This window comes from Apaloderma vittatum, unplaced genomic scaffold (assembly GCF_000703405.1).
Source record: "Apaloderma vittatum isolate BGI_N311 unplaced genomic scaffold, ASM70340v1 scaffold15414, whole genome shotgun sequence".
Classification (NCBI taxonomy): domain Eukaryota; kingdom Metazoa; phylum Chordata; class Aves; order Trogoniformes; family Trogonidae; genus Apaloderma; species Apaloderma vittatum.
In genome coordinates this window covers 1-58584 of record NW_009714501.1, presented here as the reverse complement: position 1 = coordinate 58584, position 58584 = coordinate 1, and the positions used below count along the sequence as shown (strand labels likewise).

Genomic DNA, 58584 nt, shown 5'->3' with positions numbered 1-58584 from the left:
AGGAAGAACAAACATGCCTGACTACAATACTTAACTCTACACTTTGCCTAGCTGTGTCTATGACACTAGTGTGACTGGAGTTAACAAATCCAAGTAGAAAGACTAGCTGTGTAGCGGCTGAAGCAAGAAAATTCAGATGGTAATTGCTGGGGAGCATGCTCAACTATTCATACCAGGTTTCCTAGCATGAATGCAGTGCTCCTGCAACAATCCAGCATTATAACCTCGTTCTGGAGCATCACTGATACACAGCAGGGCGCACCAGCAAAGCCACAGTGCAGACACACCCTTCAGTTTTCCACAGGTGGCTTCCAATTCTTTAGTAAGCCCACAGTTGTCTCACCATAACCACTCACTGCTTGACACCAGCACAGGGAAGTCACCAGTACAGGAACTGAAAGGATTAGGCATGGACAGAGATGAGAGAGAGAGTTGTGCTACTTTTACAGAGCACCCCAAACTGCAACACAGCAGACTTTGTGAGTGATATTAGCCTGCAGAGCAAAACACTGCCCTCTCCTGTGTCTGGTTTTCTTATGAGAGAGATGTCAATAATAAGTAAAAATAGACATGTATTTTTTGGAAGAACACTTGTATAGAACTACAGTATTTGTAACCCTACTGAACTTATTAGCATTATTTATCACCGATATCATTACTTGTAGATTTTTTTTTTTTTGCAAACATACTTATTTAAAACCGTGTCATAAATGATGTCTCAGAAAACTAACACATGGATTTATTTCCTGGGGCTTTTCATTTTATGCAAGTCTTCCAAACAATCTTGAAATTTTCATAATTCCAAGGTTTAGTTTCCACTTCTTTGAGATTTGAATGGGTTTTTTGAGGTTTTGGTTGTTGGTTTTGTGTTGTGTGTTTTTTTTTCATTTGGGCATGACTGACATGCAGGAAGGCTGTGCAGCTATCCAACAAGATCTGGACAGGCGGGAGAGCTGGGCAAAGGTGAACCTCATGAAGTTCAGTAAGGACAAGTGTAGAGTCCTGCATCTGGGGAGGAATAACACTGGGCACCAGTACAGATTAGGGGACATCCTGCTGGAAAGCAGCCCCTGGAGAAAGACCTTGGAGTCCTGATGGACAGTGAGTTGTCCATGGGGCAGCAGTGTGCCCTTATGGCCAAGAGGGCCAACGGGATCCTGAAGTGCATCAAGAAAAGTATGTCCAGAGGTCTAGGGAAGTTCTCCTCTCCCTCTACTCTGCCCTAGTGAGACCACACCTGGAATATTGTGTCCAGTTTTGGGCTCTCTAATTCAAGAGAGCCAGGAACCTACTGGAGAGAGAGTCCAACAGAGAGCTATGAGGACAATTAAGGGACTTGAACATCTCTCCTGTGAAGAGAGACTGAGAGAACTGTGGCTGCTTAGTCTTGAAAAAAGAAGGCTGGGAGGGGATCTTATTAACATGTATAAATATCTGAGGAGTTGATGCCAAGAGGAAGGAGACAATCTCTTTTCAGTGGTGCCCAGCAACAGAACAAGAAATAATGGGTTTAAGTTAGAACATCAGAAGTTCCACCTCAACATGAGGAGAAATTTCTTTACTGTGAGGGTGACAGAGCACTGAACAGGCTGCCCAGAGAGGGTGTGGAGTCTCCTTCTCTGGAGACTTTCAGAACCCGGCTGGATGCGTTCCTGTGTGACCTGCCCTAGGGGATCCTGCTCTGGCAGAGGGGTTGGACTAGATGATCTCTAAAGGTCCCTTCGAACCCCTAACATTCTATGATTCTATGGTTTGTTGATTGTGTGGGGTTTTTTCATCACATTTATGATGTTTCCTTTATTTTCCAACCTCCAGTCTGAAGTTCTTAAGCACTACAAAGAGTATTTATGTGCCTTTAAAAAAAGTACACATTTCACACTGCAATATTTAATCTTCCACGGTATCAAGAAGATGCACTCTGTTCTTTGAAGTAGCAGTACATCTCGCATGTTATTACTAGAAAAGGTCACAAAAAGATCAATACATGCCTTATGCTTACATATCTTACTATTGGAAATTGTCCTTTAGAAGGAATATAAGAAAAAAATCCCTTAGAAGGAAGCAGACTCATAAGGAATAAAAGTGGTAATTAATAGAAGGCAGATGGAATGCCTTAAACTTTCAAAGTCTGATCCTGTGCAGCCTAAGAGGAGATAACATCCATAATAGAACCTCAATAACAGCAAGCAGAGATGTAAGCAGAGCTTACTAACTAGAAAAAGTGAGGGAGGGTATGTGTAAGCTGCATGTTTACTTACTGAAAAGTGCTTGAGAATACAATCAGCAGATTAGGCAAAATTGGTTCCTCCCAATGCCCCACCCACGTCATGCATTTTTTGTAATAATGGCATCATGCTCCTTCCAAGTGCTGACGACATCTTAAAGCCAGTGGAGGTTTTACTCAACAGGAGAAACCAGGCTACAACTATAATTTAAGGTTAATGGTGCAAGTCATCAGTCAGCCCAAAGTCTATTTTAATGATGTGACTTTATTTGTAGTTTGGGGTATATGAGCATGACAGAGAGTCAACCTTTCGCTATTGTATATCAAAGGCTTTGCAAAGATTTGCCACTATAGATAACTCTTTAAATCTGTTCCCTTCCATCATTTAAGCATGAACATTTTGGCTGCAGAATTTTATTTTATCGCAGCTTTCCTTCTTGCATGGCTGTGAGCACCAAGAGATCTGTGTGTTACTTAATCATTCACATCCTTTTCATCCACAGAAAAACGAGGTTCAAAACAAACCAAGCTCAAAATCCAAGAGGTATTTTTATTTTTTTTTTATAGGAAGTTAGAGTTCCTGAATGTAGGAACCTAAGCCAAAATTATAATCTTCAAAACCCATGTTCAGTTAGTGCCTAAATTTCTCTGATATGTTAGTTTTTAACATTTCAAATTCCCCATCTGCCTAGAGTTTGGCTTCTGGATATCCACAGTGGACAGGTAAGAAGGCTAAGGAATTCAAAACTTCACACCTGTATCTTCTTAACACATAGAAAGCAAAGTACTTCCACATATTTTAGCTGAAGGGGTGGTCTAGCAGGCATTCCCATAGTACACTGACCAAGTTTAACTCTAATAAAAGTATGGTTTACCTACCAACTTCACCCTCAGTGACATGCCTCATTCATGCTTTTATAGCATATCCTAGTGACGGAAGCATTCACCCAGGAAAGAAAAAAGCTCTTGCTCTGAATATTTTGAATTTAACAGTGATTTTATAAGAGTCATCACCACAAGGACAGATTTCCTCCTATAGCACGACGTTCCCCCCAGTCCTTTTCCATCTACTCTTTTTGAATCCCAAGAGTCCCTTTGAATCCCCAGGAAACAGAGTAACAGGAGAGATGGACAATACCTCCACACAAAATAGCCAGAGAGACAGACAGAGGACAATACTACTAACCTGAGGACATATCTAGTCACTCCAGTTTCACAAAAGAAAACTGCTAAATAACTTAGTGCTTTGTTCAAAAAAAAGAAATAATTAAAAAAAAATTACTACTATATTGGCAAAAGAATTCCCAGTTACAAAATCCAAATAGGTTAGGCAGCTTCTGGGATAGAGAACAGTTTTAGTGTACACTTGTGTATCTTACATTGCTTACTAACTCTCTTCATAGCTCAATAGACACCTCTCTCCATCTGTTGAATTTTGTGCATCTTGCTGAGAAACCATGGTCTTGTCTCTTATAAATTTTCTGTACTGTTGCGCTGCTCCTCCTTTGGTAGGTTCTTGCACATTTTGTCCCACTTAAGTGTATCCAGCTGGATTGTCCAGTCAAGAGTCTCTTCTTACCAGTTTAGGAACCAGTTCACCATACCCAGCTGTGATAGTCCTACTTCAGATCCTGATCCAGATACTTTTCCAAACAGATGGTGTTAAAACAACTGACTCCACCTGGAAGCAGTTTCCAAGTGTCTACTTGCAGATCTGCAGTACTGCAGAAGTTGGAGCCCAAAGCCAGGCTTGTGAAAGTAGCAAATGCCCCTGATCCCAGCTCTGTACCTTTCAGGAGTAAAGAGGACTTTTATCCTCTAATTGTTTCCAAAGCAAGGTCACTCCCCATGCATTGTCTACAATAGATTATTCTGCCTCTTATTTTTTATGGCTTACAGCATTTAACTTACTAAATAACAGGGCATTTTCCACAGGGTGTCATTCATATCCTATTACTAAGTGACCAACTGTCAGCATCTGGCTGTGTTTACTTATCCTGTCACCTAGAAACTACTGAGTTTTTTCCATTTGGAGCTTAAATATAGAACAACATAGACAAACAATGAGATATAAGCATGTTGGCAAATAAGTAGCAGCCTGCCTTTAGTATTTTACACCAATTGTTTCATTTCCCATAACCAGTGATTTTTGTTAATGAAATAATTCTGGCCCAAGACATCTCGTAGCATGACTAAAAATCAATGTCCTCTTTTTTTCAGGGCTCTCTTGGAAAACAATTCATAAAACTTTTGTCCTTTCTCTTGGAACCCATAGTCCTGAACTGTTTTATTATTATTATTGAGTTAAGGATTTGTTGTTAGAGTTTAAAACCAGAGACACTTGAATCAAAATAATTTTTAAGATTAGGTACATCTGTCTCTAGTGAGAATGGAAACTGAGTTAGTTCTCATTTTATGTTGTTTCTTTACTCTGGAAAGAATATAAATGTCTCAAAATACAGGTTACTTTTTAGTATTTTTCTAATAATTAATGTCAAATCATAAGTAAATGCCTGTGGCATTACCAAATAGACATACTGTAACTCCTAACTTCACTTCATGGTTACCTACACCAGGTACCTGGCAAAGACTGATGAGAAAAGTTGAAGTGAGCAACCGCTCCTGGTGAAAGAGCAGTCCCTTCATTCTCTTAGTGATTCAGAGGAAATTTGGGGTTAAATTAAGCAAAGTATTGATTCTTAACTTCCACTATTTCTTAACCTTGGTTGCAACTCCGTGTGCCTTAGACGTGGATTTTTCTTAAGCACTGAGCAGGCACAAACGGTTGCCCCTTGTGTTCCTCACTGCAGCACATCAGACTCTGAAAGCGGTAGAGAAATCAATAACAACTGCACATGATTTTCCTGCTAAATGTAGGCAACCCCCATGCATGTGCCTGGGCTGAAGGTTTCCTTCTGATCCAACTGTCAAGCTGAAATTTTCACCTACATACAGATATGTAACTTCCCAACACTTTCACAAACAGTCTTCCTACCAGAGACAAATGACAGAGGCGTCCCAACAACTCTGCTCAAGGCTTAGTTTCCTTAGACTAGCCTAAATAGTCTCTGTTTTATTATGTGTAGACATGAACAGATAAAACTGGGCAATTCACTGTCATGCAAAACCTGACTAAGTACGTTTTATTTCGGTTCCTTCATCTTTTCTGGATTACGAGCATCACAGTCTGGATTTTACATGTAATTTCAGGCTGCTAGAAGAAAAGATTCAGCAGCGTGAGCAGACGTGAACTTTCCCTGAATCTGCATTAGGCCTCTCCAGAGACTCTGCAATTTTTCCATTTGCTTCAGTTACATAACCTCTCTTGAAATAACATATGGATTTACTATAGAAATTCAGTTGCTCACACTGACTGAGTTTGAAAGTGAGCACAATCATTGACCTTGAAATATCTCAGTAATATAACTCTATCTAGTTCTCTAAGAGATGAAAATAAATACTCTATCAAGATAGTCACTCGAACAACTCAGATACTTAAACATATGTCTTTGTTAAGAATTATGTTGCATGCTAAAACTTTACTTAGGGTGTACACGGAAGACTTGTGCCTAAATTAAGTCTATATATGTTATTAAAGTTTATACAAGTGCCTTAATCTATGCAGGAGTGAATTTTACTCTAAAAACAAATTTATCTTGTTCTCAGAGCAAGCTTACACTGTTAAACCAGCACATCTGGTCAATATTTAATTTAGAGCAGACAAGAATACAGAGCAGACTGATTATTTGTCCAATGGTTGTAGGCAAATTATGCACAAAAGAGCACAGCACAAGAATAGGGGGGAAAATGAAAAAAATAATATAAATAGCAGCTCTTCAGCTCTTTAAAAACAGATAGTTTCATTTCTTGCTTGTCTGGTTGAGCAACTAACCAAAAAAAAAAAATCAATACACGCAAAGAAAAAAGCCAAAATTGACATATGCCAATTGCTTGATAAATGTCTCCAGCCACATTAAGCTTATATTATATCCAATTTCAAGTGAGTGGAACTCAAAATATTTGCTGTAAAAATATCATCTGTACCTTGAGTTAAGGTACACAGAAGCTATAGAATAATTTTGAGCTAGTTTAAGGGGGTTTGTTTTCAGAAATGAACTCCAGTTCTGTATGCACCTGAAAAAAAAGATAAAGAAATTCACACTGAATGCTCCTGGTATTCCATATAGATTAGTAAGCAAGGCTGGAAATAAGCCCAAGAGTAATGCGAATGAGGTACATTGAGGCAAAGTACAAGAAATGCATTAGCCAATATTTTTTTGATAATTTCACCAATGAGCAGAAGAATATGGTAAAATGGCTTCTAAAACATTCTATTGATGTTCCTCGAAAAAAGCACAGTTCTAACCAAAAGAGTTCTATTTTTTTAAAGGTTTGTCCATGAACATGTTTCTTTTCCCCACACTATTTATCCCCCCTTGCTGTCTATCCGTTTACTTTTCCCCCAGAATAGTCTCTTTAATCTCTGTTTACATCCTTTCTTTCCCAGATACACTCTCTCTATTTGTTCCAAGACACAAAAAAGTAGCCTGCATATTGCCCAAAGATTATTACTTATAGTTAAATAAATTCCGACTGGTATAAAAGACTCCAAGGGAAACAGTTCTGTAAAGTGAGAGAGAGTACACAGACTAATTCATGGTTGAAATATTTAAAATTGGACTACGGAGAGATGGAATAACAAAAATCCAGATATTTCAACTTTGAAACCTCCTATTGTCTTCCATTACACTTTTTACAACCAAATTTGTCAGGTTTAACATGCTCCCCCCTCCCACTCCCAGGCACAAGACAACTTTACTTAAGAATCCAATTTGTCTGCCATTCATCAATGCCCTCCACGTGAACCTCATGGCATCACAGAGACATTTCTATCCCTTGCGTTCACAGTGCTGGAGTCTCTTGAGCCAACAAACTGTCAAATTAGTGCCAACTCATGACAGCTTTATGATATGTAATCTTGTTCACCAGCAAATGGTCTGAGACCCCCTGCTTGCTACTGCTGTCAAACAAGAAATGCTTTCTTGTGTCTCTCTGATAAATTTATATTTTGAAAGCAGATCCCAGCTGGGAAAGTAGTGGGTTTGCCTCACAAAAAATCTTGCATAAGCACACTTAACTGCTTTCTCCATGTGTTACTTAAAACAAAGCTTTCAGGTTTTTGCTTGAAAGCAGTAAGTTAAAAAACAGTAAATTGGCTTAGATTAATTTAAAATGTACATTGTCTTGCTGATCCAAAACACTTACTCACCTAACAAGTAACAACTCTTTATTACTTCAACATTCAATCACAATTGACACAGAGCTAAAAATATTTTGCCTGATCTCTGTGGGCTGTAAAGTTCTCGTATCACAAGCTGAGGTGCAGATAAACCCAGTGTATTCAAACATATTCAGAAAGAAAAGTTGAATTCACAGAGCAACAATTCTTAAGATTTCAAAACGATAAACACTAAGCAACATAACAACCTCGAGAAGTTAGGAAAGTAACATGCACGCACACACCCTTACTATAGAGAGTTCTTTGAGACAGGAAATAAGTCTCTTATACATATCTTTACAATAACTTTCTTCTACCCATTGCAATGAAAATATAAAATAACGAAGTAGAAATATACTAGGTGAACTGTCATATGTATCCTGAAATAATTAGCTTTTACATCCCTTTTTGTATAAGTGATCTGATAGCAGCTGCCTGCATTTATTTCTTAATTGGTGGCAGAATTAACCACAAGAAGTAGCCAAAGGGAAAAATGAGTGTGTGAGAAATGCTTAAATGCGAGAATGTTATTTTCAATTTGCTTCATTTATAATTCAACAGATACAAAGGGTGCAATTCTGCAAAGTTCCCATACAGAGTACCCTAGTGAAGTCAGTGGAAACACAAGGATTTACAGGAACAAGTCCTGTAAACAGAAGCAAAAAAACCAAACAACTTAAGAGTGGGGGGAATAAAAATGGGGCATTACAAAAATATTAGTGTTGACTTTAATTGTAAAAGATTAGTTGTACAGCTTCCTCTTCAAAAAGGTCCAAGTGTAACACAACCGTGCTCAGAAAGTTTTTTATTTTCTCCTACTGCATGTTCCTCTGCTCTAGAGAACACCAGAAAATATTACCGCTTTTGCTTAAGAAAACCTACTCATAGTTGCAATACACATATCTAGACCTGAACCAGTAGGTTTTTACTAAGAGAGCACTCACAGGTACCTCCATATAAAGTCTGTAAGTAATTTCCCTAAATTACTCACATAAGAAACAACCTGGATAATTAGTGGACAAACTTTCCTCACAAACCCATTAACCTAGCTGTGTTAGGACTTGCAGAGACTACAAGTCCATGTGAAACAAGCTGCGCAAAGGCACTGCATCCCTGGCCGCACGGCCACTTGACACTGAATTTGTGGCTGCATAGGTCGGAGAAGCTGCCACAAGATTGTGTTGGACAGTCCTGACCTTGGGAATACAGAGCTGCTGGAAGGGAGAGCATCTCCAAGTATAGTTAATAGCAGGGCTACAGACGAGCAAATGATTTCTCCAGGCACGAATGGCTTCATGTGAAGAAAAAAATTCTATTTGCAATCAAAACCCCAGGAATCGTTCCTAAAACTCACCCTTTGGGGGGGGAGGATTAGCACACATATGTATCAAATGAGAAAAAATGGGGTTGTTTTCATAGAAGCAGTTCTTCTTGAACTTTTGGGTAAGGTTCATCAGAAGTCCAACTCAAGACCTCAGGTACCAGGGTAACCCGAGCACCGCACCTCGTTGCAAGGCAGCCAGTGGCTATGAAAAAACAAGAAACACATTCCTGCCACTTGGCTCTTCAGTCTCTATACCCTGGAGAGGAAAGCCCAGCCCCCTGAGCGCTGTCCTCCTCTGAAGTGCACTCAAGAAACCTGAGGAAGTGCTTTTCCCGCCACTGTGCTACCCTCCCACTCGGCTGTGCTTGCAGAAGAGGATGCAGTGTCGCACCAGAAAGCCCAGCAGCAGCAGTTAGGCAGATGTTGGCTGAGATTACCCCAAAGCTATTCCATTTTTTTCCAGAAATTACTATTGCTTCATGAATGACAATTCTATAGCTTTAAAACCAAGAAATCATTGCATGTATTCCACTATTATAAGTGAAGATAAGATGCTTTTGCATGAGGAAAGGATTTTCTAACATGGTTGATATTAAACCCCAATAATTAATGAAAGAGAAGAAACTGCAGCTCCTCCCGTTTCAGCTTTAGTTTATTTGAAAATGTTACTTGTTCCTGTACTCTGGCTAACTAGTTCTAGGCTACATAGTCTGAAATTGGTTAGGTATCACAATAAAGTTTGACAGTACAAGTAATTAAGTTTCCGTACAACATCTAGATATACAAACTAACCAATCCAAATGTACAAAGCCCACACAGTTCTTTGATTCTTGCTCTTTCTGGAAATGAAAATATCAATGATGATATATTTTTTTTTTCAAAATAATGTGCACACTGGAGTTATAGTTAGCAGAAGAATTGTCCTATACTTGTCGGAATTAAGTATGGGAAAGGCAGAATCTCACAAGTTGTTTACAATCTTTTAAATTTAATCCTTTAGGCTAGCATTTTCTGTATTCACATATGAATTTTTATATCACAAAGAACATAACATTTCCCATATAAGTACTCATACTAACATAACTCAGAACCATTTGAATTAATTTTCTTAAGTAAAATCTCAATTTCGTTATAGCCAGGCACTTCGCTGCAACTAAGAACTCGACACGTTGCAAGAATCAGAAGCAACGTGCCTAAGCCCAGGCAACGTAGTCAGCAGCTCTACACAACTGCCTGACCACAAGCAGCTAAGATGTGCTACCTGGTCTTTCCTGTCACACATAGACAATCGATCTTTCCCATTTACCTGCTGTTGTTTAAACAGAGAAGTGACCTTTCCATTTGTAAGTTAACAAGTTAGAATTGCTGCTTAATTCACAAAAGAACGGCTGGAGACTTGAGCAAAATGTGTGAACTACAAATACATTTCAATAATGCAAGGCATAAATTCAAGCAGAAAGATGCCTTTTTATTAGCTATCTTTTTAGTGGAGAAGTCTCATGTTGTAAGCCAGATAAAATCCCTGCCACTCCTTGCCCTCTTTTAGCACTCAGAACAGTACCTTTCCTCCTTAATGCCAGTTTACAGTCTAAAGAGAGATGAAGAGGAGAGAAAGGGAGGCACAGAAGCTTCCTGACACAATAAAAAATGGAAGCCAATCTCTGGTGTTCCCACTAAGATGCATCCTTTCAACCCTCACTGCATGCCCAAACCAGATATAAAGGCTAGAGGTATTGCAGTGTATTCATTAGATAGCACAGTTTGTATTTATAAATAATACATATGCTCAAGTGTAGTTATAAAATACGCTTAATCATTTTTTTTTTATAATCCTACTACAAAAGCTGCTGCTATCAAGTTGTATAAAGCATCACCTGAGTACAAGCTGTAGCAACTAACTTCTCTGCAGTGTATAGCAGAGCTTGAACATTTCTATGCATGATCTATGTTGATAAACTTGGGTTTGTAGTAGAGGGAAAACTGCACAGACCTCACTATAAAATGTATTGAACCTTTAACATTCGCTACAAACTGTGACATTCAAAACTGTCACCGTCAACTGTCAAGTAAGTTCTAACAAAAAAGGAATTGATTGTTACTGCAGATTTTGAAGAAAATAATCTATAAAGCCTTCACATCCTAGTCTGCTATAGAAAAGCAGTAACAATCAAAAAATAATTTCAAAAATAAATGAGAGAGAGAAAAGAGAGCAAGAAGGAGATTATGGTGCATTTGTTCTTTGATCCTACCTGAGAAAAACTCCTGAGAACAATCTCTATTTATTGCAATTGCCAGAGTCAATTAAACTTCAGTATATATGCCTTGGGTCCTGAGAGCAGGTAGATTGCTTTCACGGAGAAATCAGTTCTGCAGGGAAATCGGATCAATAAAGCCCTCAAAATGTGCCACAATTTCTTGCTAATTTTCCATTGCTTAGCACTCAATAGATGAGCATTAGCCAGCCTGCCTTTCCTTGATCAAGCATGTAGTTAACTCCCCCTAAAAAAAGTAATCTGCTGTGCCGCACCAGACGTGCTTTCCTCTAAGGGATCAGAAAGAGCCAGCGTTCCACAGGCATTGCCTCTCCATTTAGAATTGAATTTGTGTTCAGACTTCAGATAAAGCAAGAAAGGAAAACATTACTTCTAAATAAAGAAAAGCATGAAACTCATTGATATTTTCTTTCATGGAAAAGCATTAAAATTAATTCTCACCACCCTGCTAATGCTTCACAATCATTTTCAAAAAGCACTGTTCAGTATTAACAACAGATGCTCCATCCAACTAATCCTTCACATATCCTGCCATTTGTTTTGGCTTTCAAGATTGCTGCTCTTAATGGATTCTTTTTCCAAGCAATGCACATCATCCTAGATGCTGTATCATTGCAACAGACAGAAGTGCCTCTCTTCTCTTCTTCCTCCCCAATACAAGCATATTTTCTGATGTGCCTTTATCAACCTATTAACATACAGTGTTAAAAACAATATACACAAAAATAATCTTACTTGAACAGTAATAATGTGCCTGTAGGTGAACCATGAGTTAAAGTAAGCACAGCTTCATGGTTAAGGCATTAGAACAGAACACACAAGACCTGCACTTAGTTCCAGACTCAGCCAGGATTCTCTTACAACTTTAGGTAAAATTCATAATCCTTCAGCTACAACTTTCTTATTTATAAAATTAGAATAATGACATTGTCCATATAGTTATTTCGGGTTTGAGTAATTTTGATGCTTTGAGTGGTTTGGTTTTGCTAACATTCAATATTTAACACCTCAGAACAGATTGATAGAAGTCTCTAAACATTTCACAGAAGAATAAGAAAAAGCAGAAAAGAATCCTTGTAAATAGCCTGTTGTTTTTTAATTCATGTGTATTTAAAGAAAAGCTAACAGTTTTCCTTCTTTCAATGCCAGAAAATAAATGGGACACAAATTCTTGGACACAATTAGACAGGAAGAATGAGTAACTGACAGTTCCCTTCATGAAAAGATTAGAGTCATGACTGGAGGCAGGATCATCTCACTCAGTCCTTTTCACTGACAAGATCTGTGATACATTGCTATATAAATTCCACATTCTCTCTGTGAGTAATTACATAGACGTGGTTTGATTTTATGTATCTATATTTATCTAGATATAGATTGATATCTATATAGATATATACACAAGCAAAACATGGCAGCAATATATATCTTGGTAGCCTACATGAAGATCACCTTTTCAAGGAATATTCGTTTGTAAAATCAAACAGCCATTCTGCTTCATAAGACAAACTTTAAAGAAAAAAAATAGTGAAGCAGTATTGAGTTAATATATAAATGAAAACATATATATAAAATGTTTACAGACATATACACATATGCTTACATACAGAGGATACATACACATTTAGAGAGAAAAATCATAGAAATCATAGAATGGCCTAGGCTGGAAGGGACCTTAGAGATCATCTAGTCCAACTGAACTGTTGTGGGCAGGGATGTCACCTCTCGACTAGACCAGGCAACACATGGGGACCGAGTGGGAATCGAACCCCTGTTTAAAAAATGAATGCGTGTTTAAAAGTCCAGAGCAGGACTTCCCATTCACTAGGTAACATCACTGATAAATTTGATCATTCCTATCTTTTAAGTCAGTAAGAGTACATACAGGATGCACAGAAAAAGGATATCTGTCCATCATCAGAAGTTATGGTTGGCACAACAATATTATGTGTCCTATATGCATATCCTTTCCCTTATCAATTTCTTTGATTAACATAGTTCCAGGAAGGCTGCATATAATTTTATGTTTATATATGTATATACACAAAGCTTAATATGCTTAATTTAAATCCTATACTTGAAGTTAAACATGGGGTTTTGCCCCTTACCTAGGCAGTTTAAATAACTATCAAACGGAAACATGAATTTTGCTCAATGCTGATTTGGGCTGGATTTCTGCAGGTTCTGTGCAGAGCCTATCACATACTGAGAACTCTGTTAACCCCTTAAAAACAGAGTGTGAGATTTGAAACTGTAATTTTTTAAAAAACAACCAAAATAAAAACCACACCACAACTAAATAAAACTCCCAAATCTCATACCTATCACTAGCAAGGGCACACCAGAAAGAGGCAGGGGGAACAGATAGAAGTAACACTGGCAATTGTATGCCCTTCTCTACACGTCACAGTCTCCAAGTTAAAGGGACCTGGAAAAGACAGGCTTTAAGCCTTCAGTAGTTATTTTTACTTAGTGTTTTACATCACTAACCACTGACATTTTACATCATGTAATGGGGAATGTCTTAAGGAAGAGCAGCAGCCAAACACACAAATACATACTGCTCTAATTTAATCCAATTTCTAGGGCACTCACAGTCCCTCTGTTCTGAGAAACATCCCTGCTCTGCTGCTCTTTGAGGTAGGCGAGACAAAGTTTAAGAGACACCACGCACTAATAAAGGGAGACATCTGCGACTGCTAAGTTTCCTGTTCCTGCAAGCGCTGGCATGGCTCCTGGAACAGAGTGGAAGAAGGGTCTGTTAAAGTACTTTTGTCCCCAATAGCTCAAACATCTGCAGGAATGAAGGGATTCACTCTTCTTTCCCCTTTCCTTTTTCCCCACATCTTGGCCACTTTCAACCACAAGCCCTTGTGACGTCTGTGTGTGTGCCACACTGCAATATTGACTTAAATATGACAGCAGAAAGCCCCAGTTACTTAGTTATAGCTCCCAACACTAAATTTCTGTGGCAGCTTTTCAAAACATTACACTGAGCACTTACAGAAAAGAGAACCTTTAAAAACCTTTTTAAAAAAAAAAACCTGTTTGATGTCAAGAAGTAAAAAAAAGAACATTTACATAAGACTATTACATGTAACTGGTCATTTTGCACTGTTGAAACTTTGGAGAAGGCTATAGGATAAAAAACCTGAGTCACGTTTCCAGAGTGGTTTAAGATGATCCAGAATTTTGTTATGTGTAATTGAAAACACAAACACATAGTCTTTTCTGTAGTTGTATATCTAATATTTTATACTAAAAAGAAAACTTAAACCACTATTTTTAAAACATACGTGGGTCTTCAAGCAAAAACATACAGGATTCATGTTTTGTGAATAACAATGTATGGTGAAACAGCTTCTTAGTAGTCCCAGCTCTGCCCCAAAAGATTTTTTTTAAGCATTGCAAGCGTGGAAGGAAAGTAGTATCAAGGAACTCTGAATAGTTCTGACCTGGTGCATTATCTAAAGCAAGATATAGGTATAACAGATCAAGACACAGGTATAACCCAGTTTGTTACCATGTTAGCTCATGTTCTGAGCAACCTGGATGTAGTGAAATACGATTCTTCTGAAGGTATATATATCTCCATTTCTTAGCCATTAGCATTAAAACTAGTATTTAAGGGTTTTCACTACTTGGATGTGAAAAGGAGAGTGAATCTTCATATGGGACTAATTTAAACAGACCAAGGATGGATATCTACCTAAAAAATATGCTCAACCACACACTATAGGCTCAATGAAAAAAAATCGCAGGATGAAGTTCTGAGCAGAACTTCCAGAGCAGATTAGACTATAACAGTCCCTGCTGTCCTCTGTACAAACAAACAAAATAAAAATACCACACACAACACACCTGACTAATTTTCCCATTCTGTACTTGTATTTAAGAGTTTAGTTGGCTTAGAAGGTGGAGCAGATGTCTTGCTTGTTATCTAAATCAAATTTTCATCTCTGAGAACTTTTTAAAACATGTTATCTGCAGCATTCAGACATGAAAAGTGTCTAGTGCACATGCTCCGACTGTAGGAGATGCACTTTCCAAGCTTAGATATAAGAGTTCATCTCCCCTCTCGTTTCTCAGGTCAGAAAGGGCTGGCGGTACTTCAAAAGGTAGTGCATATTCTCAGCTGGATAATTTCTCTCACTGTGGGGGGAATTAGGGTCCCGAAGGAAGCTCCTTTTGTCTATTAAAAGGAGAAATTTTGGCAGCTGAGGGTGGCAGAGATGTGGGAGGAGATTTTTTTATGAACTCAAGTAGAAAATGCATGAATTAACAGCTGTATCACTGAACTGAGAGTCAGGGCAGATGTGCTCAGTTCCTGGCTCTGACCTCAGGCAGATCAGTTTTACTTAATAATTACTGCACTACAAGTAATTGGTAGGCAAAGATATCTTGTAACACAATACTTGCACCATGATGCTAGCCATTTTATGTTGCTTTCAGTTTAGTAGCAAATGAGACAGAAGATGGCTCAGCGCTCCTGAAAAGTTAAAGCAGAAAGACGACAAAACCCAGGACCTGGTTCGCTGGGTGCCACATGTGTGCTATGAGGAGCAAAAAGCAAACAGGCAGAGAGCACGTGAGAAAGAGATCCAAGAAGCAGGATTGCCCCAGCCATACTGACAAAGCAAGAAGAAGCATCCAGATCATCCTATTTCCAGGTATTTCCCCTTTCACTGGGCCATGAAGCCTTCTTCACCTGCTGCTGTCTCAGTGGCCTCACAGCCGATGCCTGAGGTTGGTTGTGTTCCAATGAGTAAGGACAAGCAGCAACTACCATCTCCTTTTACACTGTCTTTTCAAATGACTTGAGGTGCCTCTTACATCTTCTTACATATTAAAAACATCAGGTAAAATCAACACCAATATTCATAGGTCAGTACTGTCAAAGAATCTGGAATAATGACATTTAAAAAAAAAAAAATTAAAAGATCCTGGAAATCATCAAGCATTTTTACACCGCAAGTCCAAAAGTCACAAAATTGTTTAGGACTTCACTGGTCACGAGGTCAAGCATATTTAATGAAACTAATGAAGTCTAACAAATTGTACAGGCCTTCCAAAAGCTACATGGATGGCTTAAAGTTTCAAAGGGGAGGAGAATTATTAAATCCTCTATAATACTCTCTTATTACAAGTCTATAAATTACTTTGCTATACATTATAAAACAGATACTAGATCCCCAAAAGCCTAATAAAATTTAGAAAGACATTCTGCATTCTCTTGCCTTCTGGTTTTGCAGCCTTTCCCCAGCTGGCATTAACCCAGACAAACTGTCTCTTTGCAGCTTCAACACCTACAAAGCATTAGCTTAAATCCAGCAGCATAAGGAGAACACCTTTGTAAAAGGCTTTTCAGCTCCAGCCCAATAAAAGCAGTTTACTCAGCTAAATTAAAAGCTTGCCTTTTTTTTTTTAATACCATTCAAAAACAATTAGGTCCATAATGTACTCAAACTATGAATTTGTAGAAATCTCGTGTTTAGCTGCTAGTATAAAGCACATCTTTTTCCCATTCCTTTTACAACATTCATCACCAACATGCAACCATACTCCATGCATAACTATTGAAAAACAGCGAGAACAAATAACATGTTTAGAAAACATACTTGCTATTTGATTGCAGAAATAAAATCATAATGGAGTTTCTAGAGACTGAAATATTTCAATTATTTTTTGTGGGAATGAATTTAAAGCATTTTATACTTTTCCTACACTTCCTGCCTATATTTGCATAAACTTTGTTGAAAAGAATCAGCCTTGGCTTTTCTAACAAAGCAGAAATGTTAAACCTCCTGCCTTGTTAAGAAACAAATTAAGAAAATACTAGAACTGATGGATCATGTGTGCTTTTCTACTACCTTCAGCATAAGCAGCGGCATGCTTTAGACAGTGAAAATTCTCCAGTCCTATTTTATTTCAGCAGTATTTGCAAAAATTAAGTAAATCTCTACCAAGTGGAAGCCAGGCATAGCCAGGAGAACTCTGTGCCCCAGGGTTTGCCTGGGGCATAAGCCAGGCTCAGCTGCCCTTCCTGCCTTGGGCCATTCTTCACACCTACCATATGTTCTTGCATACGGTGAGTGTCCTTCCCAGAGTATGAAATAAATAGATTACTTCAGTCAGCCCCTTTTGCACTTTAATCTATCTGACCAGGTACACACTTCAGCGAGTAGCTGCTCTGGTTTCACACTTCTCGAGTAAACAAAATCAAGAGCAGTGACAAGCTCAACGGGTAAACTTACACATCATGGGATAAAAATCACCTAATTCACATGCCCATTCAAGAAAACCTAGTATTATCTAAAGTATTACCCAAAATATGTATTACTAGCATATATAACCTCTGCAATGAGCATTCCTAGATCTACTTTTCAGTGTCCAGCAGGTCACAAGACACAACTACCTCACAGCAAGAAATCAGCCCAACGTCTTGTTGTGCTGGGAAGGGCTGATCCACAAGATCAGAAAACAAGAGTTATACAGAAAGACCCATGACAGTCTTCCCGATGCAGGCAAGAGCTCCACACATGCTGTGGACAGCAGAGGAGAAGGTGACATTTCTTGGTGCTGCCCCACGTGCAGCAGTGGCCTCCAGGCATTCTGGGCTGTCAGTAGCCCCTGTTGCAGGATGGGCAGCAAGTTCCTGATGTCTCTCCAGGCACCAGAGAGGGGAATTTCACATAACAGCAGCATCTAGGGAATAAAGTAGCCTGCTTAAGTGTGTACAAACCTAATTTCCTCCTGATGTCTTCAACTTTCCTCCTTTCAATAGGGCACTGCTTTATTAGGGTACTTGGCAAAAAACAGCTGGTTCGATGCAAGAGCAAGTAGCTTATATTTGTCTGGTTAGGAGGTTAAACCAGCACTCGTCAGTGACCTCTCAAATTCAGGCTGGGTCCCTGTTGCTGTCAATGACATCCTGACAAGAGGTTAGAGGTTTGATGCAGGAAGAAAGCAAAACAGTGCTTCTTACTGTGTATGCATTGAGAGATTGGCCAGCCTATTGCTCCCACTTGTGGGGTGGCAGAGGAACAGATATTTGGGACTTCAGCTACCAATTCAAAGTAAAAAAAAAAAATATATATATATATATCAGCAAGATTTCCCCCTTTCCCTAACACAGAAGGGAGAAAGAGATTTAACTGAAGCAGCACACTTGCCTTGCCATAGCACTCCTCTGCCATCAGATCAGTTTCAGAAAGCAGCCTGAGATTACAGTAAAACTGTAGCAATTACTTAACCACTGCCCCGAAAAATACAGCCCTTTGCCTTTTTTTTCCAGTGGAAGACTTCCTAACAGGAGAGGAAACTTGTAACCTTCATTTCTTTTCATTGATGAAATACTGCTAAGGCTTATCACCAGCATGACTGAATATTATAGACAATGCCTAATACTGCGACCTGTAACAAGACATGAATTTTAGATGTATCAAATCTGTTTGTGCTAACATTTATAACTGAGATAATCTAGGAAGATGGAGAGGATTTAAAACAGTTCGTACAAAAATCTAGCAAAATAACAATCAGTAATAAGCCAGCTGCAATTCAGCTCTTAAGCCTTTCTTGGGGAATGTGTCGAGCTGGTCGAGGCTTTCAGCCTGTAACACATGAACAGGCTTCCCAGGCAAGCGCAGCAGGCACTTAGCCAGAGCTTTTCTCCAAGGCCAGGTAAGCAAAACAGGAGTTTGCTGAAGCCCGGGACATCGAAGCAAACTGCTTCAGTGTCCAACTCAAAAAGCTGCAACAGAGCAATGCTTCTAAACACAGATCAGTTAAAAAAAAAAATAAATTATTTTAGCCAATCCACATTGCCCAGGTCAATGCAAAAAGATTTTCCTTCAAACAAGGATCACACATTGTGAGATTGGGCTCAGCAATGTTGACCCCTTCAGCCAAAAACCATCACTGAATTATGAGCCATTTCTCAAACTATTTGACAAAACCAGTTCTCCTCCACTCTGCTGAGTGTGCACCTCACTCCAGAGTCCCTGATTTCATCTATAGCTCTGCTCTCATGCTTTTAACCCACTCGGGAGCTGTTTGGCTGTGCACTGCTCACAGCGAGACGTGTATATGTTCGTTCAGACACGTGCTTCTTCCCAGTTGGCATGTGCATCTTCATTAGTAGTACGCCTTCTCTCACTGAAAAGGCATGATGCCAGATGGGTTTACTGCTCTAAACATCAAAAATGTAGCCCTAACAATTAAACCTTAAACTTGTTCTGAAGGAGATATTCAGGCTGATGTTGTGAGTCTCCAGGCCAGCTGTCACTCTGCAAATGCCATTTCCCAAGAGGCAACAGATGAGCATACACTGGCCTGTTTCCACCTCAGATTTATTACACTCTAGAGAGAATAAATCTTAATATCTAAGGAAAAAAAAAAATCAATGTAAACTCACCACAAATGCATGGTTTATGAACTTGTTTTTAGAAGTTGGTCAAAGTATCAGCGTTTTTTTCTTACTTACCTTGTGTTTCCTTTTTTTAACCCAAATATGCGAATGATTTGACTAACAGGAAATCAGAGTGGACAGTAAAAGTTGAAAAAGTACCTCCTCCTTCCTGATGTAAAAGTTTTAGTAAGACAACTTATTTCCTGAATGTTGAGGGGGAACGGGGAAAAGTTATATTTGCCTGCTATTTATTAATTACAATGTTTATTCAAAATTTTGATGGACTTAGACACACAGCTGAAGGTATAACAAAGGTACTGATTGTGTAAAAGCATAAGCCACAGCTTTTCCTTACTACCTTACACATCGCATCACCAACATTCCCAACCCAATATTCAGGCAAGAGGCATCAGCCACCCTGTGCCACTGCTTGGGAGTCACCAAAGATTGGCGTGGTGAAGGGGACCTCAACCAGAAAAAGAGGAGGGAAGAACCTGGAGATGTGAGGTCTGTCTGCTTTCCCAGCTCCAGATCTGCCAAGACATATCCTCCCATTTTCCACCTCTAAGCACAGTTACTGCTTCTGCAGACACATTTCTAGATTTTCCTCCTAACCAGCATCCCTTTGCCATCCATTCACCTAAGGCACATACAGCAACTTCTGCACCAGAAATTGCCTCAGAGCTCCTATTATCTGCAAAATGAACCTTTCAGAAGAAAAAGAACAAGCAAAAAACACAAACATCACCTCATCCTTGACTCTCACAGTGTATTTTTCACAGTCTATTATACCAAGCCAGCACACTTAGAACAAAAGGGGGGCATTCTGTTTGCAGAGCATTTTCTAGAGTTGCAACACCATATTCTGCAGGAAGAAAAGCAGTGTAATTACTATTAATGTCCAAGAAAGCTTAGTTTAAAGAGCTGGCTACTGAAACCTCACAAGTTTTCTACACTTCATAACTTACCTTTCTCTCCTGCACCCGTGTCAGAACAGTTGCATTGGTTACTCCAGCCATAATATCACAACCTCCTTCCATAGCCAATACCATCAAAGAGACAAATCCTGGACATATTCACTGTTTTTTATTCAAAATGCTTTCTCGTTCTGCTGACAGTAACCATGCTCACTAAGCCTGAACTCTTAATCACTCAATATAATCAGAGAACAGTCTTCAAGGCCTGCATTTAGTTAACTAAGCTTAAAAAATTTTGTGTCCCTAGGTGTTCTTCAGGCAAAGAACACGCACGTCTTCCTCCAAAAATTTTACAGCTCACGTCATTCCAATCACTTCACTTGGGAAAAAAGAAACAATAAGATACAGAGTAGAAGGGTGTCGATTCCAAGCATTACAGAATATCAATTAAAAATCTTTTAAATACAAAATTCAATGTAAAAATAGAAAAATATGAGAGATGAAAAAGTAAATTGCATGCAAACTTTCCACTGATGGCAACTGAAGGATAAATACACAGTTATGTGACACAGAGAAGGTTAAGAGGACAAAAGAATGAATTGGGTGGAGATGAAAAATTGAAGGAAAGACAAATTCGGAACTGATGTCAGGCCGCACATTTTAATTGAGGAACTGCATGCCAGACATTGACACAGATCTGGGGTCATTCAGAGAACGATCAAAGGGCATTTGAGGGACACTGAGCACTGGGGTGCAGCAACCTTCTACAGAAAATCTTACTAGTCTTTACTTAATTGTACTGTTGCTGTGTCATTCGAAATAGCAGAAGCTGTGGTACTCCTTTAGGAAAATAAATAAATAAATAAATAAATAAATAAATAAACCCCAGAAAACAGGAAAAAAGTAGTCATACCATTGAGGCTGTTAATCATGAGCAAGAAAAACTACAGGCATTCAAAACAAACTGCCCCTTTGGAGCTGAGGTCACCTTGTCAATATTAATCTTCTCATTTTGATGCACATTAAGAGCTATTGGAGTGTCCCCTTTTATCCTATGACTGTGAATTGACCTTACTGACACTACTGAATACAATATAGTTATTTAAGGATGTGGTAATTATCGGTAACTGCACTAACCAAGTTAGTAGCACACAGGGAATCTGCTCTGGTTTGTATTGCCACCTGGCCTTTATCTTAAGAGATTTATTCTAATTTCATATGCCACGACTCAAACTGTATTCACATCAGTCCCTTGTTTACAGTTATTTTCCATTAGACTCCCATGACAACTTACACTGAAAAGGAGTATTTTTCATCTGAAAAAAAAATCCACAACCCAAACCCAGTTGCTTTACAAATTTTAAATTAAGCCTATAAAACCTACACAAGCACGAAACCCTTTAGTTTTCCAACCTCATCATAGCACCATTCTGCATTCTTCATCTTTAAACATTATGTCAAGACAGCAACGGAAAGAATGCTTCACTAGTAACATCTTGCCATTTGTAAGACAGAAGAGTTTATTGGAGAAAAAGGTACATCTGTGAAGTGTTATTAAGAGCGAAATGTAAACACCATTAGGCAACATGCTTGCTAAACTTCAGCCCTTTAACAGAAGCACTGAGACCACCTGTATGCAGGGTAGCACCAGTTTAATTACCTTAATTAAAAATAAAAAGCACATAGGACACCGTTATCAGTTTAAGATATGGAAAGAAATGAAGCCTATTCAATAAAAATTTAAGATATGATCAATGCACAAAACTATAACTTTAGTGAAACAGATTTAAAATACAATTAAAAAAAAAAAAACAAACCTCCCTGTGTGTTTTGTACAAACTTCCTGCTTATGAATGGGCACTACTACCTTCAGCAGGGTATTAAAATGCTCTTTGTCATCTCATACTTATTCCTTATGACAAAAACACTTGTAAATGAATCAAACAAGACTTCTGTCGAAATGCAACAGAGAAACAATCACAGCTGGGTCAGGAATGAGACTTTCTGCTGCATGTGTTGCAGCCTGTCACTACAGAGGTGACGCAGCATGCACCCCAGCACCTCCCATAAGCACCAGCTCATCAGAAGCAAACCCCATCAAACTGCTGCACCCTTTCTCTGGGATCGTATGCCACTCTGAAAGTGAATCAAAAGGTAAAACAGCTTGTCTGCACGACTCGAGATTGGGAAGGGCAGGTCCCCAAGATATGCATACATAGTCTTTTTTGCATCACTTCGAAGCAGCTGCAGCCTTGTTAGCCAGCCCAGGCTGACGTCTTGCCAGGAGAACACCGGATAACCGGGGCACGCACACAAGCTGGTGCAGCGCTGCCAAACACAAACCACAGTGGTTCCTCCTATGGCAGCTTCCTTCGGTCCGAAATTGGCTTTACTGATTTCCTAATGAAGATATATGTGATCACTATAGAGATGACTTTTTGCTAAAAGGAAGAAGAAATAATCAATAGTGGCTTGGGCTGGAAAGGGACCTCAGAATTGATTTGGAGATGACATGCTGGGCTTAGGCCCAAAACAGAGATCCTGGCCAAAGAGAGTCTAATGCTTTTAGAGTTCATTTAAAGATGACCTCAAATTAAATTTCCAATTGTAGGTGCCTAATTCACTCCAGATTGTTTTGAAACACTACTAAGAGAGAGAAAAAGAAAATCCCAACATAAACGTCCTTCTGAGGTTTTGGAGTTCAGTATAATAAATTTTTAATCAGATCTCGTACATCCTTCCCTGCTTGTTCACTTTTTTTGCTATAGGTTGACACATTCTGCTAACCCAGAGGATCAATAAGCAGACAAGCTTCTCTGACAGCTTGCAAACACTACTGTTTTCTTCACACTGTTTCTATTCAGTGCAATTTCTGCCACAGATACACACACGTTTTTAAAGCTGTTTATTTTCCCTGAAATGGATACAAAATACTGTAGCAAGGAGAGGGCACAACACTCCACCTATTTAAACTGAGCACCCAAAAATATCTCACCTTGTTTTGCCATGTCACAAGCCAGACGTGAGAAATTACCTGGCTTTAGAGACTGCCATACATTCATCCCTCCAGACTGCAGCAGTCCCATCACATCAGATTCATCTGCATTGCAGTCTTACCTGCAAACAGTGCCAGCAGCATTTGCTTTGCAACTGTGTGAAAAGTGAGAATAAACTTCACGCTGATGACCCAATCAAAAGGCCACTGAACCTGGCCCCATGTGAAATGCCACTATATACATATCCAGGAAAAGATCTGGAGCACCAGAAATGCAGTAGTGATAGAAAACCTGTCACTTGCTACTAAGAGTGTTTTCAGTAGCCCAGCTTCCTGAACAGTACCTTTGCCCAGCTCTCAACACCAAAGCCCTAGTGCTTACCTGAAGTGCCACTCCGCAAAGGTAATGGTGATGGGGTGAGCAGGGAAGGAGCTGAAGGGGAAATAAAGGTGAAAAATACTACTTTAGAGTGAGTCATGTTCACTTGGTGGCTTCAGCTGTGCCTTGACAAACAATTAATGCTAGATTTTCACACTATCATTCATTTGGCAGAACATATTTAAGCCAATACAAAACACAGATCGGATTTCAAATTAGCAAGATCACCAGCGAATTATGTGATGAGGACGATAGCAAGTCTGTGCTGGCACCAGGCTTCAGCATGCCACCTGGTATTCCAGATTGCACCGAGCCCAGCCTGTGCTGATCCCCACCACCTGGTACATTGCAAAATGCCTCTCCTGCAATACCGCAAGGCTTTCTGAGCAGCCCTCTTGGAAGGAGGGCCCTTCTGTTCCCAAGGTCACCCACATTTCCAAGAAACAGCCTTGCAGGAAGGCTGCTCAGCTGGATCAGACCTTTATCTGCATCTCAGCACTGCAAGAACTGTACCCCATTTTAGCCTGCTGACTGACCAGTGCTCCTGATACTGCACTCATGACCAGAACTACTTTCTTATGGCCGTTCTGCTCACTGAGAGCATCTGTACTCCTCCCCAGGATACAGTCCACAGAGAGCACCCCCACTCCAAAACAGCATGTTTCTGTCCAGCAGCTTCTCCTTGCTGCTTCAGTGCTACCATAACTTCACTGCAAACAGCATCAAGCATCAATTCTCCACAAGAAACAAAGACAGTCATTGTGCCCTCATAGCTCAACTGATAAATAACCTTTACAGACCACCTTTTTCTTTCCCGTTAAACCAGTTTGCACAACAGCTTTTCCTTGGTCATAGATTAGGCCAGATCGTAAACCAAAGCACACCCAGCACACCCTCAGCAAGCCTTGGTGTTTGTGAAGTTGAGGGCATCTTGTGCTCTCTCACCTGATCAAGAAACAGAACTTCTAAAACGTGAGCAGACAAACTTGCTACCCATAAACTACCCAGAGGGAAGGCCTGTTGCTATATTTAGCTACAAGTAATTTTATAAGTCCAAACACAATGAAATGATTGATACTATAATGGAAGAGGTTGGATGCCTGATCTACATTGATGAGCAGAGAGAAATAACGCAAGAATCCAGCCCAACTTCCCCACAGAAACTTCACTTTTATCAGGAACAAGTCACCACTATTGTTGTATGCAGGCAACTCTTGAAAACCGGCAGAAAACCTCCAGAGGTGAAGAATGAAGAAAAATGGACAGAGACTGCAAGCTTTGGCCAGGGGCCCTCTAGGAGTACTCCCAGGGACATAGCACCCAGTACCTGGTGCTCCAGCCCTTGCCACCCACTGTAAAGAAAGAGAAGAAAAGGCTCAGCAAGCAGCACCATCTATAAAACCAGCCCAAGCCCATCCATCCCCTGGCACCGCACAGATCAAGCACCAGGACCAACCCAGAGTTCGTAACAACAGCAGCATACTTGGCTTAGAAAGCCTTTTTCCTGCATTAGGCAGTGGCTCCTAAAGAGCATTCCAGCAACACAAGGGAGCCAAGAGAGTCAACAGTGCAAATAATTCTTCTTACTTACCTGGTTTCATCACCATCCTCCAAGCGCAGCAACTTTTGCAACTGTGCCCAACCTTTTTATGGTCCAACTTCAGCCACCCAGCACTCAACACCTCGGATGTTGAAACACCTGCAAAACAAGGTGTAGCAGATCAGTTATCACTCAGGTTAATAAGAAAAGCCTGTGTCTCATCTCTTAGACCACAGAACCCTAGAAATTTCCTGGGGTTTAGCTGGTGTAAGGGTGGGGAGGGGAGCCAACAGACTGCCCATGATAAACATAGAGCCTGCCCATGTGCAGGGCTGGCACCCCAGCTGAGTAACTTCGGCAAAATAAGCACAATAGAGCTAGAACTGACCTGTAAAAAGGATGGTGAAAGGTCGGATTGTATACTGGAATACAAAAAAAGATAAATGAAGCGAAACGAAACTTACCAAAATGAAGTTACATCATTATAATTTTTTTTAAAAGTACACACGTTTTAACTGATAGGATAAATATATACTGAATGACTGCCTTGTGTCTCAAAGCTATGATGTTCTAAATCCAGTATGAGGAACACTAAAGCACACTGTCATGCCATTCCCCTGTTTTCCACCTTGGTGAAAGGAGATAATTTATTATCTCTCTGCTATCAGAGAGGCTTAGAGGCTTCTTACACTAACATAAGTAAAAAGCATCGAGACTCTTAGAGTGGAAGTAGAATAAAAATGCAAAATATATTAACTCTCCACATTAGCTATGGCTGGAATGAAAATAGGAGGCTCAGCAGACTAATTGCTTTACTCGGTGCAGCAAATTATGTGTTCCAAAAGGCAAACTAGTGGCACGAAAATAACAAGTGAATCTTGGAGGGCATTAGCAGAGGTGCAAAAATTCCCCACCATCAACAGCACTAGTTTATGCTTTTAAGGTTACAGCAATTTAACCATACCTTTCTAAAGCCTATCAACACTTCTCTCACCAGAAATTAAACCCTGAACCCTAAAATATTGACATCTCTGCCTTTTCATAATAACAAACCTTAAATGAGATCAGCTAGTATTTTTCTTTCATGATTGGGGAAAAACCACCGATGCAAATCATGCAACAGTAGCTTCAAAGGCAAAAGCCCACTTCTCCTCGCTTTTAGCAGGATCATTAACATTTGAGAGCAGTGGGATCTGCTTCACCTGCTCCAGTTTCCCTGAGAGGCTTCTCTGTAGTCACAGCTGAACCCCCTGTGGAACAGGCTGCCCACGGCGGGACACGCTGGGAACAGAAGTGGCCAGTGGATGCTCCAGCCCATGGCACACACGTGTGTGTTCAGGGGCCCCATTCGTGTCAGCTAGGTGAAGGAGCAAGGAAGGCTCTCAGAGGATGCGTTGCGGGTTTCAAGGGATTAAGTTACTTGATACTGTCAAACAGTCAGAAATCACTTCTGGGCTGGGGTGAGAGGCTGGGGTGCATAGTGCTTTACACAGTCAAGCATAGTTAAATGAAGGATGTATTTTCCTAACGAGCCCTTTTACCTCTATAACAACAAAATGAATTATGTCCAATATATATTCCAGTTCACTATTTGAGAAGATTAAAACGGCATCTTTTAGTTTTCCAGAAGTGAAAGGCTGGGTCGCTATCTTGCCCACTCGCAAAGCCTCTGGGACTAACAGGCATCATTCTATCTGGGAGACAAAAATCTGCCCTTTCAGCTGAGACCATAACCCACGAGTATTGATCAAACATCCACCTCCCTTCTACATAATAGAATTTCCTAGCGAGCTAATTGTTTTTACTTCTTTCATCTCCGTAAATGAGGTCAATGGCAAGGGCAAAGAAGGGAGAATTAGCTCTAAGTGTTCTTGGCTTCAAAGCAAGAAGAGACAGAGCTTCCAGATTTTGGAGAGTGCCATACGGGGTTTAAAAAGTGTCATGGGACCTTCTAAATACCTGAATTTAGAACGACTTCAGCTTAGGATGAGGTTTGCTGCACTGCCCAAGGATTTGTGCTCTCTACATCGCCTTTACAGTTTGGCAATGCCACTTGGGGGTCAGTGGTGGCCTTAACTCAGGCTGTCCCTGCAACAGCAATCAGCTCTTGTTCACAGTTCCTAAAGCATTTTGCAAAAAGTCATGCAAATTTGCGACAGATGTGAAGGAAGGCAAGTACCCCAGTGCGTATTAGTGCTTCATCCTTATTACCATTTGCCTGCAGTGACAAAGCTGAAAAGCAGCTCCTGCCCTACAGCCCTGCCCTGTAAGCAAGACAAGGCAGAATCGTAACAACACAGATTTGTGCATGTGGATATACATCAACAGTAGGTTTACAGAAAGGAAAACTGAACCACTAGCAAAGGCATAAAAGGCAGAACTAAAACCTAAGTCTCAGGAGAAATGCCTTTGATTTTCTCTCCCAAAGCAGCAAGGTCTGGCCTTTAGCCCCCCTCGCATTTTTCCCCCCTCTACACATGGGCACTTGTCCCAGATCAAGGCTTTCCCTTGTGCAGTACTGCAGTTTCCTGAAGTATAAAAACCCTATAGGACTCATTAGTGTGTCAGTAAAATAATATTTTATAGCATACTTATCACAGACAGAACTATTAACAATGATCAGAAATTGTGACCCGTGACTGGCACCTACAGATTTCTGCTTGCATGGGTGGGGAAGCAAATAATTTGCTGCTATAGTCTTCACAGAATTACTTCCAGTATTTTGGGAACAGCTAGAACTTAAATCATGCTGCTTGTATAAATAGCAAGAGCAAAACTTCAGCTCTCAAACAGAAAGATAAAAAAAAAAAACAAACACCTTACCTTTATATACAGGACAATGAACAGATCTCGTTTTTTTTTATCTCTAAGTCCCAGCCTGATGCAAATAGCAGCCTGAACGCTCCTACCAGTCTGCATGGAGAACACTCCTGCCAACCACCACCTCTGTATGCCAGGTGGTAGGAAGGGCCTCATCTATGTAGGCAGCCAAATAGCCTGCAGGTGGAAAAACTTTTACTCTCTCCCAGTTGTGGGGCAAGACAAAACTTAATCCTGAAAGTCTCAGCAGTTCGCTATTGCTCCTTAAACGCTGACACTGCAGCTGTACAAACCAGTTTTGGCCTTTTAAGCCAAGCTCTGATTTTTTGCCCAGTTTGCAGAGACCACCTCTCAAGAGGCAGAAGAGACCCAGCAGGCGTTCCAGTTCTCAAACCACACATGGTCCCCTGTCCTCAGGGACCAGCCCCCGTTAACCAAAACTACGACACAAGTAAGGTTAATAGCAGCACAAATCCGACCTGTGTAAATGGATTCTGCAAAGCGAAATTGTTATGGGAATCTTCCTGACACATCTACATATGTTTTCACTACATTACTGCCAGAAAAGACACCTTATAGAATATAAAACTACCCAAAAACATATGCAGCTCAACTCTGGGAGTAATTTTTGAAAGTCTGTTCCTTCCTGGATTTGGGCAAAGGTTATTATGTGTCTAGAACAGATATAGTCTAGACAGATGGAGCATCATGGGGGGAGGAGGACTGAACTCAAGATCTGTTTGTTTCCTGAAGAGCCTTTTGTAATGAACTTTGTAAAGAGCCTTTTTGTAAATCCAAGTGAATTAAATTGCTCTATATAGCACTGGGGTAAACAACTTATTGACAATTAGATTTTTTAAAATTACTTAAATGACGAATGCCTGAAGCAGATGAACAAGCAGGAAAATTTGAAAAAATAGTTTAAAAATACATACATTCCAGTAGACTGGAAATTAATTCTTCCAAAAAAAACTTGTTTTGTAATTTAAATCATACAAGCAATCCCATCAAAGTCAGGGTTCTAATATTTTCAGGAATAAGGATCTCAATCTTTCTTTTCAAGCTATGACCAATGTCAGATTACAGAATCATTTATTAAGATCCTCAATAATCCATCTCTTTCTCTGCATTGATTACTGTCTGTAATGAACAATGAGCCCTAGAAACCGTTGCATGATCCAAAGACCTTTGAATCTTTGGCAGTCTGCAGCCTTGTAAGATTTGCGGCTTCTGATAATTTTTGAAAGAGCATATTACACTACAAACATATGCTGAAAACTTGCACATAAAGTTGAATTCCTATAACATAGTTGTGTTTTTGTCTGGCATCAGAGATATATTATTAAAAAAAAAAAAACGCAAACAACAACAGAGAAAGTAACTTGTGATCTTACAGCCAAATCAGAGAAAGGGGAGACCTGATGGGATTGAAGTGTTGTTCGGCTACAGATGATGTTATTTTAACCTGTTTTTGTATCACTTAATGCTGTTGTGGCACAAAAGCCATGTTCATCCTCGTGCACTAAAAGGCATGGTGCAAATCCCAGAGGGAAAATACGAACAGAGTTCAGTTCCATCCCACCTATAGCCCACTTACTAGCCTGCTTCATCTCTGGCACAGTGGTTTTACCCCTCCCTCTGTTCATACGGACGGAGCTCCAGCATGGCAGAGCAGTAAGTTCATGATCACTCTTTAAGCTCTTTCCCCCAGCATGATGGTGGGACTTCTCTCTCAAGGTCTTGCTGACTGCCCGCCTTATGGGCAAAAAAGAAAAACACTTTTTCAGACAATTCAAAGTATAAAGCTTCTGCAAATATAAAATTTGTGTTTGAGTTAACTTTCGAGTTAGGCAGTCCTTATCTTGTTTTGCTTAGATTCAAGCTACAATCTTTTCCTACATGAAAAGTATCTCAGGAACTTCTTCACACATATTACCCACAGGTGATTAAAATTGAGGCTTAAATGGCAACCTGTTTATACCACAATAGGTGAAATTAGTAAATGGATGATACTGTAAATAATTCAACCAGCTTTTAATATTTAATTTCTATGGATCGTAAGTTTTGCTTCACAGTTTCTACAAAACATGCCCTTAATAGTAAGTTTAAAAAAAAAAAATTAAACTGCAACAGCAGTCTTCAAATATCTCTGTTTCAACGGTGATTGTACTGAGCATGAGGGACTGCAGCCACAGTTTACTGAGGTAGTAAAAGCGAAAACCGGCCCAATGAATTTGCCCTCTCCTCTGCCTCCCCACGATTCTTTGCCAAAACAGATGACACACTGAGTTGTGCCACATGGCAAACTGCAGCAGCAAATTGATCTGAGTCAAAAGCACCTCCCCAGCTTTTTTCCTTTAGATGCTCACAACGAAGGCACTGGCAGTAGTCACTCGAGATTACCAGCCAATACCCCTTGTCCTTAAGCCATAGTCTGAAACTCTGATTTTGCACCTAGGAAACCTGGCATTTAGCAGCCGGAATTCAAAGCCAAAGAGTCAGTCGCTCCAGACTGCATCTTGACAGATGACCCATCTTAGGTTCACTGCTAAGTTGTCCTGCTGCCAAATAAGTTTTCACTACTACAATCTTGCACTGTAGGAATTTAAGAACCTTCAAAATAGAAAAATATAACCCAGAGGAAAAAAAAATATAAAAAGCAAAGATAAAACAAATCTAACTATACCCAGCAATATTTTGGGAAAAAATTAATGGATGAAGGAAAAAGTTGTGGGTAGCTCTTTATCTGATTTTATAAAATCAGTATAGAAATGCTTTATCATCCCATACAATATAAGCAATTCAACAGTTTTAGTGCTATGTGGAGGCAAATATCTTTTTTATACTAAAGAGAATTTATTTTAATCTATTCCCTGTTTCCTCCATTCAGACAACTGCTTAATACATTGATCTTCCACGCATTTCCATTTTGTCCACGAATACAGTTCTTATAATTGGAATGAGCTGCTCTATTAAGCTTCTTAATAGGTTCTATGTTCTCAAAACCCAATAACTTCAGGACAATACATTAAAATAGACAACAAATTAAGCTCGGTATTTGCAAATGCAAGGCTCCATCAACAGTGACCTTTAAAGCTACAGCAAGGATGCTGTTTAAAATTGTTTGCAGAGGAACCGATGTCTAATATGTTTAATTGTATTAGTTTGTGTCAATGCTACAACACCCTGACACTCTTTGCAAACGGTTTGTTGGTGGCCAGGAATGAAATACAGTCCTGGTGTGAAGCAGCAATGGACATACGAAGATATTAGTGAATTCCCTTACAGCTGTGGATCTGTAGCAGTTGTGAAAAAAATGAGACGTCTATATTTAGCTGCACCACCTAGAACAGACACAGCCGAGGTTTAGCGATAAAGTCAAGACTAGCCTTAGCTTTGTATATGCAAGCAACATTTAGCATTACACACAGCACAAAAGTATTTTGACAGTCTAATGTAGTTATTTGAATTATATCAATTGAATCCAATAACTATATGCCACAATATCATATTAACTTAATTTGAAATACAATGTGAATTGAGGTTTTATTCACAAACTATTACAAAGATGTAATTCCATTTTAAAATAGCAAATGATATAAAGTAATTCTTTCAACATTACTTAGCCTACATTCTCCCATAGCTATACAGCCATCTATCTTCACATGTATTTTGTACCACCTCTTAAGTCAGTCCCAAAGGAGTTCTCCACCACAAGTAAAAATCAAGGTGACCTGACAAAGTGCAGGGCAAAGTCTTGAACATATGAGCAACTGGAGCCAGTGGATGGGGACGCCCTGACAGACACTTTTCAAACTACTGTAGTGGGCATTTGCCAGATGCCCACTGCTCAACCCAGCCACTAGGACAAGGCACGAGACCTCATCTGCTCCAGTATACATATCGCCAATTCCAGCCTGAACCACACCAAAAACCACTAAGAGTTCAAAGGAATGGGGTCTAATCCTTGTAAAATTAATCCAGGTAGTTAATGCAAAATGGAAAATATTCTTCATCTAGCTTTATGCTTCCTGGAAAAGGTTTTATTTAAAAAGCAATCTCCTACCTGCTCTTCACCTAGCGTTACCTATGCTAACTATTTGCAGAGGTAGCGCTGCGGGTAACAGACCCCTGTCAGCAACACGAGTGCCCTCTTGATTTTATGCCATCACTCCCTCACATCTTGTCTATTTTTAATTGTAATTGAAAACTGCATAAGGTCTGTTTTGTTGCAGTTTCAGTTTCTCTCCTGTTACACATTTCTGCAGTCTTGTAGGTTGAACCACGGCAGTTGAAACCCCCTTGCTCACAGGCAATTACTATCCTTTCCTAAGGGAAATATTTGGGAATACAGTTCATTTTGCATTGTCCCACCTAGAAGATCCTTACAGTGGTTTCTGCTGGCAAATTACTTTTTTCTTTCCTTTCACATAGAAATCACTGTACAAAAGACTTTGCTTTTGTTACAGGTTTTCATGTTTGCCTAGAGCTTAATCACAAACAAGACTGCTAATTATTTGTACCTCCTGCAGCGCTGCCTAGGTTTATCCAAGATAAGAACAGTTCAGCCCCTTGTTCCACCACCTGGCAGCACAAGACTGTTGCCAGCAATTCCCTCCAATAACTCAGGCTTTTTTTTTTTTTTTTTGCAGCTGAGAAAGAGGAGTACATATTGATTTTTGTTTTCCTAGCAGGCAGTTTTACCTGGTGACTGTGGTAAGGGGGACAGCTGGCAGGGCAGGCTTGGGCCTCCCCTCTAGCCAAGGCCCCAGCAAAAGGGAAGCGCAGGCTGCCAGCCTGGGCCCGCGGTGGGAAATGGGTTTCTGAGGTCAGGGGGAAGTATTTGGGGGTTTAAATAACTTTAGGGGTTCTTTAACACAGTGGGAGTCCCTCGCTTTCTCCAAGGGGAGCAGCTTTTGCTGGTGCCCAATGTCTCTCCAGGCAAACGTCCCTTGGCCAGGACTCAGGGCTGCCTGGGAGGGGTCAAGCCCCACGGCCTTAGCACTAACCACTGCCCCTTCTTAGCCCCAGGAGGGGAAAACTAAAATATTTGATGTTAAAAACCAGGCAAAAGCACTATTAAATGCCACTGTTACTTCTAAATCTGAGGTTTTATTTAGTCTTTCTGGATGAAAACCAAATACTTTTGTAATCAGGCTCCGATAGCTCTCCTCACATACAGTATTAATGTCTCTCCCAGCTGTAGCACAGTTGTTACTTAAGGGAAATATAGCCACAATTTCAAGCTATATGTTGTGCAGCGCTCCCCTGATGCCAGAGAGGAGAATTTACAGCAGCTTTTCCCACAGCACTGTAAATTCCAATTCAGGAACCATGAGCGAACGTAGAGGCCCTAGCTGGTCTCTCCCTCACCGCAGGTCCAAGGCAGGGCCAGGCTCTGCTGGGACAGTCACTTTGCTTTTTCTATTATTTTATTTTTCCAAAAATCAGTTAAATTTACAACATTTTCTCTCCCTTTGAAAAGGGCTATGTAAAGCGTAAAAGAAAAAAAAAGTATAATCCAGAAGAATTATCCTGTGTAATCTTCACAGGTGAAAGAAACATTTTCATGCTTGGTTCTCTCCACAATGAAAACAAGGCTAAAGCCTGCCATTTTCCCATTTTTGTCTTTGGCAGAGCTATTATAAAGAAAGTAGATCAAAATTACTTTTCATTACATATAAATAGCAGCTGTGAAACTCTGAGTCAAGTGTGGCAGTGCTAACTTCTCAGGCACTCAAAACCCCAAATATTTGCCACATGTGAACACATGGAATGTGTGAACAACAGTACATAAAACGGAAGTTCACTCACAACAGCTTAAAAATGGGATCATAGAATCACAGAATGTTAGAGGTTGGAAGGGACCTCAAAAGATCATCTAGTCCAGCCCCCCTGCCAGAGCAGGATCACCTACAGTAGGTCACACAGGAATGCGTTCAGGCAGGTTTTGAATGTCTGCAGAGGAGGCGAGTCCACAACCTCCCTGGGCAGCCTGTGCCAGTACTCTGTCACCTTCACAGTGAAAAAGTTCTTAAAAATGTTTATGTGACACCTCCTATGTTCCAGCTTGCATCCATTGCCCCTTGTCCTGTCATTGGACATCACTGAGAAGAACCTGGCTCTGTCCTCCTGACACTCACCCTTCACGTATTTATAAACATTAATAAGGTCATCCCTCAGTCTCCTCCAAGCTGAAGAGATCCAGCTCCTTCAGCCTTTCCTCATAAGGCAGATGTTCCCCTCCCTTCACCATCTTTGGGGCTCTGTGCTGGACTCTCACAAGCAGTTCCCTGTCCTTCTTGAACTGAGTGGCCCAGAAGCCAGAGGTGGTCTCACCAGGGTGGAGTAGAGGGGGAGGAGAATCTCTCTCAACCCACTAGCCCTCCTCCTTCTAATACACTCCAAGATGCCATTGGCCTTCTTGGCCATGAGGGCACGACTGGCTCACGATCATCCTGCTGCCCACTAGAACCCCCAGGTCCCTTTCCCCTACACTGCTCTCCAGCAGTTCAGTCCCCAACCTGTACTGGTACAGATGGAAGACTCTACACTTGCCCTTGTATTTCATAAAATTTCTCCCCACTCAATTCTCCAGCCTGTCCAGGTCTTGCTGAATGGCAGCACAGCCTTCTGCTGTGTCAGCCACTCCTCACAGTTGTGTGTCATCCTCCCAATTTTGTGTCATCAGCAAACTTGCTGATGGTGCACTCAATTCCCTCATCCAGGTCATTGATGAATATATTGAATAGTACTGGCTCCAGTGTCGATCCCTAGGGGAATCCACTAGACACAGGCCTCCAACTAGACTCTGTCCCATTGACCACAACTCTTTGACTTCTTTCTTTCAACCAGTTCTTAATCCACTTCACCACCCAATCATCCAGACACACTTCCTCAATTTATATCATAGAATGGCCTAGGTTGGAAGGGACCTTAGAGATCATTTAATCCAACCTCCCTGTCATGGGCAGGGATGCCACCTCTCGACTAGACCAGACAACACATGGGGACACCTACAAGGATGCTGTGGAAGAGTGTCAAATGCTTTACTGAAATCCATATAAACCACGTCCACTGCACTGCCATCATCTATCCACCTGGTTATGTCTTCATAAAAGGCTATCATGTTGCTCAAACATGACTTCCCCTTGGAAAAAACACGCTGATTGCTCCTAATGACCTTCTTATCCTTGATATTCCTAGGAAATACTTCCTTGATGATTTAGATTAGACCCAGCCTAGTGCAGTGTGAATTAAAGGCAACAACCCTGCAAAACAAAGTCATGGTGGACCACCTTGCGCCACTCTGTAGGGCAAAAAATGCCAACAGTCTTGTTGTAAATCTCTCAAGGCAGAGGTTGTCTATACAGCAGAGAATCTTCCATTATTTAAGCATAAATCATGTTTTTATATTCATGTGACCTCAGCTGAATCTCACAGGGGAACAAAAATTACCGACAAATTGAGTCAGGTTTCAGCCTAATGTCATACAGGCAAACAGGGATGCATTAGAATTTCAGGACAGTACAAAACATCGAGATTAAGAAAATCTGAAATACTCAACATTTACAAAAAAAGTCTACAAACCCATTCAACAGAAAGCTTGTGTGTGAGGCAGTCTGATCCCACACGGAATCTCCCATCTGAGATAACAAATACTAGTACAGTGTAATAATAATAATAATGAATTTTGGCTTGATGATAAAAAGTGAACTCATTCAGGAAGACCACAAATTACTGACGTTATCTGACCCACTGCCTGTTTGAGGATGAAGTATTAAAAATACGTGTATCATAGTAACTATTTGATGCCATATATGGCATAAAAAATAATAGTAATGTAAAAGGATTGAAAACATCTAGTACCCCTCTTCTTCATTTATCTTAAAGTCTAACACCATATCATCAAACCAAGCTGGCTGGACATAGAAGGATGTTCCCAAAGGAAAAGAGTTATCCCATCTGTGCTTACCTCACAGAAAATCACCAAGTAGTTACACACATTTGGGAAGTGTCTGATACTGCTTGCCCAGAAAGCTGCAGCCATCGAGGGATCTACTGACAGTCTCAGTTGCCAAAACCGGTCAAGTAACAGAAGATTTGGATGCAACACAATTTCTGAGATGCTTTCATGCAGGACCAGATGATCTAAGCACAGGGGCAAGCTACATCTGCTAGAACAAAGCTAGAGAATCCAAAACTCCTGCCCAGTAATAGCTGATCTTCACGCCTTTTAATAGAAGATTTGCCAAAGGCAAAATTTAGGCAATGGCTCAAAGTACTGCTGACACAGGAACACATTCGGAGACAACCAGATGAGTTCTTTCTCCCACAGAAACCCACTAGTACTAAACCAAAACATTTATAAACAAACAATATTCTGTAACTGACATGAAAATACTTTATTGGCTAGATAGAATCTGCAGTATGGATAGAAATACACTGAAATACAAAGTCCTCCAAATACCATGTAGAAAAATCATAATCAAATACTTCTAAATCTTATTTATATACATTCCCAAATGTATTCAAGAGAGTAAATAAGGTCATATTTGCATTTTTTTTTCTTCTCTTGAAAGCATGTCTAGTGTAGTCCAAGGCCTTTTTGTTTCCTCCAACAGAAAATTGCACAACTACCCTATTTCCTCGTTTAGCCTGCAATTTGATGAAATTTTACACACTTTTCTCTCCTTTGCTAGATCCTTTCAAGCTTGATTTCTGCCTCTTTTTCTCCCTTTGTCCCAGTATGCGATAGATCTTTTTCTTAGCCTCCTTTTGCCTTCTGAATTTCTGTTCATCCTCCTTCTGCTTAACCTTGAGATATTCTTTAAGCTGCTCCCGGTGTTTTACTTTGGCTTTCCTTATCTTGTAATTATTCACTGTACTCAAAGCACTGAGCAGGGCTGATATCTAAAACAGAAAATAGAGAATCAATACAAACAGTTCAGCTTGGTGAGGAAGAAACAGTTTAACCTCAGCAGAGAGCCATATAATGAATCAGAGATTCAAGGCAAGTTCCCAATTACTTCTGCACCTGTTACCCAATTTCTAAAACAGCTTCACTACTTACCTTGTTAGGAAGTTAATCAAAAGCTTAATTTCTATGAACTCTGGTTTTAGTTAGATACTACAGAATCATAGAACTGTTTAGGTGGGAAAAGATCTTTATTATCACGGAGTTCAACTATTAACCTAGCAATGCCAGGTCGACCACTAAATCATGTCAAAAGCTGTATTTAAAAGGCTATGCCTAATTGCTACTACAGAACACTTAAACTGCAGTTTGGATCTTCTTGCCTTTGCAAGCACTCTATAATTTCCAATTTTTGAAGCAGAGTATTTGCTTCAAGTCCTGTCTGTGTTAATAATGCACAGCAATGATAGGTCAAATAAAAGACCGCAGCTGCCAGTTTAAGTCACCCATAATGTGAGACAGCTATGTCCAAATGAAATACTTTGCAAGTGCTGTGACAAGGACAAAAGTCATATACAGGCTTCAGGTGACCTGTTAGCTTAAAAAATAGACACCATCCACTCAGCGAGTTTTATGTACCTACTGTGTGCCAAACAGGAATAAAATTGCAGCTGGTAATTTTTCACTAGCAGCAGATTCAAGTGCTGAAACAATAGTTAGAAATGCTCTAAGTGACACACATACCCTTCGGGAGTCCTTGTTTCAGAGTAAGCGATAATTACCTTCTTTTCATGAGGTTCCCTGATAACAGCTGGTCTCCACTGGTCTTTTGGAGTCTTGCCTTTCTTTGCAAGATTCTTGGGCTTGTTCTTAAAAGGCAGCGCCTTCTGCAGTGCTTTAGGAATGTGGAGCTTATTGAAATGCCTTTTCTCCCTCACAATAGGCTGAAAGAATAGATATAGAACATGTGTAAGATTCACAGCCATCAAGAGCTTTTATTTGATTTTGCATCTTTCAGGGGTCAAAACCCAAACCACCAACAACCTCTAAAAAAAAAAAAACCTCTAAAAAAACCCAAACCAAACAACCCTAACCCCAAAACAAAAAAAACATTTTCTGATGTGCTTACACTAACTGTGAATGTTATGTTCACCCCAATTTTACTATGACAGATGTTTCAGTAAGCTTTTGGAGAAGACTTCTACCCTGCAGATTACTTTATAAACTTTCACTGACCCATAACAATCTGCTTTCCACTGTTTTATTCCCATCTCATGCCAGGAAAGACTGCCTTGTGGATAAGAATACGAAGTGACGCATGCATAACATGTATGTACGCTGCCCTCAGTTTGTAGAGCTCTAAGGGAGAGTGCAAATTTGACGGTGAACACTGCTTTCTTAAATGAAAAAAAAAAAGACATATCAAATGTACCTTATAGAGAGAATCTTTGTTTTGTTTGAGTTTGATGCCTCGCTCATGCCTCAGCTGGCCTGTTGTCTTCATTCCACTCCAACTATCTTTCTCACCTGCTGGCTTCAGCAAGGATGTTACAGGGTTATAAAATGTTGGGATAGAAACAGGATACCAAGTCCTCACAAAGACGATATCTGAAAGAAAAGGAAATGTTACTGGGCTCTATAGCAACACAGTTCATCACACGCACACCAAGCAAAGATCACTTGAATAGAGTAAATGACTAACAACTTGACCATATGCTAGTATTGTGTTTGGTATATAAAGCAAATCTCTTCAACATTACCCAAAAGCAATATAACTATTTGTGCACTTGGATTCTGGAAAAACCCCTGAAGTCATAAACAGTACATATTCCTGAAGAGCAGCCAGCTGAATAACACACTATTCATTACTCATATTTAATTAAAAGAACTAGCAACAGAGTTCATATATGTACCTGTGCCTCTACTTCTGACAAAACCAATTTGGTTTTCCTCTGCCTATTTTTATAAAAGAACTAACTTGCTTTTATTTTGCACTGTCCATAATTTCAATCAGTTTAGGGAAACAGGTCATATAAACCCAAATAAGCATAAACTCATGTTCTCAACATTACAGTGACACTCAGAAAACATAGGAGATCACTCACCACTATTCCCTGCAACATTTCCCCAAAAGGCTGGGAGAAAAAGTTTCGTAGGGTTACAATGCCACTCACTGGGTTGCTCAGAAAAATGTACTTCTAGCACTTGCACCCCTAAATACAATTCATCTTCATGTTCAAGGAGTAAAGCATACCATGTTGTGTAAAACATTTTAACATACTCTGAGAATTAGGTCTCTAAGACAAACTTTTTCATCTGCATACTACATGACTTCTGAGTATAACTGAAAGAAATTCATCATAAAATGTACTTTAAAAAATCTCCTTCTGCATCTCACCATATATTTCATGCTCTTTGAATTCACATCTCAATTATCAGATTCCAGAGATTCTGAGACATGGTTTGTCAATCTGTGAAGCAGGATGAAAGTTGTGCGAAAACTTGCACGGAAAGCGCAACTTACCACTCATCAGCAACTTGTCTTCAAATGTTGCTCTGAAAGCACCTGCTGGAGCTCGGAGGGCCTTTTTGATCTGTCCTCGGATACCACTCACACTACGAATTGCTGCACCTTCAAATTTAGCCACTTCCAACTGAGAGTTAAACATTCCCTGAAAGTGTGAATTACCCATCATCATTCAAGATGCTAAGTCTCTCTCTGTGACCTACGTAGGCCACAAAAACTTAAGCAATTCCCAAAAGCGCATCTTACAAAGAAACAGGTAGAACATAAGATTGTCTTTATACTAAGAACCTGACCATACCAAAAAAACTACTGAGGTAACTTTAAGGTAAGCTGCTAAAAGTAATTGCCTTAGAGTCATATACCACAGGCAAGGCTTCTTCACGTTAAATACAGACATTTAAAATTCTGGAATAGAACATACTTAAAAGAATCTGTCCAGTTCTCTTTTAAAGTCATTTGCCAGAACATAGCATAACTCAAAAGCAAGTAAGCTGCTTTAAGTTGCTAGCTGTGAGACTCGAACACAGCGCAGCTCTCCAAGGTTTGTGCTCCTTTCATAAATCACAAGAAGTCAAGAAGAAAATCGTGCATGCTTAACAAAAATACTTGTGTGCTTCACTGCTGGGATGAGTGTTTAGTTGCTTACTGCTGCAAACGCAGAATAACCCAATCTTTCCCTGAGCCTCAAAACTCATCTAAGGACAGCTGGAAGGTCAATGAAAATACATTCTGCAACACCTCCTACCCCAAACACTTTTGTAATTGTAATGAAGTCTTAAGCACTGATAGAAGTAATCTTTGATCCCCAAGTTGAAACTCGGCGGGATAAAATTGCCTGAATGATCCCAGGGACAGGTTCACATTCTCCAGAGGTGTCTGCCACTGTGGAAAGCTAAACAGTGGGTTTGAGGAAGGGAAGGGAGAAAAAAAAAATTTTAAAAAATTTTAAAAATCACATTGAATGTGAGCCGGATGACTGTTCCAGAATTTTTGTCAGAGTAACAGTAATTCATATTCACTGGCTAATGATCAGTACCTTTAGAGACCACACTGAAGGGCACTCAAAACAACTCAAGCAGCTACTGAGATCTAGAACACTATGCAACAATTACAGGGGACTTCTGCCTCAGGAAAGATAGATGGAGTCTCAGGTTGCACTCCTTCCTAAACATCAGTAAATGCTGGTTTACAGTATACATACCCACCTTAATAAAAGAAGTGTTCTTATAAATTTTGAATGGAAAACCAGTTAGCTTTAATTTCTTTACAATAGTTATGGATTTATCTAAATCAAGCACAACTCCTGTCGCAGCAATCCGGAAATCAGGCTGAAACATACAGAAATGAAAGACACTGCTGAATGTATAGTTACAGTGAAGAAAACATTTCACAGATACCATTTCACTACTCTTTAGAGTTTGAGTTCAGAATTATAATCTTTGCAGGAGTACAGCAGCATGACAAATGCAAATTGACTTCGTACAGACTAGCTGAGTTGCTTGTGACATAATATTCCTACCATTCACTAATGAGATTTTCAGAACTGCCATTCTAATTACCTTGGCAGCAATCTAAGAGTCCTTATTATCTACCTCACTTTATAAAACAGAATCTTAGTCAGACAGAAAGTCTCAAAGGAGAAGCACTTTGTGCACTGCTGTAAGTCACTACATTATGCTAGGGACACATGACAAAAATAGCCTTTTAATACATGTAACAGGATGACTTAAACAAGGAGTATTTTAGTAAGGAGATAATAATCACCACTCTGATTACTGTTGTGCTCATTACAATGCCATGCAAAGCTTTCATTATACATTGTATGTAAGTATAAATCTACCTTTGGGTAAGATATAGGCATTAAAGATGGCATTTGACAAATATTGCTTTGCTGTTATTTAAATTAATGCCGATACCCATAAACATTTTAACAAAATGTGGTGAAATCACACTGAGGGCAAACGTTTTCAACAGGAACGTAAGTATACCACCCTGTAAAAAAGTTTTCAAAGTTATCTAAATACTTAGTACCTGAAATTCAAGTAGGTATAAATCCTTGCACAGAAAATAATAAAGCAGTATTTGTCACTTTCAGTGTAGCAGATAATTTAAAAGAAAAAAAAAACACAACAAAAAAGCCTCCATATTGTTTCCCATCTCATCACAACACACCTTTCAAAAGCTTGAGTCCACCTACATTCTCAGTTCCTACAACATCACTGATTTACCATATGTAAATCTTCTTCCCTAACTCTATATTTTATCCAAAAAAATCACAAAAAACAGTAAACAATATTTTGTGATAACTAACATACCGTTGTGCCACTGACAGACTGAACTGCCAAAAATCCTGTCCCCTGAGGAGTGATGGGCCCTACAAGGAAATTAAACAATTTACAAAAAGCTTTACTACACAACATCTAGTTTCCATTTAAAGTCAGAAAGCTGAGAAACGTGTGTCAACATTCACAACCAATAAACCCAAAGAAAAGCTTCAAGCATTCAACCCATTACTCACACACATAACCCCACAAAAGCTAAATGAATGCTTAACAAGAAGTTACTTATGTTCAGAAGCATTTACAGGGCTCTAGGCCCACAATGTGTGCAAGCAGGCCTTGAAAACAAATCACAAATAATAGCCAAGTGCTTATCTTCCCTTATTATTTTGTGTTATTCTATATTACACAGGGAATACAACTTTCTAGAGACTTTTCAGTCCAAAAGCTAGTGGTTGTATTTTCCTGATGATCCTATAATGATTAAGTGACACAGAATAGTGGTTCCAGAAGGCCCTCACCCCAAAAAGTCGCTCCGCAGTGCATGTGCTGTGGTGTGTACTTCAGGAGCCTGTGACGTCCGTTGTGATCTTCAATGTAGAACATGGGGATAGTCTGAAATCGCCTCCACCCTAATGACAGGATTAAAGGATCACGTGTCTTCAGAATCTTCTTATACCATCGATGCTTCTTCAGGCGCAACTAATTAGAGGAAAATATGAACAACGCTATTACAGGATAATAACATTAATTCTGAAATTCAAGCCTTAATTTTCAGGAATGATTGAAAGCAACTTCCATCTACCAAGAAATTTTTTTCAGTAAGCTTTATATCTTCAAACATTCTCATTAACACTAGCTTGGCTGGAAACATAAAACTCATCAGTATTTTACTCACTTTGAAGACATGTTTGTAAGCATACAAGCAAGTATATTAAAAAAATATATGTGACAGTAACATTTCTATAGCCACTTGTCCATAGACCATGAACCTCGGAGAAGAATTTATGCTTGCAATTTAGCCATCACAATATCAGATCTTAGTCGTGAGACATGTCTGGAGACGAACATTAAACAAAAATAACTCCTTCTTCCAGTTATGCAACGAAGCCTGTAAAAATCCAGTGTCTGCTACTGTAGAGTTAATTGTGTCAAAAGCAAATCCCCTACTCAAGAGACAAAGGCCAAGGTTTCTCTCTGTTTTCTGGATCTTTAATAAACAGAAAATAATAACTCCAGACACTCTGAAACACATCTGTACTGATATAAAGTGCACTCACAGCTTTGGCTACCTACCTGTACATATCCAACATTTCCTTCACTGTTGCCTAAACCACCCAGGATGACAGGATAATGAGGGTCAAAATTCAGGACAAATTCACATGGGACATTCTCAATCTCTATTCGAACGTACATCCCAGGCCGGAAACCCTCATACTGCACTCTGGTCTCATCATCTTGATCTTCAAATTCCGCTCGATTAAGCTATGTGACAAAGAGAAAGTCACCATGTATTTTACAAAATTCAAGTATTAACAACTTGTTCATGAGGTGTCAGTTCTATTTAAAACATGTTAACATTTATATAAATCTTCTGGGAAAGATGTGATAGGTTTTGTTTCTTTTTATTCAGAGAAAGATCTCTACCACCGTGAATTCCTTCCAATTTTAAATCCCAAGAGGGCCTGTTAGTCTACTTGAAAGACAGTCCCCAAGAGAAGCAAATGACTGAGTGACTCGTGATACACCTCTCATAATGATGACATTGGATTTTAAAGATACAACTGTCCGAAGTACATTTTTGATTTAGGAGTCCAAGTACCTTTAAAGTTAACGTGCTGATCTTTAAGGTGTCAATTTATGAGGAGGCTGGGTTCCTATCTTACTCAGCAACTTAATATTTCTGTGCATTCCCACATTGTATACTGTCAAACGGGTCTTTTAAAGCTCTTCTTACTATATGAATGTAGATATTATGTAAATATTTAGCAAAATATCCTTGTAAATGACAGAAGCCTCACCCTCCTGTTCTAGGTCCTGATGTTCAGCTACCTGTAAGACGCCGTATTTAAGCCAACTATTAATTTCATTTCTCAAGTTATTGAGATACGGCACAAATCTTGTGGTCCAAGTTTATTTTTCTAGAAGACTTTACGCATTCCAACTGTGAGATCCTTGTCCTTCCATCCTGCAGCAGGAGTACTGCTGACATGTATTTCTGTAACAGACCTCAAGTGAAACAGCTGTAAATTGTCTTGTATTCTTTTAGTGGAATGTCCTTCCTTACGCTTTAAGAGCTTTCGGTAAGTACAGCCACATACCAGAGCTCATATGATCACTAATGCAAGGAGGTAGCAATTAAATTAATGATTATTTAGGGTAAGATTTTATCAGAAGAGAAGACAATTAAGTTATTAGCAATGTAAGGCAACGTTCTTCCAAGTCAGCCAAAGAAAGAAGCTACTTTTAGGCTTACAAGATATTATCTAAAAAAAACAAGACCTGGAACTAAGTCAACACCTCCAATTCTGGATACAGTTTCCCGGAAGACTCCTGCCACACATACAGAGCAATGGTCATCAATTATTTTTGTCTCAAAGTAAACTGACAGATGCAGGAAAATGCATGACAACGACTGCTACACATAAAACTTACTTGTCTGTTAATAACATGACCAAAAAAAAAAAAAAAATCACACTAAAAATAATGCCGGAAAAATATCTGACACTAGCATGAGAAAGATTTTCACCTTGCTACATATAACAGGATGCTCTCTCATGTTTTAGGTTTGTTTGACGCCTGTCAGGTCATGCTACTTCCACCACTAATGGACAAATGCATAATGGTGAAAAAAATTTAAGTAGATGAAGTTTAGATGACACATCTGGACTTATTCAACGATTTAGCATATAGTTAACTACTTAAGTCAATTTAAATTAAGCTTTCAGTTGCTTGGCTTACTTGCTCATTCCTTTCCATCTAATGGATTCAAAAAGTTCAACCATAAAAAAATTGCAAGCATGTATTTCTTTGTGTGTGCTTTCTGAAGCAGCTCCTGAATGTCACGTTGTGTTCTCCAGGAAAAAAAAAAACATGTTCTGCCAAACTCTGTGGGGGATTTTTAAAAACATACAGCCAGGTAAATTGCCATGTTACCAGTTTGTACCTGTGCCTGTTTATGCATTTCTTCTTTAAGATCATCGAAGTATGTGGCATCCCCTTCATCGTACTCTGCATCAAACCTTTCTTTCAGTTTCTGTTTCTTGTCCATGCGCTCTTTTTTTTTTTCCTCCTCCTCAGGTTCTGGTTTGGACATTTTGCCATCTTCCTCCTCTTCTTCACTTCCAGACTAAGCAACATTAAGTTATCAAACATGTAAAACAGTTCATTGAAAACAACCCATTCTAACAGCTTGATATAGATTGTTAAGTAATATTTTGTCACAATGCAAATTCTTAAGATACTTTAAAAATATTTCTATTTTAGATAGAAATTAGTAACTTACTAATACAAAACGATGTAACTTCAGCAATGACCAAAACATTTCAGCATTTAATTGTATCCCTTTTCACCGAGAAAACTTCTTGACTTAATGCTTATTTTAACATCAGAGAACAGACCCTGGAACTGATCATTTGAAAACTGTCAAAATTATGCCATTACCCTCAATTTGATAATGAAATGCAAAGCCATAAATTTGCTGAGTCCGAAAAAAAATGGTTGTTCAATCCGTATTGTCACAGACAACTACAGCTCTGTTCTTGGAATATATCCAAGCCACAGCATAAAATAGCTTCCACCTGCCTCTTTTATGCAGATACGAGAAGTGACGAGGAAGCTGTGACAGTTTCCACTATTTGTTGTGCTTAAACAGAGCTCTATTATCTCCTGCATCAGATGAAATGACATAGCACAAACAGATATGATCACATTTGGTTTTAAAACACTTCTCTCATATCTCCAGCTCTTGATTAAGCCTGACACCTACTGTTTAGTAAGTGAGGTGACTTCTCCTACATAATTAAGTAACAATTCAGTGTGAGATTAAAAACATGCCAGTCTAGATATCTGTAGGTTCCAAAGTCCACAATACATGTACCTTTCCCTCGTTTCCATTATCTCTTTCCTATTTATTTGTGAAAACTTCATTTATTACACAGGTAACCTATCATTTGATCAGCAACTCGTACATATGTATGTTGCTAAAGAACATAAAAATGCCAGTCAGACCTCATCTCCCTCAGCAGCATGCTTTCCTTTGTGCACAACACCGGTTTCAAGATCTTCAAAATCTCCATATAGCTCTTCTGCAACAATAAACACCCAAGATATCGGACAGTTAACCATTCTGTTGGATTGTCAATACAACTTCTCATATTTTCAGTTCTTTGTATTCTTAGTACTGCTTTGTAGATTAGTTTCAACCCAACTATTTTCCTTCCCATCTACAGTTTCAGCTTAAAATTCTCAGCTGAACCTCAGTGACTCCTCCTTTGCCTTTCAATAACTTTATGATTTAAAAAATGTAAACAAAGTTTAAGTCGTTCCACAGGACCACATAGCACATGAATCAGCACTCTAAAGATGAAAGGCACCAGCAGCAATCAAGCTCCTACCTTTAATTTTAAAAAATAAAGAATTTAAATATAGCAGACAATTTTTAAATTTACAACAAATGCTTACAAAAGCCTGTCAAACCACAATCATTTTGGATATAAGATACACCTGTATTAATAAAATTTTCTAAGTATTTCCTAATTTAAAAACAATAAACCTACAAAACATCTCAAAATAGATCTTACTTTTTCAGTTTGTCTTCCCATTAAAAAAAAAAACAAAAATTCTGCTTATTTCTACCATGACTATCCAAAAGAATAAACCGTACAGCGCAGATATGGATACGTAACTCAAATTTCTCCTGATCAAGTGTTGACTGAAGACTCCATTTCCCAATTTAAATTACACAACCTATTTTTTAAAGAGTAAAGTTTCAAAATTTGCTACTCCTTACTGTGCAATATTTAATTATATTAGTATCTGTATAGCACTTTATGTAATAGTTTGAAAAAACGTGCAATATCACTATGGCAAAACATTGTACATATGTAACTATGAAGTCACACTTTTAAAAATCCTGTATACATTAATAATTTTTTTTAGAAGTCTTACACATACCATCTTCCTCCAACAACTTTGCTGCATCTTTATCATCTTCCCATTTTCCAGTTACAAAGCAGTCTCGAATACTGCTCATAACCTGCAAAATAGTTGTGTCATTCCCTTGTACAGTTACAGCTGGTCATCAACAGGAACATTCTCCAGTATGTTCCCCCTCCTCCACCAGACACCACCTCAGAGATAATACAATATTCTCACACAAAGCTCCACATCAAGACATCATTACCAAAACTACACAATGCCTCAGCAAACACAGAAACATGAAATCAACTCAAAGCTTGCCCAAAGGTCTCTAACAAGGTCTCTACCCTACACCATATTTTCACTTGTGATTCCCCTGCTTTTTACTTTTCAGTAAACAAAGAGCAAACTACAATTCACCAAATAGTCAAGAGAGTCAAGCATTAAACTGACTTATTCTAACTTTCTGTTTCTCTAAGAACAGACCTTTGAATCTGTAAGCTAGTAAATACTTCTAACGACAGCAAGCAGCAGGAGATGGGAGACTCTGGCCATAGTTCCCACAGGTCTGTTCCACTGACACCTCAGTAGTATTTTATGAGAGACAACCACGACATAACCAGTATAGGATATGCAGAAGCAGTTATCCAATGGTACTACCTCTTCTAAATCCCAATCTTGCGGCTTTTCTATCAGAAATTTGGAGCAGTCAAGAGCATTGGCCTTCTCTTTAGATGCTTTGTCTGGACGGCTGACACGAAACAAACCTCCAAGTTCATCAGCTGCATCCTCGCTCTCATGGTCATCATCCTCGACAGCTAAATGAAATGTACAAGTTGTGATTATTTCCCTCACGGTACACATATTAGGTACACACATTACGTTCAAACATTCATCAATTACTTAACAACCTCTCTTCTGTCTTATGTTTCACAACACCTGCAGTAATTTGAGGAAGATACAAACTAAAGAAAGTTTTAAACATAAAAGACTGAAGATAAAGGTATGCTGATGCAGTGCAAGAAATAAATTAATATCCCCCTCACAAGGACAAAAAAAGTGTGAGCAGCAATGAGGAAGACACTATACATTGTAATCATAGTGACCTTCAGTAGCACAGTTGTTCCATATGGAAACTTCATTCTTTTCACAAATTCCACATCACCCAATTTCTTTTCTTTTTAGCAACCTGACATCCATTTCTATTTGCATAACTGGAGTCATCTGAAAAAATACTGCCCAGTAAGTAAACACATGATGTTCATTCCATAACATAAGTAAAAACAATACCAAAACAATCTGTGAACAGAAATGACATAAAGCTAAGTCTGTAAATGAAAAATATTGGACTTGAAAATTTGTCAGCAAATTTTCCTGCTCCTGCAGTGCGGAAGGTTCACAGAAAACAAATTCTCACTGTGTTCTACAAAGGTTCTGCATGCCGAGGTTTCTACACTCAGGTAAGTACTGGAAAAGTTGTGCACTAAACAGGACAAATTACATAAATAGCCATCTTCTTCTTTTAAGCCAGTTAGCTTTACTTTTTTTTTTAACCCTTATTACAGACATGATAACACTAAGTCACATCTAAGATATTATTCCACTCTCCATCATCATGAGACAGAAATTTCAAAAAAACAGACAACAAACGACAACCCTTTATGAAACACAGCAATTACCAGAATAGATTTGCACAATATCTATTGGGTAATTATATAAATGAATGAATTTTATGTTTCGGGGGAAATAGTTGTTCTACAAAATATGAGTAACAATCAAGTAAATCTGGAAAATCATCTCAAAATGCTTCTACTACAAAAGTAAAAACTGTCTTTATTATAATTATTAGTAAAAATGAGGAACAGTAATTTAAAATGTCAATTAACTCTCCTCAATCCTCCCACCAAAAAAGATTCAGACCTGCAAACTTGGTAACAGCTACAAAGCGACTGTATATTAAGACAACACAGTTTTCAAAACAGATTTGTACCTGTCCCATAAACGAGTTTACGAAGATTGGGGGTTGAACGCTGCTGTCTTAGAAAGGCTTGAGCTGCCTTCTGTGTAAGGTCCTCTTTCCACTTAAGTGCACCTGAAAAGGGAAAAAAAAATGCACTCTACCTCCAAAAATAACAAGACTTAGGAAGTACACAAATAAAATCATTTGTGTATATAAAATAAAATTATTTGTGTATATTATTGGTAAATAAGGACATGACAACAGTCTTAAGAAGTGGAGACACAAGCCACAGGTTGGTTTTTTTTATACTCCACATACACACAGAAACACAAATAGTAGCTAAGAAATTGTATCAAAATTGTGGCTAACAAATTGTATCACTGATTTTCTTTTTTTTTTTATGATGAGTCCTGATTTGAAGGCAAAATTTTAAGAGATTATTAGCAATAGTAACAGATTGGATTATTTTTGTCATGATACATTTTCTTCAGACCGGCAGAATGGCTGAGGTTGGAAGGGACTTCTGGAGGTCACCTTGTCCAGCCTCACGGCTCAAGCAGGCTCACCTAGAGCAGGCTGCCCAGCACCACACCCAGGCAGCTTCTGAATATCTCCAAGGATGGAGATTCCACAGTTTGGGCAACCTGTTCCAGGGCTGAGCGAGTAGTTAATACATTTTAGTAACATTCCCTCAATAATGTTTTATTCTTTCTAAATGTAACAGAGTTTCATGATTTGTTTTACACACAGAGCCATAAAGACTAAACTTAAAAGAGAAGTGTATGCAGAACCAATTAAGTTTATAAAATGAATCACCTACATTTTAGGGGAAGGAAAGCCGAGACCTGCACACTACAATCCAACCTGAAGGCTTAATAGTAGATAGTCCCAGGTTTCCAAATTTGCCACTTAACAACTATATATATATAATTTCGGAGGAGCAACAACACATAATATTTACTGATTACAATATCCTTCAGCAAGGAATCTGATTGAAAATGGACAGCAAAAGTTTTTAACATTTGTAGTCTTACCTATTGTGTCAGCAGAAAAATCTATTTTTTCTTCATACTCCTCTTCCTCTCTCAGTAGATTCTCCACATCATCATCGGCAGCAGCTTCTACAGCTTTAAGTTTAGTCTGTCTAATGCTGTCAGCTTTCTTTGCTGGAGTGTGTCGAAATCCCTTCCCATCTGACTTTTCAACTTCTAATTCACCACCGGATCCTTCTTCAGGATCACCCTCACTGAGGGAAGAGTTTGCAACCTCGGATTCTGACACCTCTTCTTCTGTGCAGTTTCCCGAATCTGTAGTGAGCCCTGCTTTTCTTTTCAGACTGTGATCTAAGATTTGCGATCTCATTTCTGTATCTTCAGTATTTACTTCATTCTGCTTAGATTTGGCTTCTCTTTTGCTTGCTGCCTCAAACTCACTATCTGAGCTTTCATTTTTATAAGTCCTTTCCTCCTCCTCCTCCTCCTCATCTTCCTCAATCTCGCTTTCTTCAGGGGCAGTTTGTCCTTCTCCTTCAGAACTCATCTCAAGATCATCATCACTGTCCGCAAACGCTGGCAGTTCATTCACTACTTCCTCATTAATCGCCTCAGGTTTCAGACGTTTGGCTCTCTCAACAGCCATCTCTTCCTCTAGCAGTTCTGTGTCACTTTCTTCCTCAGCATCATCTTCATCATCGCCATCACTTCCATCCTCAGACATTGCTGCTTCTTCTTCTTCATCATCTTCCTCATCACTTACTGCATCATCATCTTCTTTCTCCTCTTCTTCAAATACTGCCCTGCGACGCACTCTTCCAGTCTTCAAATCAACCTGTTTCTCTTCTTTTGGCATCACAAATCTGTTTTCCCAAAGATCACATTTAGGGTAAGGTGGTAAAGTACAAGAAAATTTTAATGAAACAATGAAGATTCATGCTAATGTTTAAAAATTTTATTTTATTTTTTTTAACGGAGGAAAGTTATGGATAACATTAAGATCTTGAAGTACAGAATGACTGTTAACTAAAGAATACACTGTTATAGCGATAAATAATTTCAAGAAATGTCTTCATTTTTCGTGGAATGACAATAGGTTATACAATAGGTTATCTTTTACCAAAGATTATGACTGCCGTTCTCCAAAACTCTGAAGAAAACCAGAAATATGTTTCTTAGGGCTATATCTGCAAGGAATTCCTGGAAGGCATGACTATACCGCTTGCAAAATGCTTCTAATGTCAATTATTCCCATCTTAAAATACACATGTGGCACATGCGTAATCTCAGAAGAGGAAGAATTAGGCAATAAGCCATTCTACTAATTGCTCTGTTGAGAATTTTTCTAAAATTAGAGCCCAAAATTAGAGATTCATTCATGCTTGAAACATTGCTCAGCATTCAAAACTTACTCTTGTCTGACATCTTCTGAACCTAAGGGTCTAGAGTCCATGAAGAGAGACACCTTGCTCGATGCCATCTTAACATCAATGGCTGAATGTGTGGAGATGAGGCTCTGAACTAGTTCGTGATTTGGTCTCAATTCCTCCTGGAAAGCCAAGACAGTTTTACTTTTCAATTAAAATGAATAAACAGATGTCTAATGAACAGCTGACAGAGCCACTAATCTGCCTAAAATAGCAGAAATATGTATATACAGGAAAAAACTCCACAGTATTTAAAATAAACATTTTGTCAGAATAGCAAAGTCACTCTTCCCCACTTCACCTGTCAAGATCACACACAATATTAATGCAACAAAAATTAAAGAAGGCCTCCTTCATGGTATGTAACAGCTATGGTTAATATCAGCAAGCACACGTTAACGTAGATCCAAATATACTTCATATTTGGGACAGGGAAAACCAGCTGAATTCAAGCTTTTTGTATGCAAATGTTTTCTACCTCTCCCTTCAACCAGTCAAATTCTGTGAGTTCTCCCAGAGTCACTCTGCTCTGCAAAATAACACCAATAATATCCCAGTACCAAGAGTTTTCTATAAATCCTAAGACAATGTTTGGGAAAGTTTATGAAATTAAACTTAGGTATGTATTATTAACCGATCCTTCAAACATTTTGCACAACATTTTACACAGAGATAATAAATACATCCCTCCTGCACTGGTAGAGAAAAAGAAATTACCCACTATGAATACGTAAGGACTGATTATTTCGAAGACGCTTATTTTTAAGCATTTATTTTGACTCTAAGGACAAAACTGACATTTCGCAAGAGAATTCAAATCAACAACAGCATTCCCTTACCTCGTCTTTTTCATGAGCATGGCTTCCACCAAGGTCAATGTAAACAGCATCTTTGTCATACACAATGCCCCCAACCCCCGAGAGAGGGGCATAGACTAGTTTCTCTTTCTCATTTAAAGAACGCTTCTTCTGCTGCTCAGGTAGAGCACAGGGGTCAGGTAGGAAACTCACATCACTCACAGCAAAGTCTCCTACACCTGGAGTGACAGACAAGGGAAGTAGTAAGATTTTCACAAAGTTTCGATCAAAATCAAAACCAGAAACATTGTAGCATTCAGTGACTCATCAACAGAGCTCTCTGAACATCCAGCTCCTCTGTCTTACCACTGAATTAGGGAAGCACGTCTAAGCTCACCAGAATACTGCAACGCTCTGGGTTTGTTTGCTTGCTTTTAAACGAGAAAACTAGCAATTCGCTTTTCCGAGTAGGTCTGTAAATTTTTTATTAAAATATTTCTGAATTGCAGCTTTTAAATCATTTACTTAAAGTATTACATTTATTCAATGGATATGAGAAATTTTACATAAGCCAACTTTACTTTTCACTATTAGGGCTGGTATACTTCACTCTTATAGCAAAATACCTTTGAAAAACTTCACATGCTGCCAGTACTGTGTTTGAAACTGCAACAAAATTGCACGATTAAAAGCAAAACTATTTACAAGGATTTTTTTTAAAAAAAACCTATTATGAAAAACAATTTCCAAAAGCATAACATGGATTTTAGAAAGCTGAAAAATCTCTTCTAAAATGTACAGCTGAAATATACAAATCATTCCACCAATAAAAAGAGCGACAACTATATGTTGTTGCTCATAGATCAATACAAAAACAGTTTTAAGAATCTGATAAATTACCTGGCATATGAATTTGACTTTTGTTTTTTAGGTGTGCTCCTCTCAAGTACCCATAAAGTGATATTTTTCTGTCACATTTGGGATTGATTCGAACATCTTCTGGGTTTGTCAACTCTTCCATTCTACCCAACATTCAAAAGAAAAAAGTTAGAATACCAGCAGTCTTAATAGCAACTTTTGAAAAAAGGTAATTTAAGAAAAGAGAACTGTTGCAACACTGCTGCCCCTGCACTCTGCACTCTAACAATCAAAACAGAACAATCCTAAGAACAAAATCAATGGGAGAAAAAGATCTTTCAAAAAATATTTTACAACTGTATTTTAAAACTTATATAATCATGTTCAACACGATATATCCAGAAGACTTACTGATATTCCACTAAATCTGTACTGCTTTCTTAGCACATTTTAATTACTGCTCATATGCTTTCCACACACAACCCTCCTCAAATCAATTTTGCCGTTAGAGGAGAAACAGCTGAAGACCACACTATCTGCAGGCACACAATACCTTCTTTTCTCTAATAATGGCAGGGAGCAACATGAAATCTACTACAGAAAAGGGGACAGAGAGAGATTGGCTGTTTTCAGGAAGATGAGGGGGAAACTCATTCCAGAGCTCCTTTCTACACTGCACAGGCGAGGCAGCACAAGGACACATGCAAAGAAGCGGCTGGGATGCACTTTCTGGCTCCACATCAGCTTAAAACTGACCCAGCAACTACAATAACTATAAACAGTTACAGCAACCTAAAACAATGTTACTGGAAGACTACAGAATATTTTTTTTCTCATTTTCTCTCTTTGCTTTGTGTATTTAGCAAGATGCTCATCTACTTCTCTGACTTTCTTTTGTAAAGAATCAGAAGTTTGAAAAAAACTTGTTCTAGGCACCTTAGAATCTTATGGGAGTTTAGCCGTAACTCATGGAAATAAATTATGAAAGGTGAGGTAATTTCTCAGGTAGACACAGCCACCATCAAGATTCCATTCATGTTACAAAAAGGCCGTGAATCAAACACCATACATGGAGATGGAACCGGAAGGATGTTCCAGGGAACTCAGAGGACTAATTCCCAAGCTGTTGTTAAATTGCTGGAATGTTATTGCTTTTCCACAAAAATTCAAGATAATCATCAACAGAGTTATTTTAAATTTTTTGTTTCAAAGTACATACAATATACCAAAGGTCTATCTAAATGATTCAATGCAAGTGAACACCGAATGGCTGAAGTTATTGACACAAACCTGCAGAGTATGTTTTCATTTCCCCAAAAACTACCCAGGTACCTCTAAATACCGCCCCCCACACAGAGCTCATTGGCTCCAGCATTACAGCTTCTGTAAACAGCAAGGTGCTGTGTGTGCAGAAATTGAAGAACAGAGAAAAGCACACACCTGTCCACAAGAACATACGGGTGAGATGTTTGCCAAGTAAGAGGTCGGAATTTCATAACGGAGATAAAACGGCCCAAATTGTGAATTTCCTGCTTCTGATATTCTCCATGAACCATCCCAGACAGATAAAACAGCTTAGCACCCTAAACACATTAAAAAGACACAAAAAAAGTCAAACCTCAATTTAATATGTACAAAACTAAAGAAAGAAAATGCAATTCTAATTTGTAAATCATAACTGGAAATCGCAGGTTGCAAATTGGTTCCAATAGATCAAACTAACCAGTCTACCTTGACATGCAAACTGCTCCTAAATCTTAGAGGCAAACAATTCACATTCAGAAAACCTCGTACAATTTGTCTCTCACATCTACAAGCAGATCCTCCTTGTGTAGCATCTGTGTAACAGACCTTTTTACTAATATCACTTTTAGTAGCTAGTCATAGAGAATAATTACACGAGTATTTTAGCAAATACAAGAACGATTACATAATCTGATACATATTTTAAATAACCCTCTAAATGGATATTGCTGATGCAAGAACACAATAAACATCCAAGCATTGCTGCACTTCTAATTTAGTTTCCGTAACACAAAATATATGGAAAAATGAACATCAAATTCATACCGGATATACTTCAGTCCAGAATCTGTGCTTTAACCTCTTTTTAGTCTTCTTTAACTGCTTGTTGTTCTTGAATGTATCCAGGTGGGTAAGAACTCCCATAATTTTGGGAAAGCCATGTACTTGACAAATGTTCAGGAATTCAAAAGTTTCCATCTCAAACCCAAAGCTGGCATCAATAAGCATCAGAACCTGGAAACACAACATGGGCACTTCACTACCACAGTATCACGGTGCCCACATGAGCTAATTTCAAAGACCACACCACCTTTAGGGTCACAAGCTTCTTGGGAACCAAAACCTTGCCAAAAGCTTTGTCCTTTATTTTCACAGAACCTGAAAATCCATTTTGGCCTTTAGTTAAAGTACGGATCTTAGCTGCTTTACAAGCCACTGGGGCTTAGGAAATCAAATCTCTTCTTCCCGTCACTCAAATCTCCTTTATATGGATTTGACTGTCTTCAAGAAAACTATAGAAGCATAAGGCTGGTCTATGAATCCAATAACATACATTATCCTAATAAGGTCTGAACAGTTGTGTTTACCTGGTGAATTTAAAATATGTAAGATGGAGTGTTTCAGGTATTCGCAGCAACTAAGAACTTAAAACACGTGCGAACTGATGACAGAGACCTGCAAGCCTCTGAGCAATAAAACCAAATAGACTGTCAGCATCACCACGTGCATAAAGAATCTCAAACATCCATCACACCTACTAAGAGAATTTTTTTGTATTTTTTAATACATCTCCCTCAAGTAGAAAACATGCAAGTAGAACAATATATGGATTAGTGCATGCATGTATTTTGATATTTAGATAGTGAACATTTAGATAAGGATCCTAAATCCTCGTCATCTGTGAATAATACACTCCAAATCCATTTGTAAAGGAAAATTCTTGATCGACAAAGGGAGGATGCATTGGGTCGCCAAGATCATCCTGTAATCGTGAGCCAAAAGTTACAAGTTAGAACACTGACAACACTCCACTGAAATCAGTCATATTGCTACACAGTGATCTTCAAAGATGGAGACAGAGAGCATCACATAAAACCAACTAGTAAACTAATATGTATTTCTGCTTTATATGTTAGTTGAAAACATCCTGACTAAAAACTATTCTCGGATTTTGCATGGTTTGATCATGTAAAAAGTCACTTAATGAAGTCACTTGAACACCTTGGCTTATAATAAGATCTTCCAGCACAACTTGTCCTGTTCTCTCTGAAACCAAAGACAGTTTGCCCTTCGACAGCAGTGGGCAGAGAAATCAGACACTGGTGCGGTACAGTCAAAGTAGTATTTTCAATATAAAATATAGTAGAAACCACACACCACTGTTAGCTTACCAAATCAGCAACTTTAGCCAGGTCAATCATCGTGTTAATGTCACATCCACATTCAATAATAGTTAGCCTGCGTTTTTTACCTGAAAACAGAATTAAGAAATCAAGAACTGAAGCAAACTAATTAGTCCACAGCTTTCTTTTCAAGTTACATTCCTGAAGTTCCTAAACAGTACTGGGAACGCAGATTCTTGTCTAGCATGTAGACATGTCATCTAAGATGCATCATCACAGAAGCACCTTTTTCCAAATATTTATAATTCTGCTAAATTTTAACTTCTGTGTTTATCAGGTAAATGTTTCCAAATGAGTATTTCAGTCTTTTTTAAAAATAATAGTAATAGCTAAAAAAAAAAATAAATTTTTTTTTACTTTGGAAAAAATCTCTCTGCTTCTTTAATGTTTACATTGTTTTTCTTTTCCATGTTTGTCAGTTATTCCTTGCCTATAGGAGATTTATCAGTTAAAGTCTCTGAAGAGTTTACCTGCATCAAACATACAGCTGTATGTGCCTAAGCAAGAGCTCCCTTACAAATTGTTTCCCTGAGCTGCTGCTGGCTGTGCTCCCCCTAGAACCTCAATGTTTCCCCCCCACCCCGGTAATATTCAAGGAAAAGTATGAAGGAAACAGACTAGATAAGTGGAAACTAGGACTGAAAACTTAACAAAAAGGAAAAAGAACTGAACCAAGGTGTGAGGTGGAGAAATGTAACTGGAAATAGCTAGGCAAATTAATTATTGGCTTGAGAAAGGAACATAAAGATGGGATCACAGGATTAGGACAGGTAACCTGAAAGAATGCGAAACACACGTAGAAGTTAGGACGAAGCCACAGAAAAACAGTTCAAAAGGGAAAACTGAATCCAGTTGAAAAGGAAATGGTTGACGGATGAAAGAAAGTGGAAAAAAACCCCACCCAACACCACAACGGAACTGGGATCGTCGCAGTGTGGAAAATAGGTTCAGAGGGACTTAATAAGTATGCCTGCTAACACATCCAAATGATTTTTTTTCAAAATGAACAAAAATTATGAGAACATGAACATGTCCTAGCACTAAAACCAAGCAAGTAGTGCAGAGTAAGCACTGCCATTTCTTATATCTTTTTTCTCACCTGAAACAATTGTAACAGGACCCCGGATTTCAACCAGTTTTTGCCTTGTGAAATTCTTAATGAGGCATTTTATTACAGTGCTCTTCCCAACCTTGGGAGGGCCGACCACAACCACCACCACAGGAGGTGGCTCCAAAGGAGTACGGTCAACCACAGGAATGTGATGTTTTTTAGTCTTCAAATCCTGAGTTCTGAGGAAAAAAAAATGCAATAAATACAAGAACTTAAAACCCAGTAACATTTATTCTTTGAAAGTCTTCAGTATTTGCAAAGGTTCGCCAAGAGCCCAGATACTAATACGTACGTGGAACTCCCACTAAGTTTAAGGAGCTATAAACATTATTTTCCATTAGGCCAAACACAGCTGTACCATGTAACATGGCTGCAGAATGCATCACACTTCTGACACACGTACACAAACCACACCACAATCTGGTGATGAAATCTATGAAATCTATGTGTGCACACCAGGGGAAATGGCATGATGAACATTTCTACACCAAGCAATAAAGAAACTCCAGGCAACATCCAGCTGCTACCCAGCCAACCCTGCATGCTCCATAACAAATTTCTTACCTATGGAAAGTTCTGGCCATCCGCACAGCAGAGTGGACCGTAAAGGCTTTGGGGTTTCTCTTCCGCGCATTCTCCTCGTCTCCTAGTCCTAGGTCACTGAGATAACGTTTCCTTTTCTTCTCTGCCTTTGGCCCACTGTGCTTTGCACGATGCTTCTTCTTCTCTTTTTCCTCCATCTTACTCTTTCAACAATTGTTTACAATCAATCCGCCGTAGGTTGCCCCCGAGTGACACTGTGCGCGGCCGACACAGGAAGAAAATGCACTCAGCACACATCGCACACGCACAGGGCATCGCTACCGCAAACATCACTTACCCACCTCTGAAAAAATGGTTCATTTATAAGGTCCTGCCCGGCCGCACACGAGAAGGGCCGCTCCGGGCTGCCCGCGGCCCTGCGCGCCCGACACCATGCTGCCCCTGCCGCC

General features: G+C 39.1%; 1 protein-coding gene across 1 annotated transcript; it reads right to left on the bottom strand.

The window, feature by feature from the left end:
* Positions 1-36541: 36541 nt before the first annotated feature.
* On the bottom strand, positions 36542-58332 carry BMS1 (BMS1 ribosome biogenesis factor). Its single transcript, XM_009868795.1, has 22 exons — positions 58157-58332; positions 57581-57771; positions 56470-56549; positions 55124-55312; positions 54494-54636; positions 53096-53217; positions 52256-52434; positions 51384-51529; positions 50014-50834; positions 49010-49111; positions 47680-47837; positions 47056-47137; positions 46111-46187; positions 45047-45229; positions 43177-43365; positions 42402-42582; positions 41917-41975; positions 40807-40929; positions 39599-39746; positions 38507-38682; positions 37857-38018; positions 36542-37070 (listed from the first exon to the last, which is right to left on the bottom strand). The coding sequence occupies exons 1-22, from the start codon at positions 58330-58332 to the stop codon at positions 36834-36836; spliced, it is 3924 nt and encodes a 1307-aa protein (XP_009867097.1). The 3' UTR covers positions 36542-36833.
* Positions 58333-58584: the final 252 nt, after the last annotated feature.

Excerpts from the sequence above, each read along its gene's own strand:
- BMS1 (XM_009868795.1), bottom strand. The coding sequence starts at position 58,332 with ATGGAGGAAAAAGAGAAGAAGAAGCATCGTGCAAAGCACAGTGGGCCA. Across the intron at positions 43,366-45,046 it reads AAATGCATAAACAGGCACAG|CTTAATCGAGCGGAATTTGA; the intron begins GTACAAACTGGT and ends TTTGTCACATAG. Across the intron at positions 40,930-41,916 it reads AGTCTGTCAGTGGCACAACG|CCTGATTTCCGGATTGCTGC; the intron begins GTATGTTAGTTA and ends TGTATGTTTCAG.